The sequence below is a fragment of the Protobothrops mucrosquamatus genome, unplaced genomic scaffold (assembly GCF_001527695.2).
Source record: "Protobothrops mucrosquamatus isolate PMUCROS unplaced genomic scaffold, P.Mucros_1.0 scaffold1628, whole genome shotgun sequence".
Taxonomy (NCBI): domain Eukaryota; kingdom Metazoa; phylum Chordata; class Lepidosauria; order Squamata; family Viperidae; genus Protobothrops; species Protobothrops mucrosquamatus.
The window spans coordinates 75,123-131,145 of NW_015387787.1; the positions used below are offsets into that span (position 1 = coordinate 75,123).

General features: G+C 41.4%; 2 protein-coding genes across 2 annotated transcripts; one reads left to right on the top strand and one right to left on the bottom strand.

Moving 5' to 3' along the window:
• The first annotated feature begins 7,659 nt into the window (after positions 1-7,659).
• DDIT3 (DNA damage inducible transcript 3) lies at positions 7,660-17,912 on the top strand. The gene is made up of 4 exons (XM_015822618.1): positions 7,660-7,680; positions 9,818-9,866; positions 14,023-14,187; positions 17,057-17,912. Exons 3-4 carry the CDS (start codon positions 14,047-14,049, stop codon positions 17,483-17,485), a joined length of 570 nt encoding a protein of 189 aa, XP_015678104.1. The 5' UTR covers positions 7,660-7,680; positions 9,818-9,866; positions 14,023-14,046; the 3' UTR covers positions 17,486-17,912.
• A 116-nt stretch (positions 17,913-18,028) lies between these two features.
• MARS (methionyl-tRNA synthetase) lies at positions 18,029-46,229 on the bottom strand. The gene is made up of 21 exons (XM_015822616.2): positions 46,039-46,229; positions 44,898-44,988; positions 43,150-43,249; positions 40,770-40,904; positions 39,401-39,476; positions 38,649-38,821; positions 37,899-38,011; positions 36,961-37,077; positions 36,254-36,457; positions 34,539-34,740; positions 32,565-32,639; positions 29,177-29,347; positions 28,462-28,557; positions 27,445-27,562; positions 26,417-26,630; positions 25,201-25,332; positions 24,580-24,684; positions 23,919-24,102; positions 22,440-22,511; positions 19,853-19,918; positions 18,029-18,179 (listed from the first exon to the last, which is right to left on the bottom strand). The coding sequence occupies exons 1-21, from the start codon at positions 46,208-46,210 to the stop codon at positions 18,051-18,053; spliced, it is 2,745 nt and encodes a 914-aa protein (XP_015678102.1). The 5' UTR covers positions 46,211-46,229; the 3' UTR covers positions 18,029-18,050.
• Between the last annotated feature and the right edge of the window lie 9,794 nt (positions 46,230-56,023).

Consider the following 56,023-nt stretch of genomic DNA (forward strand, 5'->3'; position numbering starts at 1 on the left):
GAATTAATTACTAATGGGGGAAAAACAGATTAATTTCATGTATTGTGTTAAACCAATATTTCTTTAATCATGGTTACATTGACCACAATTAAGCCAAAACCAAATGGGTCACATGTATATAGTTAATATACTCTTAATATGCTATGAACCAGGTCACAGCTTGAACTGCTCTATTCTTAGTGCCTTTAACAGTAGCCTGGCAGGCAGAAAACAGAAGAGAAAAGAAGATAATCTGTATTAATTCTACAGATCAGGTGAATGTAAAAAGTGTAAGACAGGATCAGCCATTAAAAAGTTGGCAGTTCCTCTTACCACACATAAATTGATTAAAATATACCTAAAGAACTCAGAAATCCAGAGGAAAAATACTAGGAATGGTTAATAGACCTGCTGACACATTGATTGGCCCCTCCCATTTACTCACTGACAGAACTAAAGGTAGACTGGGCTAAAGCAGTATAAAAGTAGATTTCTTATTTCAGAGCAGGTGAATGTAGACTATTTTTTGTGCTTAGGTCTTTTTCTTTTTGAGGAAACATCTGAAAGCAATGTTGAAGCAATAGAAAAAAAATGCTCTTTTTTTGAAACCATATGTGGGGTTCATCTTACACCTATATCATACATCTATATTTTTTACATTTAAAAAATTACTATAAACCACAGGGAGAAATCGGAAGGATGCTAATCTTATCATCCTTAAAGACAGTACTATTCCTGAGACGGGGCCCTGTCATACTAGTTGCTGCCCTGAGTGAAACTTAATACGTACATCTAAGCGGCTGTCAATGCAACAATGAGGTAAGGACAGTTCCGCATCCAAGTTAAAGTGCCCAGGCCTTGTATTGTCACTGACTAAAGTCTAGGACAGGTAGTTCTGGTTCTGTATCAAAGAAATCAACAATATATAGGTTTTAAACATATATTTTATACTAAGTATATATTTTAAAATGTTACGTCTTGGGCATATATTTTTTGGATATATTCAAAGCATTTGATTCTTTGGAGGGAATTTTATAAAGCAGTATAGAAAACTATGCTGACCCACTGCAGAGGATAAAAGATCAGAAATTATTGCCACAGTGTAATGGAAGTTGGCAACATGCTCAGGATCTTATAATGCAGGATAGCTATCCTCCATCAGGATATAGGTAGTCCTCAAGCTTATAACAGTTCATTTAATGACCATTCAAAATTACAACAGCACTGAAGAAAGTGACAGTCCATTTTTCACACTTACAACCATTGCAGTATCCCCATGGTCACCTGATCAAAATTCAGACACTTGGCAACTGACACATATTTATGACAGTTGCAATGTCCTGGGGTCATGTGATTATCTTTTGTGACCTTCTAACAAGCAAAGTCAATAGGGAAGCCAGATTCACTTAACAACCGTATTACTCACTTAACAATGGCAGTGATTTACTTAACAAGTGTGGCAAGAAAAGTCATAAAATGGGGCAAAACTCATTTAACATCTGTCTCACTTAGCAATAAAATTCTGGGCTCAATTGTACTCATAAGTCGAGGACTACCTGTAATCAAACGTACGCAGCAAAAAGATTAGACTACTCTCTGATTGTATAACTGCACTCTGATTAACTTTAAACAAGGCTAGCACTGTTTATGTTCTGCAAGGTGTGTTTACCTAATCTAGCTATTTTCAACAAACACATACTGTGTATTTTGAACAATTGGTAATATTGTAGAATCCAACCTACTTTTTTGGGGAGGGGGGAGGGGAATATTGTACCTGGAGCCCTCCAGTTGTTCTCAATTTCAGCTCCCCTAGCCACATAATAATTGCATGTAATTCTGGGAACTGTAGTCCAAAATATCTGGAGGGGAGGGCAGCATGTTCTTAAATGCACCAAAATAAATAAAATAAAATAAAAATCATAAGACAAATAAGCCTGGCGGAAAATGTAATATTGTACCATTAATTATTACTGCCTGGATTCCTGCAAGTTAATCCCTTGCACTAGAATCTCTTGCCATCCAAAATAATGAGAACAAATTGGGATTTTGCATAGGAAGGGAGTGTAGCTTTTAAACCTTTTAACAATTACCAAGGAGCTATCCTACCTGATAAGCAAATTCCTACTGAAGAAGATCAAAGGTGCTATCTAGTTTCTATTTTTCCCCCTAAAGATAATAGTTGATGCTTGGATGGGAACAGCCACAGCGGTTCTGTAATCTGAAGAAAAGGATTCTAAGAGAGTTATGTTCTATTCTGGTCTTTCTCAACCTGGTGTCCTCTGGATATGTTGGACCACTATTATCACCATCCTTTACAGAACACTTCTAGAGGGAAGACTTTATGCATATTTTGCCTCTGACTTTCCTAAATGATCATGAGAAAATCTGTTAATCTCCTTTTATGCGGACTCGATATTGAATGAGAGTAGGGAAATGGTCCTAACCAATTTTCTGGTGACTTTTAACCTTTCAACCACATTTCTACTCTGCAGAACCTGCACTGGAGGAGATGAACCCTCCTTTTACTTTTCCTGCACAGTCTGAAAAGTTATCAACACAAGAATGGGAAATACAGAAATCAGACTCCAGGAGAATCCTCTGATGAGAAATTTGTGGGGAAACATATCTGTGACAAGCAATCCTTCTGTCCACCCTTTTTGCCACCTGCAGTTTGAGAGACTGAAAACAGAAGCTGGAAGCATTACCGAGTAATGTTCTGGTACTGCCTCTTCTTCCTTGGGTCATAGACCCCCTTCATCCCTGGAGGAGGGCTGAACTTTTCCCACCATAGCAGTAACTGAAGGTCTAGGAGTGGGGTCTGGATTCCCCCCCCCCCCAAGAAGGGAAGACATAAGGCAACCAAGCACCCCGGCAACCTTTCTCCTTAGCTTTGTGCAATCGGGTTTAAATGGGAAATCCCCCCCACCTCTTCCCAAAAGCATTATTTATTCCCTTTTGGTACAGGAAGAATAGTTTAAGAGGTGGCGGCCAAATCGCCCTTTCCCAGCAGCTCCTCTTTAATGGAAAGGCTCGGCAACTCCGGCAGAAGTTTGAACTGTCAAGAGAAGCTGCAGCGGGAGATCGACTCGACTCCGGGCACTCACAACTCCCTAGCCTCTGCCAAATGCACCCCGAAGTCCGACTTCAGAGAGTGCCCAGGGCCCCTTTGGCACTTACCTTGGTTCATGGTGCCCCCTCCCCAGAAGCAGCTGCAAGCTCCAACTTGTAATCGCGTCTCTCCCGGGGGCTACGGGTGGCCCCCCCACCTGCGGTGGGTGCCGGGTGGGTGGGGGGGTCAGGGTGCAGGGGATCGCTGGTGCTCTCCACCCCCACCCCCCAGTGCCTACCTCACTCCCTCCCTCCCCCCTGGACTCAGTGCCAGGAAGAGGAGGGGGTAGAGCAAAGGAGCTTCCTCCCTGGCATGCGCACTGGGGGCCGGGTGAGGGTGGAGGTTGGGGAGTGGGGGAACAGCCCTGGGAATTCCGTTCCCGACCTCCTCCGCTCTGCGCTTAGGGCGCAGGAGCTGCGCTTTGAGCGCAGGGCTCGCTGTAAAATCTGGCCTGGGCCCTTTTTGGGTTGTTTCAAAGTCCCGGTGCGGAAATTGGAACGGCACTCACGGCAGTAATCCTGCCGCCTGTTGTTTGCGGCCTGCCTCGCTTTGACCCACTAGCTCTTAAGATGCTCGAAAAACGACCTGCTGTCCCCAACCCATGTCTCGAACGCGCTTGCAGAGGTTTGGGCAGCCTTTGGAAAGGACCCCGATCCCGTACCGCAGTGACGCTTTAATGGGAATGAAAGATGAAGCCCTATATGATCATCCTTGTTTTGCCCCTGAATGGATAAAATTGGTGTGTACAGTCTATACAGCTACATTATATAAAGGCAGTGTATAAGATGGAAACTCTAGAGGGTAAAAAGTTATTCTCGGGAATCTCCTCCCCATTCCGAGGAGAAACGTAGAATCCAAAGTTCTATCACAATGGGCAGAAACTGCCAAGGAAGAATTAAAAATACCGTTCCCATTAATGTAAGTTGCCTAAAGTCACAGGTATGAGATGGGTGGCTATAGAATAAATATACAGATTAATTTAACCATGATTCACTCAACCTAATTGGCTGTATTTAGATAACTTACTGGATTTGATAAGAAATAGCTTTAAACAAAATCTCAGCCTATCCCTTTGTGTGGAGGAAGCTTTTGTGTTCTCACTTAAAGGGTGGGACAGCAGGAGAAAACTCCTGCTAGCTTTCCAGAGGCATCTTACTGACCATGCTGCAAACAACACCCTGAAAAGGCTTCTCACTTGATCCAGCAAAGAAGTTCTTTTTAAGCAACGTTAAAAAATTGTTTAGACAAATTAAAGTTCTATACAATCCAGCATCCTGTTTCAAACTAACAGAGAAGGAGGCTACAGTTTCTCTTGCAGCTTGTTTTAACCTCAGAAGTTGAGATAGATAGACAATTAGCTATTGAGGTAAATAATAATTGATAGAGATCCAATGCAAATAATCTAGCTTCTTTTCTTAAACGCTTTGAATTGATAATTCACTACCGTATGTCTTATGGCTGTGCATTCAAGAGATAATGCAAGTGAGGTATTTCCTCTTCTGGAACTATAGTTTTATCTGGGATTTCAATGGTGGATACTCTTCAGATGTTTTACTAATCTAGTAATTTAACAGAACAGTTTAGGAGTCTGGATTTGATTCCCAAAACATGCTTTAAAGGCAAGACCATAACAGCTCTCTGCAACTCTTCAAAACAACTGCTTCCCCCCCCCCCCAGGATTGCAATCCAGAAATCACTCCAGAGCACCTTTCTTGGAAACCCATCCAAAGTGCTGCATAGCCTATGATCTGTGTGGCATAGATAGAGGTGATAAAAGGCTGTTCATATTCAGCTAATTAAGCCTGAGCACAATTGGATGTTAAACATAAACTGAAGTGGAGATGAAAGTAATACATATCTTAATTATGAAAAATTGAACAAAACAATAGAAATATATGCAAAATATACATTAAGCAGACTTTGGGATCAAGTTTTTCTCATAAGAGAAAAATCTGTTAAGAATGAATAAATAGGCAATTATATTGGCATTGGCATACCACCAAGCATGGTAAATTATTATTTGTGGTTCTCAGGAATGGAACACAAGCTGACAAAAGGTAATTTCATATTAAATAATTCAAAGGGAAATTGTTTCTACAAGATTTGATGACTTGTGCTCCATAAATCACATGTAAGTCCAATTTACTGTCCTTCACAGGCATCCAACAACATTCTGGCCAAAATAAAAATATCGTCTTATACTGTACCATACATGTATTGAATGAATGTGTCTCATACAGAAACCAAAAGAAATTATGCACTGCTTTGGGAAGAAGACTCTGGATGAATTGCAACAGAAGCAGACACCTGAATTTGTCAATATTTGTGAACAGATCAAAAGTATGACATACAGTGTAGTTTTATGTAGGAGAATGCTGTTGGTGGTTAATTAGGTCCAGTCATAATCCCAAAGTTCTTCAGATCATATAAACGTTAGTTGGCAATTCATTAAAAACATGCTTTTTGTTAATAACTTTACTGATCTAATTTTCTAATTCTAATGTAAGTTATTAATGTTCACATTCTTCAATGCTGTAATTATGACAGAAAGAGCCATATTTTAATGTGGATTTGTATACTAGAGTTTTAGGCCCAAGTCTATTAAATTTTGCAGTTGTTTGATAGTGTACACAAGGATTCTTTGGAAGTTCTTGTAGGAGCTCTGAAGGTTCCCTGATAGCTTATCCACCCTCTACTAGACATCCCCTTAAGCAACACTGTGAGAGAAAACTGTATATTACAGTGTGTCATGGATTCCTAGGGGATATAAGCTGTGCCAGGCCTGACTAGCATTTCCTACAAACAGAACGTCACCGTAGAATGTTTTGCAATTCAGAGCTCCACTTTCAATGCTATTTGTCAGGCAAGATGATATATAGAAGTTTGCGATGGGAAACTGAGATTCTGGCTCACAAGCATAACAATCGAATGAAATATCAAGTTATTCAAATTACACTGCCAATACAATACATTAAAGGTAGCTTCTCAAATTCATTTTCAAATGAAATAATCATAATATTCCAGTTTAAAAGTTCAAGTCCTTTTTCTAAGTCCAATGCTTGTTTTATATTAATTACTTGCAATTGCATTCATTTTTATGAAACCTATTCAAGTGGCTTGAATTTGATGAAATCCGTTCAAAAATCTAGTATTTAACTACTTGATACACAGAACAGTTGGACTTTTTTGTATTGTTTCAAATTAGAAGTCATTTGGTAATCCTATCTGTGCAAAGTTGGAAATAGCCTGAATTTTTGTGCCAGGAGCAATTTTGACACTTACATAAGTACCTTCTTTTTTAGTCTAATATATAATTTCTATGCGTCCTTATTGTTTTATTAGTTTGTTTCTCCTAAACAAGTGTTATTAGAATTGTGCAAAGCTCTGCTACTTCTTTTCTTTGACTAAATCTCACTCAGGTGAAAAGGGACACAATCCGGATATATACTTGTGCGTATACACTGTTTTCTTCCCCACGGAATTGCTTTGTATTTCAGGTGCAATATTTAGATTTGACTAGTTAAAACAACTGGTTTAAAATGTTCTGATTAAATAAGAACTGCTTAGTACAGAGAGCAGATTATTTTCAAAACTGCAATCATTTACAGGAGTTGGGCTTTCTGGAATTCATATATGACATCATTAAAAATCAAGGGAGAAAATGCTTTTTTCTTCAGAACTCTCTTTTTATTCAAAAGCAAATGTACACAGGCGTAAATTACTCCTTTCAAATCCGTGCTATTAATCCAGTATCTTGAACCGATCGGCAGCTCTTATTTATTTCATTCCAAAAGCCCCCCCCCCCCGCTTTTCAGGTGATGATAATAACAATAGCATAGAGCAACAATAGGCCAAATACTATGTGCAAGGACAGCTCAGGGAAGGCCTTGTCACTGTTTCCCCAGGGAGAACTGGCCCTTTAAGCAAACGGTGGGCGTGGCGTGACGTCATAAAAGCTTATCAGAGGGGGGGGCTCCCAACGTAATTCGGCCTAGTTACTATTGGGAGATTTAGGCACAGGCTCGTTGGAGGAGGAGGGAAAAGAGAAAAGGAAACAAGGCAAGCCCTATAAAAGGGTTCTAGGAGGGCCAAGGTCAGGACTTCAGCCTCGGCTCCCGCTGCCGTGACCGCCAACGGTTGCCAGGACATTGCATCATCTCCAGCGCATGACTCACCCACTTAAAGACTCGTGACCCTGAAGGGAGGGGGGGAAATTTCGGGAGGAGTCATTTCCGGGTGCGACGCGGCAGTATCCACCACAGCGGAGCTGCGTCACTCCCACTGGAGAAGGCGGGGCTTAGCGAAAGGACGACGACGGCCCATTGGGCGGCGAAGGGCGGAGGCTATCTTTGTTCCGCCAATGGAAAGGCGCGACGTCGCCAATTGGCCAGATATGGCGCAAGGGTTTCGTCATGCCGAGGGGCGGGGCGCTCTTTTAAAGATTTCTGTGACCATCCCGAGCAGGAGGTGGGAGGAGGCATTTGGAAGCCGGCGGGTGTCGAGAGCGGAAGACGATGAGCCGTGAGAGGAGAATGAGCCGTAGCCAGCAAGTTGGAGAGAGGATCGCGGGCGAGAAGGGGCCGCGTAGGAAGGTGCGGAGCTGGGAGGGGAGAAGCGCCTGACAAACTCGGTTGCCTGCGCACTTTTCGGGCGGCCAGTGGAGGGTTTCGATAGCTGGACAGAAAAAACGGATCGGTCTGTTCACGGACTCTGCATCTTTGGCGGATCTGGCGCTCTAAGCTGGACTCCGCTTGCAAGATGCGCGGCGCTTTCGTTGCCTCTTGACCTGAAGCACTGGCCAATATTGGCCGGTCCCTTTTTTTTCTCTCCACGTGTGCCCCCGACCAGTACCTGGAAAGGCTCGTTTTCTTCCCCCTTTTCCTGCCAGGTAGTCGGGATGGTTCATAGATCCTGGCTTGTGTTGAGTCTGCTTTCTACCCAGAGAGAGATCAGAACTCGAGGGGTGGATTTGCTTATCTAACAAACACTCAGTTAACATTTTAAACAGAACCGGCTGCAGGATTTGTGTGTACTGCATAAAGGGGGGGGGGCATTTGAGTCTATTTTTTTTTTTTATTAAAAACACCATTTCATAGAAAAGGGATGAGTGCCGGGGCATGGTGTAAAACTAGTATACGGTATAGTGCGTTGTGGATTCCCCCAAGCAACTCCCATTTCCTTCCTAGAAAATTTGAGAGGTGCCCAGATTTCCGGAGTGAACTTAAGGATGCTAGGTGGGTTTTGTAGTGCAGCCAAACCTGACTTTTCCTGGCTTGCTTAGTTTCCAGTGCAGAGAAGAGAAAGCTGTGGGGTTTATTTTCTAAAATAATTTGAAACTGGGTGCTTGGCCAGCTCAGGCTACATCCTTTCTCACAGCTATGTGCTTGCTGTGGGCCTGGCAAGTAACCCTGAGGACAAAGCTTTTGTTATAGCAAGCTCCCCTCCCACACAACCATTGGAAATGAAATCTTGCCTTGCTGAGAACTTTGAAGAATTTATCAGAATTTATTAAACTATTGGAGAAGTCTAAAAGGGATGCATTCTTGCCAGTAGCTGAGGACAGTGCTGCAACATTTCCCTGCCAAGTTTGGAAAGTCACCCCACCCCCAGGGTACTCTGGTTACTTGGAATGCCTGCTTCTCTAATTCCTTTGGGAACCATTCTCTTGCACACACATAAACATGCATCTTTCCACTAAGCTGCATAACAGTTCTTGGATCCCTAATTCTCTTAGTTTCTTGCATCACTCGGGGCTGATGAAAACCAGTGGTGTTGTCCCCTGTGCCTGCTAATGTTCCTGTGAGGTTCAGTGTAGTGTTGCTGCTTTGCTGTTTGATTTGGGGCATTGCAGAAATCTCTGTAGGAGATGCATGGCTAGAATGGAAAGCAGCCGTCCTTGGTTCCTGCCATGGGTGTTAAGAGTACAATCACACACACCAAGTGCCCCTGTCCATGAAGCTCATTGGAAAGCAGAGACTTAAGAGTTTGATGCATGTAGAGAGTAGCTGGTTGTAGGATGGAAGGAATGTTTTTTTCATAATCAAATGAGATTGATGTTTGTATTTTGTTAAAAGGAAACCACTAGATTTGGCAAGTGTAGATTCTGATTCTTACAAGTGTAAGCATTGTCTGATTTGGTCTGCTTGCAAGTGTCCTCTGATTTGCAGTTTAGCTTGTAACCCCCATGCTAATTTGGTCTCCTCTGCTTTACAAGGTGGGGATAGAGGGAATATAACTGTTTCTGATGCTGAGTTCAGTGAAGGAAGGGCGAGCTGCATCCAGATATTTTTTTCATCTGGATTTACCCTTTCTATAAAAAAAATAAGTGTTAGAAATAATGCATTTAAAAGAATTTAAAAAATGGTTTTGAGTATAAAATGCATAAACGTGCTACTTCCAAAAAACCTAAAGCCCTTAATGATTGCCTTGGCTGCAATCTAAATCATGACACAAAGATGATCAGGAAAAAAGGACTAACGTGAAACATATAGGTAATTGTCAATGAGCTCGAAGAAGAGGATAATGCTTTGATAAGCAGCAGCAGCACTTCCCCATTTTAAAGGACAGAAGTGAAAAAAAAATAAAGGGAATTTGTGGTGCCCCCATTCCACGCTGCTGTTCAGTGTCAAAGGGCAAGATTGTGGGGGGCTTTCCTTAGATGGGTGTAACACATTTATGATACACAGCGTCCTCTTTTAGTAATAATCACAGATTTTTCTCTTCTTTCAGTTTCGAACAAAAAATCGCACATTAATACATCACCACACTTGAAAAAAAGGTAAGAATCCAAGAAAAACAGGTTGCATGGAGGGAATCTTGGGAGAATTGTACTAAACTTCAAATAGATTCATTTTAAGAACTCTGCATTTTTGAGAGTAAATTGTTGAATTCAGTGGATTTGCTCCAGAATAGACACATTGTAAGATTGGATTATAGAGTCTCCTATCTTTCCGCCTTCAAGGTAGGCCAGGTCAAGAAACGGGTCGTGGCAGGGATTCTGGGGATGCTTTTTGTAGGACAGAATAACAAAATCTGGAAAGCCTATCTTAATTTCTTTCTGCTTTAACTAAACAAAATCAAGGCTGGATCATTTCTCATCCTTTTCTCACTGGGATTCAGTCATTTTTTCCGAAGGTCCCCCTTTCACAGTTTGCTCATTCCTTCCTCATTTCCTTATGTATATAATTATCACTAAGAAATTTGTGGAAGAGTAAGAACAATACAAATTTTGAAAGAAAAATAAAACTATGGAAAGTAATGTGGATGAAAAAGTGCAATAAAAGAAATAGAGAAAAGAAAAGAAAAAAGTTATAAAGAAGCTACTTCCAATCTTCTTAACACCAGTTCCAAGTACCTTTATATTTTGCCTTTTCTCCATAAGAATACAACATAATATCCTTCTTTCCATAATCTACCCTTTCTAATCATCAGTCACAAGTTCATTTCTTTTTCTTTTTTCAGCAGAAAGCCCAGAAGGGCTTTCTGGTCATTGACAAATGTAGTTGTTGATTTTTAATCAAACAACAACCTCTGCTAATCCTGTCATCTCTACCAGCCATTTCTTCATTGTTGGATATTTCAGAATCTTTCCACTTTTTGTATCTATAATTATCTTGGTCTTCCATAATGCTTTTCTAATTGTCTATCCATTAGCCCCAATAAGAAAAGTTCTGGTTTTAATTGAACGTTAATCTTTAAAATTTGTGGTATTGCTGTGTACCTGAGCCCAAACCCAAAATTTTCTGGCTGTTTTGTAAGTCCACCAAACATGATAAAATGACCCTTCATGCGTTCCACATTTCCAGCTTAATTTTTCCTCATTCCCAAGGTCATGTCTCATTCCTTCACCTTGGGACAGGCACAGGGAATGGGTTCCCATGTTGTAATACATCAAGGGGGCACTGCTTTTTTCAGGTTTGAGATGTGAAGTTTTGACATTTCCCTACCCCCATTATCATGTGACCACATTTTGGGTGCTTGGCAAGCAGCCCACGTCATGGCTGTAATTTATGACAATTTTTCCCGAAACGGGGGTTTACGTTTCAGAAAAAAATTCCCCATAGAGAACCGTGGGTTTGCTTAATGACTGCAATATTTAAATTACAACCTCTGCAAAAAGGTCACAAAATGCTGACCTGCTTTACAACCGTCATGACTTACAAGCAAAATTGCAAACTCAATTACGGATGTAAGTTGAGGATTACCTGTGACTGTTTCAGGAGTGTCCAGCATTCTTCTTACTTTAATAACCTAAAGAATATTATATTTAGCAGAAAAGTTGCATTTAAAAAATAATATATTATTCAATTTCATTCATTCACTCTTTTAAAACTAGTCTTTTTTCTAGGCAGTTACAGTTATACTGTAAAAATAGTTATGTTCATTTAGAAGAAACTGTAAACCAAGCTCTTCATAACAATAATAATGTTATGTTCTTAGAGGCACAAATGTCAACATAAACTACTTGCTGTTCTTTCTTTGACCTCCCCCCCCCCAAACTGATGTATTTTTATTGCACAATATATTCTATCTGTATAATTTACAAATATTTATATCATAAATAAATGCCGTGTTCATATGGTTGTTATCAGTTATCTGTTGAAATAATGCCTAGAATGGTGGCTTATTCAAGTAAAGTATTTGGATCAGTGGGGAGGGATACATATTTATGTGAATTGAAGCTTGTACTTAGAAAAGCATTTTAAAACAAATAATTGGTTTTCATTGCTTGTTTAAAACAAACTGGTTTTTAACGGTTTTGCTGTTGTTTCCTTGTGGAAGACAATGCAATCATGGTGCTTTTCACCAAGAATATTTTAAATGTCTTTAAGATGCTTCCATTGTGTATACGAAAGTTATTCCAGAATTGGTAATTTATACAGCTGATAGCTGTAAAATAGAGCCAGTTTGGTGCAGGGATTAAGGTGATGGACTTGAAACCTGGAGCCTTCAAGTCCTAATCCTTCCATAGGCATAACAGTCAGTTGGGTGTTTTTGGGCCAGTCACACACTCAGCCCAACACAGGATGGCCGGGAATCAGGGCAATCTGCTCATGTTCAAGTTTTAAATAGACACAGACCTGGTTGGCTGTGGAAAGCTTACGTAAAAGGCTAGGCTTTTTTCAAAGATGCCTGAAATTTGCTTTAGTGGTCCAATATGTTTCAGAATATACATTACAGGAAAAGTTAATTGGACAGAGAGGCTCTCTGTGCCAACTCACTGCGCTATGCAAGCCTTCACTGCTCAGTCACTTGTTTTGGCAAACCTGCTTGTGGCTCTGTTAATTGCTGATTCAGAGCCTCCAAAAATGGACGGTGCTTTCTACTCTGAGCATGTCCCAGCTGGTCTCCAGGCCAAGGAGGAAAGAAAACTTCCATGTCTGAGATGTAGGAAAGCTTGGCTAGCCCTCCCAGCCTGTCTTGTGATGATGACTCACCTCTTATTTCTCACAGTCCAGGAGGTTTGCTTTTGCTAACCTCCGCCCATTGTTAAGACATCTGGAAAACCCCCGACTTATCTCCCTGTGCAGTATGACTTGAATACAGTATTGAATTCAGAGCTCGAATAAAGAATCAGCTCACAGCAGGTATATGGAGAAAACACCATTTTCCCTGCCTGTTTCCCCCCCCTCCCCAGTAGATCATTTAAGTAAAATAAAATTGGTAAGGTGCCTCTGAAATGGAATGCTTCATGGTTACACGGATACACGCTGCAGTTTTGCTCATGTGTACCTACATGCTGTAAATACAATGGACCAATTTCAGTCATACATCAAAAATATGGCATATATTGACAGCCACAATTCTTATTCTGAAGCAGTCCTGCGAAGTTCAGAACAGGCTTGTCGGGAGGGTACGATCCAGTGTAAGTTGGCTGATGCCAACTTAGTGATTGGTCTCATTGAAAAGCTGTTCTGCCTTTTGCTAATAGGGTGTTCAGCCTTTCCCAACCTAGTTGCCCTCTCATGTGCTGCAATCAGGTTGGTCCTCCGTAAGAGTGCTGCCCAATTTCAATTTGAGGTTGCTTTCTCCCCCCCCCTCACAGCCCACGTGCATTTTTACTGTTCTCTTTAATTTTTGCTCTTAAAAGAATTTGCTCTGCCTCGGGTACATTGAGCAGATATTGTAGGGGCTTCTTTTGGGAACATGAGAGAGAAGGCTTCCTAACATGAGAGATGAGAAGGTTTTCTACTTGCCCATTGTTGTAATTCAGTGATGGCGAACCTTTTAGAGACTGAGTGCCCAAACCGCAACGTAAAACCCACTTATTTATCGCAAAGTGCCAGGGGCCCATCAGTATTGTGGTGTCCTCGGGGGGGGGGGAAGGGAGGCACCTCTGAGTGCCGCCTCTGGTACGCAAAAACCAGGGGCATAAAAATGGGCCACCATGCTGCAAGGTGCAAAAACGGCCGTCGCCGTAACGCAGGGTGCAGATACAAGGTGCTGCACCACGCAAGAATGGGGCAGGGCTAGTGAGTATCATGCAGGCACTAGCCACGCCTCATTTGCAGCATGTGCATGCTCGCGGCCCCGTGCGTGCACAGGCGCATGTAAAATACTTCCCCCTCCCTTTTCTTCCAGTCCGTCAATCGACAATGGTTGGTGACCTCTGCTCTACCACCTCTACTTGAGCTTGCTAGTCGGCCGCTTCGCCTCCTTTGTGCTGGGTGGGGCTCCTGCTCCGAGCGGTGGTGGTGGCCTGATGGACCTGCTGCTGGCGGCGGCGGTGCGCGTCCCAACAGAGAGGGCTCTGAGTGCCGCCTCTGGCACGCGTGCCATAGGTTCGCCACCATTGTTGTAGGTGATCTGAATTAAAATGAAGCCTTGGAGAAACTTTTTCTTTCTCCCAGAGCAAGTCTAACTTGCTGAGCTGTGTGGCAATCTACAGAGATGTTATCCGGTTTTCTGACAGCATCCATAACTTTGTCTTTCAGAAGCAGTGTGGCTGTTTCTGAACCATGATGGCAGAATCCCTGCCCTTTTCACTGGGCACACCAGTGCCCACCTGGGAATTGGAAGCCTGGTACGAGGACTTGCAGGAAGTGCTGTCCTCGGATGTATCCAACAGGACAGACCCCTCTGGGGGCGGACAGGAACAGGTGAGTCAAATGGCTTTTCTCTGATGCTTTCAGAACTGCTGAGTCCTGCATCAAGTGGGCGGTTGGATTCTATTGTTCTTTTATGGGCTGGCTCTAGATCACACTATTTCCTGCATTAGAGGGATGTGGCCACTACCTACAACAACAGATCTTGCAATCCTTTAAAAATGGGTACATTCCTTGTAGCATAAAACCACGTGCCCCAGTCAGGTGCCTTCCAGATGTTCCTATAATTGCTCACACTGGCCAGGTTTGGGGAGTTATAGTTGCACGCACACAAATAAGAGGAGGATGCCCTTGCATTTTACTTCATTTATGATTCCTCCCCTCCATCAAGGGATGATCTGAAGAGTTGTGTTCTAGAACGCTACAGTTGTTATATTCATCTTTCAGTGCTTTCATTTTTTTTTCCAAGTTAAAGTCTCAGTAATGTAAGGAATTATTAGATATATTTCAATTAAAAAAATGCCTGAGTAATTGTAGCTTCCTCAGGTCTTTCCAGGGGTGGTTTTATAATCTAAGTATGTGTGCTCAGAAGCCATTTGTACCTTTCAGTAAATGTATAATTTGAGTAGTGGGCATATCGGAGTGTTCTTTCTGGCTGTTTTCCACTATAGCAGCGTCTCTCAACCTTGGCTTTTTAAGATGAGGACTTCGACTTCCAGAATTCCTTAGCTAGCCACGCCAAAGTTGAGCAACACTGCATTATAGACCAACTGCACTGAACTCAGTTTTAAGTAGGTACAAGTAAGGTGGTTCTATTAAATGTTTCATTTGAGCTGCTTTTGACTATTGTCTTTTCTGCCATGGCTCCTGCCCTGTAGAACGTCAACCACCCTCCCCTCCCCCCCATCCTGCTGGCCTTCCAGAAGACCCTAAAACATGGTTTTTGCTAATGAGTCTCAGGATCCCATGATAGAATGAAGCCTGTTAGATGATGTTAACTGATGTGCTCTTTGTATGCTTTGCAGCCATTCTGTCTTTTAGGTTTTTTTTAGTTGTGATTTTAATAAGTTTTTATGTATTTTGTTGTTATGTATGCTGACAAGAGTTACTATGTGAGATGGGCGACTTATATAATCCACCTGGCCTTCCCAAAAGCCCCGAAGACTTGGCTTTTTCCCCAGGCGTTGGGATAGGATGAAGTGACTGCATGCCGGAAGCTTGATTTGGTGCCAGGTGTTTGTTTTTAATGTTTATGGTTTTAATGTTGCTTAATTCTTGATTGGGAGCCACCCTCAGTTTGGTCTAAAATGGGCAGCTATATAACTCTTTAAAATAAATAGTGATAAGTAAAAAAAAACTAGGCAAAAGATTATATTTTAAAATCCACCGTGCTAAATTGATAGCACTCATTGTTTGGTCATATATATTCAGAAGCAAGCCCTTCAATACAGCACTCCCAGTCTTCCCAAAAAATTGCTCAAAGGTGAGATGGGCCGAATATACATGTAATAAATGTCTTGACTTGTTAGTGTGCTTGTTGAGGTGTGACATTATCTTAAGAAAACACATGCATGGGCTTAGAAATTATTCTTTCCTTAGAAATGTATTATTCCACCAAGCCCGTCAAATAATGCAGTGAAACTTTAATTAGATAGGGCTGATATGGGGACATTTCTTTTATAATACCAAATGTTGATGTCTTTAATCTATTTGCAGTCCTCTTTCTAGCTTCAAGAGCATCAGAAATGCGAATGGAGGCGAGGGCTTAATACCAACATGGCTGCAAATATAAACTGCCAACCTTCATTATCTTCTGTCAGCTACCAACCTGGTTAAATCTCATTACTGGTGGTTTTGGCAGCATCCAGCTACACTACTAAGTGTGAAATTTTGGAATAGGATCCCCATTTTTTCCAATCACAAGAGCCCTTGCCTCAGGAATATACCAGCCGTCCTTGTTTAATGATCACAGTTGGGATCAGCAACTCGGTCATTAAGCAAAGTGAAACTGTGACTGTGCTGATTTTACTTCAGCTTTTCTTTGCTTTACATGCAAAGGTTGTAAATGTGAGGACTGGTCACAGAGTTACCTTTTTATCATTGTTGTAACTGAATGGTTGCTGTATGAGACAGTCGCTAAACAAGGGCTGCCGGTACTCTTTGCATTATATTGCTAGGAAGTAATAGGCACGGCTTGGCTACTCTGCATTTGGGAGGTGTAGATGCAAGTTCAGTAACAAAGAGACTTGTTCTTTCAGCAGTCTGATTACCTCCAATTTGTCTTGGTGGAGTTATTTGAACCAAAGTTGGATATTGTTCCATTTTTATCTAAGTTAAAAGTTTATACAACACAGGGCCCTTATATGCTACATATAACTTTTTCTGTTCCACTACGTGAGGATTTTACCCAACACTGAGTCAGTTAAACATGCTGCGTGGGCAAGGCAACACAGCAAATGGGAGACTGCATAGGAAGGAGGCGTTGTGAGTTATAAAATTTTCATAGGTTCTCAGGTTGTGAACTATAGTTTCCATGACAGCGTAGGAAGCTGTTTTCTGGATGCAAAGCAGACATTGAAGGGCTGTATTTGTTCTCTCAGGCATCAGAGCACTTCTTGGAGATCAGGTCCAAAATGCTGCACAGCTAAAATCTTCAGGTTAAATTGTACATTACAATGATTTATGTAACCCCCCACCCCTTACCCAAAGGACTGAGTGGATTTATTTCTCCCACTTTATATTCAAACTTGTAGAAACAAACAGGCAGCAAAGGCAGCCAGCACAAAGCCTTCCCATCGGTTTGACAGCTAAAAACTTTGTGTTTTTTTTAAACTTCCGTCTGCAGCCTGCCACAGAGGCTATTGGAGATGGAGGCCAGCAATATGCATCTTGTAACCCGTCTCTTGCTCCGCTTCTTTTTCAGAGGGAATTTGATGGCTTTGATGGTGGTGCTCTGTTGTGGAACTTGGAGACTTCCAATTCCTTGGAGCTTGATGGGGATATAGTGGCAGGAAACTACGAGTTGGAGCCTGATCTTACAGCAGAACTTTTGGAGCAACTGGGCAAGGAGCCCCCAGGGCCAGCTGAATCCGATTCTAGCCATGGTTCTCCTACACAGACAGGCACTGATGACGACGAAGGGATGTCTACTGGCCGGAAGAGGCGGCAGAGTGGCCAGCCTCACGGTGGCAAGAGACGGCGCGGCAGAGAGCGGGAGCAGCAGAATGAGCGCAGAGTGGCTGAGCTCACAGCACATAATGAGCACCTCCAGCAAGAAATACAGCGCTTGAGCGCTGAGGTGGAAGCTACACGAGCAGCGCTCATCCAGCGGATGGTGAGCCTAAAGACATGATGGGTTCCGGGAACACTTTCTGCACTGAAATTATTTCTCCTTCCTATGGACCAAAGTGTGCAGGGCTTCATCCTTTCCGGATTGAGTGACTGTGCTGCACGCCGAAAGGAGGGGCACTTGTTGACACCTTAAAACACATCGGTGCCCTGCGACATTTTGAACTTGAAAAACTTGTTCCTACTCTGGACTTCCCTTACAGAACTGCACTATGTGTGACCCAGTTATTTTAGGCAAAGAGGAGATCCCTGACTTTCCTAGAGACTGACTATGGCAGTTGTGCAACTGACTTGTTCTTAATAGTTATCTCTTCTTGTCCTTGCGTGGAGATGCAGGGAGGGATGTCTGCGTGTATCGTTCCGTATAACAGTGCTTTTGTACTTGTATAAAGAACAATAAAGTATTTATTTTGTCCGGTGTAATCCAACAATTTGAAGGTTCTGGAACTGTTTGTGGTAGTGACAAAAAGACTGAAACAAGGAGAAAATTAAATGGGATCACAGTTGCTAGCAATTGTCCCAAACAAAATGAACCTGAGATGTCTTGATTGCGATCACAGCTCAACAGTTCACTTTTTCTTTTTCCCTTTTCCTTCTACCACACTGTGTTGCTTCTGCAGTTCCACCAACTCTGAGACCACAGCATCAACTTGCTCTTTTCCAGCACCCTGGGCCTTTGTGTGTTTTACCTTGTTACCCTAGATACAAAACTGCAATGAGTATATGGCAACCTTGTTCAACAGGAAACACCAAGCTAAAAACAATATAAGCTAAGGTTTTCGTGGAAATTTAGACATTTCGTGTTCCTTTACTAACTTCCTAAAATGTATTATAATTTCAAAGAAAAGTGGAACAGAAATAATTACTGGTAGAAATGCAGACTTGAGTATGGAAAGTGCTACACCCTTCATATATTGTATAATGAACGGTTAAGGGAAATGGGTATATCTGGCCTAACGAAGAGAAGGATTAGGGTGACATAATAGCTGTTTTCCAGTACAGGTAGTCCTCAATTTACGACCACAATTGAGCCCAAAATTTATGTTGCTAAATGAAACGTTCATTAAGCGAGTTTTGCCCCATTTGTTAAGTGAATCACTGCAGTTGTTAATAACACAGTTAAGTTAATCTGGTTTTCCCATTGACTTTGATTAGAAGGTCGCAAAAGGGGATCACATGACTCTGGGATACTGCAACTATCATAAATATGTGTCAGTTGTCAAGTATCCAAATGGCCATGGGGATGCTGCAACAGTCAGAAGTGACAAATGGTCATAGGTCATTTTTTCCAGTGCTGTTGTAACTTCGAACAGTCGCTAAACAAACTGTTGTAAGTCAAGGACTACCTATACCGGGTAGGCAACCTTGGCTCTTTTATGACTCGTGGACTTCAACTCCCAGAATTCCTGAGTCATAAAAGAGCTAAGGTTGCTTACTCCTGACCTATACAGTCACAGAAATGAAAGGGTTGACTTATTCTCCAAAGCACCTCAGGGTAGGACAAGAAGCAATGGGTGGGAAGCTCATTAAAGAGAGAGCCAACCTGGAACTAAGGCGAAATTTCCTGACACACAACAATTAAATCAATGGAACAAATTGCCTCCCCTGGAGGTTTTCAGGAAAAGGTTGGACACCCGTTTGTCTGGGATGGGCTCCTATCTTGAGCAGGGAGTTGTACTAGAAGACCTCCAAGGTCCCTTCCATTCCTATAAATCTATGATTCATTCTTAACTGGCAGCAATAAAATATGGGTGGGTAATCAACAGATCTTAATAACCTGCAGATCTAAAATATTGTATGGTTTAATATATACTAATACATTATTAACAACTACAGGGCATTTCATCCCCAATTTCTAGTCTAGATATATTTCTATTAACTTATAAAAAGACTTAATTCATCAATAAGATGAAAAAAGCTATAAAAACGCAAGGGAAAATATTGTGAATATGTCTTGGAGAATTTTGATTGCTAGAGTCACTGGGCATCTGAGAACAAAACGTGGGGGTTCTCACAAAATGGCTATCATGGTAGGGATAGCTAGTTTAACCAGAGCATTGCTAATGTGTAAACTACAATTTACACATCAGGCCGGCTGGAGTTATGCTACATGCTCAGCCCAAAGACAATTTAGTATGTTGTGCAAATTCACCATACTGGAGCTAGAAAAAAGGTTATTAGTACAATCCATTCAGTCTCATAAACCTACAGCATTATTTTATTGTGTTTTCTTAGAAATAAGTGATACCTAAGTGTGCTCATACGCAGGCAAAACACACCAATAAGCTATACAGGGAAGCCTAGCCCTAGACCTTAATGATACTACACTTGTTACTGACCTCATCCCCAACACTTCAGAATCCAATCTTACCCGTTTGTCTCCGTCCTGATGTTCCTTCCCTCCCAATGTTTTCTGGATATTTGCAGCTGCTTTTTGCTGGAAGCCAAAGAAGATAACAATTATTAAATGAGCCACACCTCTCAACTTTTTAACATACCTTACTCACACCATGCTTCTATGATAATCCAATCCAAATTGGATTATGCTTATTGACAAGAAGGGAAAATAATACTACAGATACTAAAAAATATTACAATGCAGCTGATTTCAGGAAATGGAGAAATAAGACATGCACTCCTTGTTAAGCACCATCCATAAAAGGAATATTATGGTATTGTAATATTAAGGTAAAAGGACTGGTGTGTGATTGTAGCAATCTTTAAGATTTTTTGGGGGGGGAGGGTTGAACTTGTAATACAAGCCACAAAGGGATGGTTATCATGGTTAATAAGCCATAGATATATGCTTCTTGGAGGAAGGATTCAAGTTAAATTATGGCTAGAGCACTTCAAGAGTTCATACAAGGAATTGATTCTCTGGTGGAACTCTAAAGGATGCTTGTGGAGAGTCAATAATAATTTATTAAATGTATATGTTGCTCAATTCCCAGTGATTCTGGGAAATTTATAAATGGTATAAAACAAGAAAAACATCAAACAACACAAAGAAAGGTAAAGATAGCAGGGTGAAAAACTAGTAGGAGCAAAAGAAAACAACCTGGGTTAAAAGGAAACCGCAGTCATCCTCTCCAAAGGCCTGGGTGAAGGACCTTCAAAACACCAGAAGGGCAGGGGCCATTTGTATTTTCCGGAGGTTAGGGGCTGTTACAGAGAAGATTCATTTCCAGGATTCCAACAGATGGTATTGCTTAATTGAAGGAACCTGGAGCATGCCAGCCCGACCAGATCAGATTGGCCAGGCAGATACTATGGGACACAGGTGAACCCCCAAGTAGCTAGACCCCTATGCCACAAAATGCTATCAGCTTAACAACTTTTACCTTTGGCTTCGGTGGGAAGTCTTCAGACTGGAAAGCAGGAGAAGGGAACCAGAGAAAGACCAGAAAGAGGCAGGAATAGTTAGGTGCTACAGCAGAGGAAGGTCTTTGCAAGCAACCTAGAGCAGGGGTAGGCAACCTTGGCTCTTTTTATGACTTGTGGACTTCAACAACCAGAATTCCTTAGCTAGCAATGTATATAAACCAGATTTCCCGAGGAGGAGGAGAAGGAGGAGGAGTACACAACAGCTACAGGAGAGATTTACTAATACTTGGGGCACAGAGCCCATCCCAATCCAGTTAACAGTATCAATGTAAAATACAGTCAACGAGTTGGGCTGCTCCAGTTTGACAGGAAAATTAAACCACAGATGCAGAAAAGTAAAAAGGGCCAAAGTAGGAGAGCCGGCAGGCAAAGTAAAAGTTGTTCTGAAAATAAAATACACTTTTAAAGAATATCTAAGTGCACATTTCTCCAAATGTTTTCTGAGGATGAAAGGATCAGAGGATTGGCCACCAACCTAGGAGCTGATCAATCAGCTTATACTATAGAAAGGAAGCTCCCCACAGTGTTTTGCAGGTAAAGAGCAAAGAAAAGAGTAATGAAATTATCATGGCTGATCTAAAATTCATAGTCTAAACATGAATGTAAGATCTGGGAAATGGAAATAAATTAACGTCAGCTAACACCCGTATTTTAAAATGTTTGTGTTTTGTGCATTTTTTAAAAAAAACCATGATCTTTTAATTTTTAAGAAGGTATATTCATATTATTTACTTTACAATACAGTGAAACCTAACTATCTAGACCTCAATGGGAGGGATCAAATTCTGCCTCATTATAATGTTGTCATCACACAATGACACCAATTATGTAAATGATGCAACCTGTGACATATGATTTGATTTTACCAGATATGGGAGAATAACAGCCATCTCCTCCCCCAACCAGTTCATACAGGCTTTGCTGTATGTCTGGTGCCCCCATCATAAGATTGTGGAAGGCACACCGTAAATGGATAGGCCTGCTTTTCCCCTCGTCAGAGATGCCAGAATGTAGAACGTAGCAAGATCCTCTGTGCGAATGGGCACCTCTCTGTCTCTGATGCTCAATTTCCTCATATTGGTGGCATATGAGCAATCCTTCTCAATTCTTTGTTCCCAATCACTAGTTGGCAATGACAGTACAACTCAGCAAACATGAAGTGAAAGGAAAAGCTGAGACCACTGGGGTATATCTGCATTTTACAAAGAGGATGTGCTTTTCTCCTTGGTTTTCCAGTAACTATCATGAATGAGTTAGGAGGAATTGTAGAGAAGGCAGACTTAACAACCTAGCAATCGAAAAAGAGGCTTTTACTTTGTGGGGAAGGGGGTTATGCATTTGGTTCTCGACCACAGCAGCTTTAAGTGCACCCTGCTTGTCAGGGTTTTTTTTCTCATCTTGTAGAGAAGAGGATCATCTGGCTACTGATCTCCTGGCTCATATAAAGTTGTGAGGTACAGTGTCAGCACCCCAACTATTTTGAGGAGCCTCAGAAGTGGTGTAGAGATGTCTCCTCTCACTGTCAACGGTTTCCAAAGAAGTCTGGATGAATCAGTTCTTCCGCCATTTCTTACCTGTCCTCCACTAAAACGCTTTCGCAAGTTTTCAATTTGTTCAGCCTCCAACTTTTGGAACAAGGGAGTCACCTGGAATGAAATGTAGAAGAACATGAAAAATCCGGGGGGCTCTCTGAGGTCGAATTACATACACACAGGTCTACATGCATTCTATAGGCTTATCATCTGAGTGCTGTATCCGGTTATCCTCATTCATGTAGTTGCATGTAAATGTTTGGAATTCCGTGGACAGTATCTGATGAAGGTACGAAACAGCTAGAGTAGACGGGTAGCATAGCATAACTTAAGTTCCCAACAGTGTCACTTCTGTCTGTGTAGCCATTAAGCTATTGTTTAATATTAAACTATTAAGATTAATATCAAACAATTTATATAAATTATATCTCATCAACCCCCTGCCCCAAATAATTTATTATTTAATCTAGTTTGGCCTAGTGCAGAGGTCTCCAACCTTTCTGGGTTCGCAGCTCAGAGGGAAGGAGAGCAGCTTTCAAATTCGTGTGTGCACATGCGCGCACGCAAACAGCACCATGTGCCTGCAAATGGTGCCATATGCGCCGGCACGGCACTAGCGGCCCTGTTCACGCATGTGCAAATGGACCGCGCACACCCACCCGCTAGCGGGCACTAGCACGAGTGGGGGGGAGTGCGTGCGCATGTGTGCACGTGCCAGCCAGCCATTTCCGCAGCCCATTGGCCAAGAGGCCGCAGCCCTTATTGGGCTGCGGCCCATACATTGGGGACCCCTGGCCTAGTGGTTAAGGCACCAGGAGACTGTGAGTTCAAATTCCGCCTTAGGCATGAAAGCTAATTGGGTGACCTTGGGCCAGTCACTCTCTCTCAGCCCAATTCACCTCACAGGACTGTTGTTGTGGGGAAAATAGGAGGAGGAAGGTGTGTTAGATATGTTCGTTGCTTTGAGCTATTTGTAGAAATAATAAAGGCAGGATACAAATAAATATGAAAACAATTTAATAAATACTGCTTTAACTAATAGTATTGTGAATAACAACAACAATATCAACCCCTTGGATAGTCCCATTGACTCTTGGGCTCAATACTGACCACTTTGGAGAACCCTGATAGCCACATTTATCAATGGAAGAAACTTCGACACCAGGAAATTAACTTACACAAATGGTTTTGAAGTTTCCCTTGTGGCTTGGCTGCCTAGAATATACAGAAGCTATTTTCCTTATTGGTTTCCAGCATGATCCAAAACAACAGTTTTTAGGAACAATAAAAGGAAAGAAGCTCAAGCTTGTAATAGGAAAAGTATAATTATATCACTTTTAGAACTGAGTAAACCTATGCTTCTTCTGGCAAATAAGTTATATATTTTTTAGTACGGAACAATATTTCTTACATGAATCTTGACTGCATCTAAGCTGGTATTATTTATTCTTTTTTCCCCCTGGCACTTGGGAGAACTGCTTCTGTTACCTATCACATGGCTTCCATCCCCACTGCACGTACCGTGCCAATCTGATGTCCAGCTGGCAGGGTGCAGACGAAGTCATTGGTCACAACATTAAAGCTGGATGCAATGCACAGCTGGTCCTGGATTGCAGCGCTCACAGTGGGCATGTAAGGTTGCAACACAACTGACAGCAAGCTTGCAATGTTGACAGCCAGCCCTATCACAGTGCTTGCCCGTTTTCTAGGAAGAAAAGAAAAAGACATCTCTAAGAAGAAGAAAAAAGCAGCAAAGCCAAGAAAATGGGGCAATAACCAATAGGCAACATTGATAGTTTAGTCTAGTGGTCCTTAGCCATGAAACTTGGCTGGGTGACTTTGGGCCACTCTCTCTCAGCCCAACTCACCTCACAAAGTTATTGTTGTTGGGGAATTAGGAGAAGGAAGGTGTGTGGAATATGTTCGCCTGCTTGAGTTATTTGTAAAAATAATCAGGCAGGATACAAATTTTTTAAAAAAGAATCAATATTTAAATAAATGTCTGAAAATAAAACCCAGCTCACAAGAATAAAAGCAGAGAAGCATCAAGGCATTTTTGTCTCTAAACAACTAATCTAACCCAAATAAGCTGTATCACAACGTTGGGAGGAGAATTCCCTTAGTTAGTTCTGCTTGAAGCGGACCATCCCAAAATAGCCTTTGCCCACCATCAGACACTCACTTATCTGCATCACTGCCTTTGATGCATTTCCAGGGCTCATTGACCTGAAGGTACTGGTTGCCATGGCGAGCAATATTCAAGATGCTGCGTAAGGCATCACGAATCCTGAGAGAGAGAAAAGCCAAGAGACAAAGTTGTTGAAGTAGCAGAGGTAAGGAAGAAAATGGCAGTTTACTTCTCGTTGCTGAGAAATACTTGGCAAAACTGAGCAGCCCTCCCACGCAAACATGCAGGAAACCTTCCAGTAAATCTGTTGAGCTTTTTCCTTTCAAATTCTCAAGCAGCCACTTACAACAGTCTTGGACATTTCTAGGTAGACAAACTAATAAAGAACATGCAAATTAATCATAATCTCATCTGAAGTTTTCAAGATTATGAAACCAGCATCCACAAAGGTTTAGATATTCAGGTGTTGCTACTTCACACATTCAGAGCCAGTCTGGGACAATCTCTAGCTCAGATGACTCCCCACAAGCATAAAGGATGGAAAAGAGCCTTCCATTTTTTCAAAACTTCTACCACTGCAGTTGTTCATGCATATTCTTCAGGAAAGGTTTTGTCTAAGCTACCGATTACATAGCTCCTAGAGTTACTGGCAGATGCTAGATTTCCAGGACGTACTTGACCTTCTCCAACAACTGGTTGTATTGCCGCAGTTCCAACGTGATGTGAGCCAACAAGCGCTTGTCATCCTGGGTTAAGTCCATCGCAGGGACGCAACCCCCGAAGAATTTGCACACAAAAGTTCCTGCTCTGAAAAAGGAAGCAAAGACAAGGGAGAGAGCTAAGAGGATACATTAAAGTTTGATACATTAGAGGTTTACAGAAAGCTAGATTAATTCTCATCTTTTCTTTCCAACTATCACAATCTACCTATCTGGGCAACTCCTGGACAGTCAAATAATGAAAGATGTTTACACAAGGATGACAATGCATTGGTTACTTGACACTTGGCCTAACTCACATTCTGTAGGTCACAGCTACGGGCCTGTTCTGGTACATCTGAATCTCTCATTCCAGAAGACCCCAGAAAACTATATACTATAAACAGAGATTTAAGTAGTATGGAATTCCAATCCCCCACAATTTTCTTTTTTTTCCCAGTGCCTCCACCTAGTAAATTCTTGCACTAGCCAAAGGAAGTTTTCTTTTTCCTCTTTGGGATTGACCATTTGATTTCTCCTTTTCATCCTCAACACAGTTTAAGTTTAGACAAAGAGCGATGTCTAAATGTAACTCCTATGAGCAACACAATGATTGCTGTTTTGCAAAATTGTCTCACAAAATTTTTCAAAGAATGCCCCCAATTTTATAATGTCCCTACATCTACTGAGATTTCAACAATCTCGTACATGAACACCAAACTATCGCACAGTACAACTTTGCCCACAAATGGTTGCTGATATTTCTTCTGGTTAGGGGATAGTTTTGTGTTATTCATTTTAACTGACCGACATAAAATTCTGTCTATCTATGTGAGATGTTGATGTTCTTGAGAATTAGAGAACCACATGGGCCATTGCACACAAGGTATGAAATGAGCACCAGAAAGTTACTGACCTGAAGACACAGTGAACAGGTGGAAAAAATAATCCTCATACACACACACACACACAAGGGCCTTTCCAATTTCAACCCTTCTTCCTATGGTGCCGCTTCACTCTCTACTCCTCGTCCTAACTCTAGGCCAGCCTTTGCAGTAGGCTAGTAAATAGTTTGTCTGAATCTGAATCTTTTTTTAATACTGTTTTTAGCTCATTCTGTACCCAAAGCTGAGCTGCCACACTGTTTTACTGAATTTACACCATGGGCCTATTTTTCTCTCGCCCAGATTTACCTATTGATAAAATTGCCGAGGGTATTCAGCAGCTCGGAGTTGTTTTTGATCATCAGATCATTCCAAGAGAAGGCACTATCTTGGCTCTCTGGCCGCAAGTAGAGCAGATAAAAGCGCCAGATATCTGCAGGAATGCCTGTGTCTTTGGCCATATCCCCAAAAACTCCCACACCACGGCTTTTGGAGAATTTGCCATCCTCATAGTTCAAATATTCTACAGGAAAAAAAAAGAGGGTGACGTTAGGACAGACATGTCAAACACAAGGCCCGGGGGCCGGATGCGGCCCATGAAATGGTTTCATGTGGCCCGCGAAGCCATCCTGGAAACAGTGAGGGAACGGCCCCCGCTGCCTTGGCCCTGGCCCAGGCCAGCCGGGAGCCAATGTACACTTTTGTGGTGGCCATCTATGCTGAAATACATTCAGTCTTAGCTCCATAAGCCCCACCCCCCGCATGGCCTGAGAGGAACAGTGAGGCTCCTCCAGGGGACCATGCCTTGGCACTTGCCCTGGTCCCACTCCCTTCTGCCAGAGACCCTCAGATCTATCCCAATCCTGCCCAGGCCCCCACAGGCACCCTTGACGCAAACGATGTAGAGCTGGCCACACCCACCCAGTAGGCCACACCCACTCCATCAATGCCCACCCAGTAGGCCGCACCCACCCTGGTCACACCCACCCGGCCCCGAGGGCAATCACAATGCTGATGCGGCCCTCAATGAAATTGAGTTTGACACCCCTGCGTTAAGACAGGGGTAGGCAACGTTGGCTCTTTTATGACTCGTGGACTTCAACTCCCAGAATTCCTGAGCCAGCTGGCTGGCTCAGGAATTCTGGGAGTTGAAGTCCACGAGTCATAAAAGAGCCAACGTTGCCCACTCCTGCATTAGGAACTGCTTTTTTAAGGATTCCTCCGTTGAAGAAAGGGAATGGAAACGGTCAGTTTTTGGTTCTAAGGCACCCAGCAAGACTAGAAGTGAGGAATGAAAAAAATGAGGTTTGTGGTTAATTCTCTCCCCCAGAAATTACCTGTTGCAATTAGATGGTTGACCAGAGTGTAATTATCACCGGTGCCCAGCAATGAGCAAGGAAACACAACGCTGTGGAAGGGAACGTTATCCTTGGCCATGAAGTTATAAAGCTGAACCTGAGAAGGGAAAGAAGAAAGAGTGAAAACATGGCATAAGGCACAGTTGTACCTCGACTTTCTGACAACTCTCTCCCATCCTGTGTGGCCTCAAATAACTGACTGTGACAGCACGTTATCACGATTAATTTTTTAAAAAATACGTCTTGCAATAATCAGAGGTACAGATTTCCTAAAGACATAATAATCTCATGCAATTTGCTAGGAGTGAGTTGAGGAACTTAAGAAGAAGTTTGGTTCTAAGTCAGCGGTTCTCAACCTATGGGTCGCGACCCCATTTGGGGTTGATCGACCATTTCATGGGGGTCGCCAAGCAAGGCTGTCCGCCATTTTTTTTGTCCGCCATTTTTTCCCCCTTTTCCGGCGGGTGCCTTACCTCCCTTGGGCTGGGCCAGCTGGTGGTCGGCCTGCTCCGTCTCTGCCGCTTGCCAGCTACGCCTCGGCCGGTGCAGGGGGCGGAACCACGCATGCGCGGCGCTCCCGGGCAGGGAAAGTCCTCGACTTACGACTGGTTGGGTAGTCCTCGACTTACGACCGGTTTAGTCCTCGACTTACGACCGGTTGGGGATCGCGGCATTAAAAAGGTTGAGAACCACTGTTCTAAGTAGTGAGCATGCTTAATGCTCAGAAGAGTTTATGTAATGGAATGATGGAAGAGTTCCCTGATTTCCCTGCCACAAATCTATTTATATTTTACATATTACAGAGATATATAAGTGAATACAGAAAATTTCGTAATGACGTATTCCTTCATATTATAAATAAAAAAGATAAAGTATTGTATAAATATTGTAAAGGTGCACTACTATGTATTTATAGTATTATACATATAAAGATATATTATCTTTGATATAAAGAAAGGAATCAACTTTCAGAAGCAAGTGCCTGGATTAGCCCACCTGTTCTGGGTTCTTCCACCATTTCTCCCACTGGTCGGTGTAATTAGCTGTGATGGACAGATAGCCAATTGGAGCATCAAACCAAACATAGAATACCTATTAAAAGTAGGGAAGGGGTTACATATAGAGATAGAGCCACAGAGAACAGAAAAAGAAATATCTGCGTGAGCAGCTGAGATTTGAGCTTCATACTGTGCCACATCTCTTGGCCATTAATTATCATATTTTTCTAAATGAAGATGACGACCCTGATTAAAACAAGAACGCATCTAGATTGTAGGGACAGAGGTGGCTCTTCACCCACTGACTTCACAAGTGTTTTTTTAGGTTCTGCATTCTCGGTCAGGCAGAAGCTAGTTCTCTTATTCAATAGCTTATGTCTCTAGTCTGAAAGAAAAATAAGGCAATGCACCACCTCCAACTTAAAGGTAATGACTGGGGATGCCTTATCTTCCTTTTGAGTAGGTACAATTAGTTCACATTATGGTATTATTGCTCACACAGAGATTGTTGCTCTTATTTCAAAATAGATGTTCTGTACAGACCTTCAGTTCTTTAGACTATAATTTACATACTGTAACTACTGGCTTGCTATATAGGGCTTGTGTGAACTTTAATCCCAAGCTATTCACATATTATGTCTAAGTGATATTCACACACAGTGTGACATTCAATCACACCCAAAAAATGTCTCTCTCTGCCCCATATTCCTCACCTTCTCACGGAAGCCATCAAGTGGAACTGATGTGCCCCACTTCAGGTCACGAGTGATACAACGTGGCTTGAGGCCATCCCGGATCCAGGAGCGGGTGATGTATCTTGAGTTGGGGGTCCAATCCCCACTGGACTGGGACACAGCCAACCATTTCTCCAGACTCTCTTCTAACTAGTTGTTGAAAGGTTAGAAAAAAAACAAACAGGATTTCTGGCTATGATGCAGCACTTGCCACGATGATAACAGTGTTAGGTAAATGACATCACATCTCTGCTTGCATCACTTTTAGCATTTTTCTCTTTTGTACTTCTAACGCTTATATACTACTCAGAGTGACAAGTAAAATCAAAATAAAAAATAGTATTTAAAGATAAACACACCCTTATACACAAAAAGCATTGCATAGCCAGTTGTGGCAAATACAGTATATGACAGTGATGGTGAATCCTTTAGAGATCAAGTGCCCAAAAACCGCCCTGCCCCCATCGCTCCGCCCCCGCCCCACCTGCCGGGCCACCCACCACCTCCATGGCCCGCCGCAGATTGCTCAGGCGGCCCTGCAGTGCCATGGTGGCCACGCCCTCCACCGCGCCCCACATCATCTGCGCATGAGGGGGTGCAAGGGTGGAGTCTTGTCCCTGCTGCCCAGCTGCCATGTGCTTGGATGCACTGCTCCACACCCAGGGGCGATTCTCCTCCGGGGGGGCTGCTGATGAGGAGGGGGCCGCTGGGGGAGGCAGGGCTGGGGCGATGGCGCGCATGCCCACAGAGAGGGCCCTGAGTGCCGCCTCTGGCACGTGTGCCATAGGTTCACCACCACTGGTATATGAGTATCTAATACTCAGAAAGTATATCAAAAAAAAGTATCAGAAAGTATACTTGCAGAGAGGGTAGGACAGAAATTTTTTACCCTTTTCTCTTCTTTTACCCCTTAAAACCTTCCAAATGAATTTTTATAGTTGTTAAAGTCGAGAACCTCTCTAAGGCTTGAGACATCAATTTTGTCCCCTAATGCAAAACAAACTAGAAATTTGTATTACACAAAAAACAAAATTGGATCCAAAAACCAAATATAGTACTGCTACATCTTTCAAAGGGTCATACAGGTAATCAGTAACTATTTCAGCTACTTCTCTTCAGTTTCTTATATGGAATACTGACTTAGAAGCCACTATTAATTCTTCCAACATATTTTTTTGTGTATCACGGTCATATGTACATTGTATATATATATATATGACAAATGTTTGAATGAATCCAACTGAAGAGTTCAGCCTTACTGTTCCAGCAACGTGACAACTGGCCACATCCCTCATGCTCACCAGAGCATCTCTTGCAAAAAAGCACATTTAAGAGTTCAATGTGTTGGAAATTTTTGGTCTTAGTAACGATTTACCTTCTGAGGAACATGACTATGGTCAACTGCTTGTCTCAGTTTGGCCCCTACTTATGAAACAATACATGCTTGGGCCTCCTTCATTCTTTCTAGCCTCATTCTAATCTCCACTTATATATTAAACTTGCGCTTCTAGGTGTATTTGGATTTTACCAAATATCATGCAAAGTGATATTTGACCCAGCTAAAATAATTTGTTTCATTCAGTGTCTTCCTTTTTATTATTTATTCATCCTTTCTATCACTTGCCCTTCTGGAATACACCTGGGATTTTGTGTTTCTTTATCCTAACATTAGTAATACAAGTAGTCCTTGGTTAATGATCATTTGTTGAGCAACTGGTTTAAAGTTTTGACAGTGCCGAACAAGGACTGGTCCTCAAAGTTACAGCTGTAGCAGGATCCTCTGTCACGTACCTTGATTTGAGTGCTTGGCAACCTGCTCCCCATTACAATGGTTGTGGTGTCCCATGGTCCTGTAATTGTCATTTGCAACCTTCTCTGCCAGCTTCTGACATGTAATATCAACGAGGAAACCAGCAGGAAGTTGCAATCACATGACATTGTGCTTAATGAACACATGACGTTTGATTAATGACCATAACTGGAATTGTAGAATGTAGAGATAGAGGTCATGTAGAGGCCGTGTGCAGCACACTGCCGTGGCTCAAATACCTCCATGATCTCACCTCCATGATCTCACCTAGTTCACACCAATAGGATGTTGCAGAACACTGCCCCTGGCTGGTGCCCCTTGGCTGATATATTCTTAAGGACTGGCAAGGAGAATCCACCAATAAAAATGCTGTTGCTACTTTATCTTTTGCTGCTTGGAAAAACTGTATAAAAGCAATAAACACTGCGAAGGCAGTCAGACATCTTTGCACCCTGCAATGACTGGTCTCTGATTCCATCAGTAGAACTGCCATCATAGGTCAGTGCACTTATGTAACATTGTACTGTATGCGTATCACTTAGCGAGAGTTTCTCATCCCAATTACCATTGTTAACTGAGGACTAACTTAATCCAGGTAGGAAGTGAAATTTTCTGGTGCCTTCTTTGGATCAAAATAGTTTGCTCATCTGAGGAGAGAAATTAATTTTCCTGTGCCTGTGCCAGGTTTAATTATATCGATTATTTTTTCCCCTATCAGAACATTACAACATGACTATATGTAATAGAAGGGCAAGGGGTTCTATCTTAGATATGCTTTATTGACATTGGTTGTATGACGTATGTTGTTCAGAGCAGTATTTTCCAGATAAGTTACTATTTAGCTATTGAGGCTTTATAAGCGTTAAGATTCAAAGTTTGCCCAATATTCCCTAGTTCTGATGGTAGAAATCATCCCAGTGCATACCACGTGTCTTTTGTTTGTAACCAGGCAACTTGAAAATCATTTCAGGTATGACATGAAACGTTAGTGTACGTTCTCCTAGATAGTTAATAATAATTTTAATGAAGTGACTGTATTGCTATACCAACTATCAATATTCAGCAAATGTGTAGAGCACTCCCATTTCCTGAAGTTGCAGTTTCTGATGAAGACCTTCACTGATGGGCAAATAGTAAGGGAAAATTATTTGAACTGGTTCCTATACCATCAACTTTATTTCTGCTTCACAAAATGGACCAATTGCACTCTAAGAAGATTCTTCAAAGATAGCTCCGAGTGAAGCCCACTTCAATAATCAAATCAAGCTGTTAATTAAATCCTATGTCTTCACGATCATGTCAGGCCTCGTCAAAGACTGGCTTAACCAACAAACTACTTTAAACTGGGCAAAGGAGCTGTGCCTTCAGGTGCAAAGCTGAATCAAGTAATATCCCCCATCTGCTCAATTCTAGAGTTCATTTACTTCTGTTGAAGAAGAGTGCCTCTGTCTGATCTGGATTCAGTCCTGGTTTATTGACAGTTTATCACTGCCACAGATGCTGATTCAAAGAATCATAGAACGCTGCCTTCTAAAGACAGAAGAACAAGGGGCTCACCTTGGGTAGATCCAGGAAGAGGTGCTGAGAAGATTTCACCACTGGGGTTCCTTGGCAGATTTTGCACATTGGTTTCTGTCAGAAGAAAAAGAAGAACACATCATGAAATAATTTATTCATCAAATTACCTAAACAGAATTACCACATTTCATAGCAGTATACCTCTAAATCCAAAGAAGTCTTTAGATCCTTTCAAGAAAAAGCCAACTATCCAGAATAAAGACTATGCTACACACAGATAGCTCACATCAAACAAAGCAGCATTTTGTAGTTAGGCCCATGGATAGAATGGATACTGTTAAGAAATTAGCAGCAATGCAGGCAGAAATAAAAGAAATGATAAAAATCCTGGAATTGGGAGAAGCCCAACATAGACATCATTCTCTTGTCTTGTCATATACTTTTTCTCACAACTTTTTAAGTATAGTCTTTAAATACATTTCTTGTACATGGATAATCTTGAAATCAAATGGCCAATGGAAACAAAACAGGACATTAAAAATGACAGGGGAATAATTGGATGGGCTTCAGTAGTAAGAAAATTTAGCTATTAATAATAAATAAGGACAATGTTAAACAAAAGATTCATAATACCTGTTGAGCTGTAGGCCCTTAACAGGTTTTGACAAGTGTACAGTACATAGCAAAAAATTGGTCAGTTTTAACTCATCCCCCATCCCCAAGAGACTTAACCTCTTAAGTATCTCTGAAGAGAAGGATCCAGTAATGTTGAGGATATGTTAAAATAATAGTGGAAAAGAAGGGAGGGAAATTTAAGTGAGTAATAATAATACAGAAGATAAATATGGAGTATGTTTGTTCTTTTGCAAAACTATAGATGGCCATGAAGAAAGATAGCAATATAAGTAACATAGCAAACAACAGAAAAAATGAAACAAGGGAAAATAAGATGATTCTTCTTAAAGCTACAATAGCAAAAATAAAATGCAAAAAATTAACAAAGTAAAAGACTCAACATTTCCACAATAGCGCTAATATCTCAGATCCTGCAGGTAGTTTGGACCACTCTCTGAATAAAAGTAATCCTATTTACTGTATTGCAAGGTCTGAAGATTTAAGATAAATGTGCTTTTATCTCACTTTGATTACAGCATGCTGGATTCCCCAGCCACAAGAGAAATTTACTGTAAATAATTGTGAAAGTGGATATACCTGATATTTAATGATATAGATTCACTAGACAAATTAAGGCAAAACGTGACTTATACAATGAGGACAATAAGGTTGATTTCTGATTTGTCATAAGAAAAACATGTGGTCAAAGTATCGTATAAGCCCTGGGGCACACATTCTATTAAGGCAGGCTTTTTAAACCATAGTTTACTTAATAAATCACAACTATATTATATTATAAACAGAATTATATTACAAACTATAATAAACAGAAGAATACCAACACTGGCATCCCCTAAACATTGCTGAAGATATTACCTAGCCTGGTAATGAAACATCCCTAAACCAACCTACAAGCTTAGAGAACGAATCTTCACCCTCATCCTGCATCTGAGCTACAGATATTTGCCACTATTGTAAATCACAACTCGCTAGGCTCAATAACTTACAGTCAATAAACCATGGGTTACAAATCACAGCATCTAGGTAAACCGAAATCAAACATTGCAAGATGGTTTGGTTCAGGGGTAGGCAACCCTGTCTCTTTTATGACTTGTGGACTTCAATACCCAGAATTCTTGAACCAGCCATGCTGACTCAAGAATTCTGGGAGCTGAAGTCCACAAGTCATAAAAGAGCCAGGGTTGCCTACCCCTGGTTTAGTTCATAATCATGAGAGAAGGGAAGATGAACTAGCATAATGGTTGTACTCCTCTCAGGAAAGGGAGAGGAGATTTTATCCAGTTTAACAGAATTTCAGTAGAGCTTCGATGTCATCAACTCTTATTGGAAAAGCGTCTACTCTGAAGATCAGGTTCAGGCTTCTGTTTCCAAAAATACCTTAAGTTCAGTGGCATTTATGAGCTTGCCACATTTGTCACACTGATCTCCACGGGCTTCTTCATAGTTGCAGAAAGGGCAGATGCCTTCCACAAAGCGGTCTGCTAGGAATCTCGCACATTTCTCACACTTCAACTGGTCCACTGTCTCGGTCAGAAGATACTTGCGCTCCAGCAACTGTTGGAAGATGCTTTGCGCTATTCTGAAGGGTTAAAGAAGGGGAGGTGTAAGGAACAGCTTCTGATCTTCCCACATACAAATATTTTAAAAAATATAAAGACTAGCTCAGAAGCATAAATGCCTGTGACAGCAAAGCACTGTCTGTCCTTCATTTGTCAATGTTTCCAAACAATGTTGACATTTGCATTTGCACTGGTATAGTAGATGGGGCAGGCAGACTGGCAGATAGGCAAAACAAAATCACTCATTCTGATCTTACCAAGGTCCTATTCCATGCAGATGTATCATCCAGCAGGGGTGTATGTTGGTCTGCAGTGTGTAATTCCATGCCCCTGAGTGGATGAGTGCCTCTCATTGTACAGCACAATAATATCTGGATTTAGTACCAAGCCATGGTTCATTTTAATTAAGTTGTTTATTAGTGGAATTCTAATAGATAGGGTCAAAGCAAGGCACTAAGTTAAAATGGCAACATGATCTATTCCAATAATACAAGCAAGGATGGGTAACTGAATCCCCTCCACATGTTCTGGAATGCAATTCACAGCAACTGCAGCCAGCAGCCAGGTTATTTAAAATATCCAAAGGGTAATAAATTGGCTGTTTGGTTGTTTAGAGTGTACAACGATGAAGGAATCAGATCAAAGGAATCAAAAAACCCATCAGGTTTATATTCAAGAAACAGGGGTTCATTGTTTTTTGGTTTAGTGTAACCATGGCTTATTCAACAAATAATTGTTTAAATATCCCAGCTTACCATTATGAGTTAATGCTATCTAATTGTTTCAATTAACTCTTTTAAATATTTTTGTCCTTTGATCAATTCAGTGGTAAAAATGAAAATCTTGACAAATTTTTGGCATCCATTTATTACAAAATAGGATGTCTTGCAACTGATGATGTAAGAAGCTAATAAAGCAGGAACATAGCTTCATTTGAAAATTATATTCATAGAACACAGAGCACATGATGATCTGTATCACTTTCAGTCCTGCCATATCCTCACTGGTGACACACGAAAGTATTCATCCATTATCTCCCAGTGAGCCCCTAATCTGGCTTGACAAGGAAGTTACGTGCCCTCAACAACTGTCTGCTAATCTGCCCAAGGATCATTACCGATTCAAGAGAAAGTATCACAATAGATAACAAACAGAAGATGATGTAACTTATCAGAACTAGGCAGTCATTTACTAACTCCATGATTGGTAATAGTTGCTCTTCTCCGATAATGAAGCCCTTTTGGCTAAGAGATGAGCTAAAAATGCTTCAAATGAATAGCAGTTCTTTACTCTGAACATTCAAAGTGCTCCTCTTTGCACACGTTCAGAAACCAGCTGCAGAAACTACCTTCAATCACCTGTCAAGTCTTTTGGAAAGCTCCAAAACAGGAGACAAACTTTATTGTGGGTACAATACAAAAGTTAGGTAACACAAAGGTTGTAAGTCAGAGAGGGAAGGAGAAAACCCCCCCCCCATTGTTTCATTTCTGCGTTTCTTTCCCCATTGGCAATTCTTCTAACTGCAGCACTTACGTAGTCTGTTGGGCTGTGGTGGTGCGACCAAAATAGTCAAAAGAGATGTTGAACCACTGGTAGATTTGTGCATGGATAGAATAGTATTTATCGCAGATCTGTTGTGGTGTCAGTCCTTCCTCCATGGCCTTTGTCTCTGTGGCAGTACCATATTCATCAGTACCGCATATATAGAGGGTGTTCCAATTGCGTAGGCGACAGTACCTAAAAAATTTAAAAAGCAGGAGATTTATTGCTATCAATAAGAAGTAAGATTTCCTATGATCTTGTTTTATTTTTATTTATCACATTTTTAAATCACCCATCTCCCTCACAGAGGGACTCTGGGTAGTATACCATAAAATACTAAAAGATATAAACGTTAAAAATAAATTAAAACTAAATAAACTAAGGCTTCATATGATCTTGTTTTATGTTGTCTGGACCATCGTTCGTTTTATGATTGTAAGCTACCCAGAGTTACCCTGAAGTAAGATGGGGGGGGGGGGCAATACATTTCATAAATAAAAATCATTCCAATAGAGCATATTATTTGTATCAAAAAACAACCCCTCATATCCAACATTTCCAGGAAAAGACACAATCTTAGGAAGCAAGTATGGCAAAGGCAGAATTCAGTGACTCACAGTGAGAACCATTTATAAGTTCACATGGACCAGGAGTCTATCCTGGGTGTGGGTGCCTGGAAAGAGATGCTTTTAACTTACCTGGCAAAGGTATCAGCGCTGAGAACGCAGCCAATGATATTTCCAAGATGAGGCACATTGTTTACATAGGGCAGCGCACTCGTGATTAGCACATTCTTCATGCCTTCCACGGGCAATCTGAGGAGGACAGACACAGGAACTCAAAGATAAATTCAGATTTCTGACTTGCTCAAACAACTTTGGTGGGAATGGGGCGGGGGAGAGGCAGGTGGGGAAAGCTATGCAATACACTGAAGAATCTGCAATTTAGGAAGGTTAATTCTCTGTAGACAAAATTGGCAGAGTTAGTAAACATCAAGAGGTGAATAACCTGTAGCTCGCCAGATGTTGCTGAAATTCCAGTTCCAGTCAGCACTGCCAAAGATCAAATTATAATACACAGTATCCAGAAAGCTACAAGTTTCCACATCACTGAGACAGATAATAATGGATGCTATAGAGCAGGGGTCCTCAACCTGGGCAACTTTAAGACTTGTGGGCTTCAACTCCCAGAATTCCTCAGCCAGCAAAGCTGGCTGAGGAATTCTGGGAGTTGAAGCCCACAAGTCTTAAAGTTGTCCAGGTTGAGGACTTCTGCTCTAGAGAACTATATGGCTGTGTTTTGATAATATTAAGGTTCATATTGACAATTCCCAGTATATAATTAGACATAGCATGTATAATATGTGTATTTGCTGTTAGGAAACAAAAGAAAAAGAGAGCTGTTTATTCAATGTATTTGCTGCCCATCTCTCCTGGAGGCGACTCTAGCAGCTTAGAGTAATTAAAAACCAATAAAAAACCATTGAAGAAATAAAGAAGCAACGTCAATTTAAAATGGCCAAAAATGAGAGGAAGAGAGCAAGGTGCACACATGGGGGTGGGGAGTCTGTTTTAAGACCTTCTTTGGTATCCCTTATTACCACCACAAGGACATTTCAGCCCAGCAAGATTCTTACACAGGGTGCTGTGGTTTCCAGGGGCTAGGAAGGCTGGCTGGTCCTCTGCTCCAGATTTCAGCAATGGCTTCAATCTCCACGTCAGACAAATGCTGCTGGACCGATTCCTCTTCCTAGAGAGAAGGACAGACCTCCTGCAACGATGTCTGATATTCAGCAACCCAAATCCATGGGTTGTTTTAATGGACCAAAGTCTAAAACAACCACCATAAGCACAAACGTTTCCCTTGGTCTACTTTCCCCGCCTTAAATAATGCAGTTAATATTTAACAAAACAAATTCTGAACAGGTGGTATATCATCTCTTGCCTATAGAGGACTACTTTCCCCCCAAACCATAGTATTTCTCATTTCAAATTCTACTGAACAACAGCTGAAGCCACTATTTCAATAGTACGGAACACCCCTGAGTCTTTCAAGTATACGTATGCTAAAGTCCATCCAAGATAATGCTGGGCATTTGTAGCTTCACTTTCTTCTTGATTCGATAAGTGCAAGGAATTCTGTAATAAAATGACCTTCAACTTATTAGGCCAGAGACTTAACATCAGGGGTCTTCAAACCTGGCCCTTTTATGACTTGTGGACTTCAAACTCCCAGAATTCCTCAGCCAGGCACGCTGGCTGAGGAATTCTGGGAGTTGAAGTCCATAAGTCATAAAAGGGCCAAGTTTGAAGACCCCTGCTTAACATGCTCTTGTACTGAGTGAGAATAAAACACCTGCTTTGCATAGGAAATGTAGCATTAATACCTTGGCTTCATTGGTAGCTGATTGCTCAAAAGCCAAACTGGGAGCAGGATGTTTCTGTAGGTAGGCTTTAAGTTCCAGCAATCCCTTGGGTGTCCATACAGATTCCACTGCCTTTCTGCAGTGTTCCTTCAAGTTCATGTTCTGGAACCAACTCCTCAGAGCTTTCAGCTCATCTTGAAAATTAAATTAGAACATGGTTATTTCCAGAGAATCCAAACAGCACTCAAAAATTAGCCAAGGGGCCTTTTTTAAACCCCAGGACACTTAGGAGCTCCTCAGAAAGGTCAGCAGTGGTGGACAAAGATCTTGCCTCCATAATTATTAGTCTTCCATCACAATTGCAGACTCAACAGCAAAGGTGAACAGCCCTTGGGCCGCATTTCATGCAATCAGCCATGCCACAGAATCCTGTGTATGATGGCCTGGTGCAGAAAACATTATCCAAAGACAGTTCTTTTTTGAGGAGCATGGGACTTTGTTTTAGCCGTTATCTAGATACTTCCATGTTTAGGGAAAGGAGAAAGTGAGAAAAGGAATTTTTCTCCAACAAATACGAATTGATGAAGGAAAACCAAAAATGGCTTGTGTAAATTAGCAGCCAAATGGGTAAGCAGATATTGCTACCTCCTGTCGAAGCAGGAAGGCCATCTTTAGTGCCTTTCCCAAGCTTGAGAGATTATAGGAATTGAAGTCCAACAATTTGGAGGTTGTCAGGTTGGAGAAAGCTGAATTAAGCTGTGGGCATCACTTACTTGGTAAGAAGGAGTCATCTCTTAACAGAGGAAACAGAGATCCCCATAAGACAATATCAGCAGCTGACTCAACATCCTGGATTAAAAAAATCAGAAGAAATTGATTCAGTCTGGATATGCAGCAGGAACAGCTTGAATGTTTCACATGCATTGGAAAAACATTCCCTAAATGTTCAAGATAGTAATAATAATAATAATAATAATAATAATAATAATAATAATAATAATAATAATAATAATAAACTTCTTTAATAGTACACATGTAAATTCTTATCTCCATCGTTAACACTGACAAGAGAAGCTAACATAGCAATGACCACTTCAGTTTAATTGGTTTTACATAATGCATGGTAATTTTTATTTACATATTCCAGAATTTGATTCTACTGTATATGATATACAACAATAAAATTAGTTCTGAAGTAAACTCTGTAACGAAAAAAACCCTAATAGATACTCCGGTGCTTTTTCCCCAATGAAAAAAGATCTGGAACAGAGATGAGCAATCTGCAACCTGTAACGGGTGTCTAGCCTTTATTTTGGAAATCTTTGGCGTCTTCCCATAATTATGATCACATCACACTTGTGTCAAAAGGATCGAGGTGCAATTGGGTTGAAAGGATTAGTTGGTGACATCACTGTTGCCTAGGGTTGAGGGCTCCTTTCATGTCCCCGGCAGGAGCTGGAGCAAAAGACGGGCTCACCCCTCCCCATAGCAGCATTCTGCAGGCTTGCTAACTTCCAACCCTGAATCTTAACCATGTGAGCCACTGTGTTCCTATTAGGATAACAAAATGGGATGGTAAAAACTATAAAACAAACCTCCACAGCTATTTACTTATTACTACTTTTTACAGGTAATAAAAATTTCCCACAGGAATTAATTCATCTTTAAAAGAAACATTTGTCTCCTACAAGAACCAAAAAAGAAAAAAAAACATAGGCTAAAAATCTGTGCTTCTCTGAAAAGATTACTGTTGATGAGAATCACTCCATCTATCATGCTTTAGGCATAAAAACAGTTAAGCACCCAGACAGGATTTCAGCTTTTATTACTAGTTTTCTTAAGGCCTAGCTTTTAATCCTTAAAATTTACTAAAGTAACTCCCCCTATGCACAATGCTTGTGGAAATCTCAAAAGCTGCAAGAAAGGTGAGAGAGGAATTATGGTTCTCCATGTTCTCTTCTGATCCTGAGTAGCATTTTTATGCATATATAATCCATATAAAACCTAACTGTACTGTGCTTTAAATTCAATTTTACAAAAAGCTAAAGTTTTATAACAACCAGGTATCCTTTCGATTCTCCCACATCTCAGCTTGTACATTAGCCAGTACTGCAAAGTCTGCTTACAGAGGTTCTTACTTACCCCAGTGAGGTAAGAGGTACCCTTTTTGGTAAAAATCTGGTCAAGGTAGTCCAGTGGCTTCCGGATGATGCCCAAAATATCCTCTCCTTTCTTTTCTTGTACCACATGAAGATACAAGGCTGCAGACAAAGCAGGCTGAGAGGAAAAGGAGGGATTTTAATCGATCTTCATCCTCCTTCACTGCTCCAATCATCTTACTAAATTCATACTGTTGTATTTATTTATCAAATTTATATTCCCACCTTTCCTCTAGGACAGTGGTTCTCAACCTTTTTAATGCTGCGACCCCAACCGGTCGTAAGTCGAGGACTAAACCGGTCGTAAGTCGAGGACTAAACTGGTCATAAGTCAAGGACTAAACCAGTCGTAAGTCGAGGACTACCCAACCGGTCGTAAGTCGAGGACTTTCCCTGCCCGGGAGCGCCGCACATGCGTGGTTCCGCCCCCTGCGCCGGCCGAGGCGTAGCTGGCAAGCGGCAGAGACGGAGCAGGCCGACCACCAGCTGGCCCAGCCCAAGGGAGGTAAGGCACCTGCTGGAAAAGGGGGAAAAAATGGTGGACAAAAAAAATGGCGGACAAAAAATGGCGGACAGCCTTGCTTGGCGACCCCCGTGAAATGGTCGATCGACCCCAAATGGGGTCCCGACCCACAGGTTGAGAACCACTGCTCTAGGAACTCAGTGACTTCCTCCTCCAATTTTCTCTGCAGCAAGGCTGTACAGTAGGTTGGGCTGAGAGAGTGAGTGATCAGTCCAAAGGCACCCAGTGACCTTTCATGAGAATAGACTTGAACCTGGGTCTTTCCAACCTCGTCTAGCACTTTATCTAATACCCTAACCACTATACTGGATCTTTCTTAAGAAAAAAAAATGAAACACAGCAATAGCATTGGGCTATTAGACGTCTACACCTAACTCAATAGCCCAACGTGATCACAAAATAATATGGAAATATAAAGAAGAAACAGGAAGCACACGCAAACTTTGGATTCTTAACATCTGGTTTCACCTGCTTCCAGTGGTGCCTCCAAGGCACCAATCCATTTTTCTCTCTAAAGAGACTACCCATTTTAAAAACTCTCAAAACTCCCAAAACTCTCTTGGTGTTCTCTCTCTCTTTCACTTATATAGTAATAGAATGGTAATCAGGGAAGGGCCTAAACAATGTAAAATATAGCTTTTTCCTTATCTCACTGCCTGAGATCATGTATTATACTAAGACCTAACCTAGGCACAAATAAATATGCCACAAACATCAGCATGTACCTCTAATTTCCCACCCACTGACTTCTCCAAAGTCTCTGGCACTTAATTTGCAATAAAATCTTTGGATCTCGCAAGACCCTACTGGAATGGTAGAGGATATCCTGGGTAAATAGGGTGGAGAACTAGCCTGTCCTTCGATATATAAGATGTTTGCAAGTCTTTTATGGCAGCCATTTTGTGAGTGTGCTCATCACATGCTTTTAAATTTTTAGTTGTTTTCCAGGACTAACATATTTCCCTAGTTTGCCATAAACCATGGCTTACAACTGGCTTAGATTCACAGTAAGTAAGTTAAGGCCAAACCACACAGACCACATGATCACTTGACACAATGCATGAATCATGTCACTGGATTTGTTCACTCAACACAGGATGTCACAGCACAATTGGTTTAGTTTTGGTTCAGTGTGTTGTGTGAACCAGTATGAGAGACAGTGAGAACTAGGCAGAGGAGGTGTCCAGTAAGTGAAAGAACTGGACTGTCGCCCAGCTATGAGAAGGAAAGCTTTCAAAGATCCCACTTTAACTGACTCACTATAAGTCTGCTTGGTAATTTATTTTTATAGTGTTCAAAATCTTGCTTTCACTCTAACTAGCATTAAAGGTGTCTTTGCTCAAATCAGCATGATTCTGCTTCATGAGTTCGCTTAGCTATGTGGGCTAGGCAGACAAATACAAACTATGTAACCTACAGTCAGTAAATCTCACTGAATTTGATGAATCAATGAACTGAAACATTGTTGGATCAGGAAGCAATATTAGCGTCCAACATAATGGCAACCAGAGGCACATCTTGATTTCTGTCTTTTAAATAAAACGCTGCTTTTTACTCTATAGAGAAAAGAACTGCAGCAGGTTAAATACTGTAAAGGCTACAGAAACATAGCTTCGGCCACATACATACACAATAAGTGATCCATCCTACGCTGATAAAAGAAATGGTACAAAGAAGCATACTATACCTGTCACAGGTTCTCTTGTATCAGTTGGTTCCTCTCCCCACATCCCACTCATATAGCCGGGCATAATCTAAACCGCTGCCTGAACAAGACCCCTTCCCTTTAAGAAAAAATGGCTTACCCAGGCTACCCCAAATACACGGCTGTTTTACTCACCTCTAGCTCAGTTATATCCCATTCAAAAAACTGATTGGCAAAATCACTGTGCTCGTTGCTAAAACTGCTCATTTCTTTTCCAGATAAGCGGAAAAAGTATCTAGAAGATAAAGAAGAAGAAGGGGGTGAGTACTCTCAGGCAACGCACTTCCAAGGACTTAAAAATATTGTAAAACAGCCTTTGTTCTATCATGAGCTCTTGCTATCTCACAGGAGACTTCCATTAGCACTTCCCACTCTAGAGTTATTTTCTTCTGGCAAAAGATGCTTCCCTCTTATGATTTTCCATTTCTAGAATACAGGTGCTCTTGATAAAGGTGCATCTATTTCCTTGGTAGGTTTAAGAAAGACATTTCCCAAACAGGCGGTAGATTTTTTTTTTTTAATCTTCCAGTCTACCCTGCAATTATTTGCTGTGCTCATTTTCCAAACACTCATCAGGTTTAACGCCATTTGGCTTTAAAGCCCGATAAGGACATCCAGATGCAACAACCTGCTGGCCTTTTCTATACAGTCCTTGTTTAACGACTGCCTCCTTTGGCAACCTTTCCCGGTTATGGTATTGAAAAAGTAACTTTGTGACCTTGCATTCACAACTTCTGCAGGTCCGGTAAAGCAAAGGGAAGATGAAGTAAGATCATAAAGCACAGGAGTGGTTTCATTTAGCAACCACTTTGCTTAATGACCAAGCTGCCAGTACCAACGAGGGACTACCTGTACCTAGTTTTACAATTTCAGGTGCATCCATTATTAATATTGACAGTAGAAAGCCAGTAGAGTGTAATGTTTAGAAGCTATAGACCTGTATCCAAGACTCCTCATGAGGCTTTTATTTTCAAAAACGTAGTCTAGCTTCCCTCACTATAAATGCAAAAAGACCACTCACTAACCATCCAAGATACTGCTACCTGAGATGACAGGCAAGAGATCCTACTCTGTTTTCCCATACACACATACACGCGCCACACTCCAGCTATAGAAGTTGCCCCAAATGGTTCATTTTACCCAAGAACAGCAAGGTGGCTTAAGAAGAAAACTGTCCGGCATTGCTATCAACAACCTCCCACTGTACCTTCCTGCTTTCTAGTATTGGCTGGTGAGGCAATTGGCTAATAGTAGAGCCAGCCTACACAACATTTTAAAATATTCATTGACTGAGAAGCAATTTAAAAATGTATGTCACTGTTATCTCCCATACAATTAAAAGGACAGTGTGGGAAGAGCAGAAGATTTTCCTTCCAGCTCCAAAGAACTGAGAATAAGAGGCACCCTTACCTTCTTTCTCTATGTTGTACTATTTCAATTTCCCATCACTTTTTGGGTGATGGAAACAGAACTTATGGCAGTACTGAGAAAAAAGAAGCATGCTTATTCTTCATATTTTCTTATATTAAATATATTTTAATTTCTTAAATTTCCATTAATTTCTTAATTACCGTTATCTATTTGTGGCCAAAAAAAATCCTATTTGGAAATATTGTGGTAATGATGCCAAGTATCACTCAACATGCTTTAGGTTCATTGATATTATAGGAAAATCACCAATAGGCAGCTGAATATGTGAAAATAACTTTCTAAATTATAACCTTAAGGTGTTATGTAGAACAGTTTCTACAAGATCCTTTATTAGCATCCCTTTTTCTCCTAATTCGGTGCTTCTCTTACATGCCTATAATGCTTAGCTAGCATTACAATCTGATTAGGTTTTGCCAAAAGCTTACCCTGGAAACAGAATGATCAACACTTACTGAGAAATTACATTTGTGGAGAAGAGGAAGGATCCATTTTCCAGCTGTAAAGCTGGCAGCTGTGGACGGGTGAGGAATGGGACTACATGAGCTATCAAAGAAGAAGAAAAACAAATTAAGGGGAAATTTTATCTGCAAAATCTTACCCTATTTAATACAGCAGGTATTAAGATGACATAACAATAGGAGCAGTGTGTGGTTATATTGTGCATACATATTATGCTGTGCATACATACAGGGCCAGGGGTTGACAGAACATGATTACTTTTACTTGAAAAGACAATTTTTCCTTCTTCTTGAAGATTGAAAATGCTACCCCCAAAATTTGGCAAAGTTGTTTTCTAAGTCAAAAATACTAGCTTTAATAAGGAAGGCTTTCTCTATCAAATTTCTGCTTATGATGCAACTTTTTAAATATGGAGGCCTTACCAAAAAGAGATGACAGGGAAGAAAAATAGAAAGAAAAGTCTTGTCCCACCCCAAAGATATTTGATGAATAAAAAGAAATTGAACAGCCATTTGTCAGGAATGGCATGGGATCTCCTGCTTAAGCAGGGAGTTGGACTAGAAGTAATAATAATAATAAAGTTGGAAGGGATCTTGGTGGTCATCTAGTCCAACCCCCTGCTCAGGCAGGAAACCCTATACCATTTCAGACAAATGGCTGTCCAGTCTTAAAAACTTCCAGTGTTGAATGCTCCAAGGTCCCTTCCAATTCTGTTATTCTGAATAAGTTTATATACTGGTATTGGAATACACTTGCTAAGTCCAGCTATATTTAGCCCAGTCCATCCATCACTTGCTAATTTTCTGGAAGTATTCTCGTGAATGCAGGTGCAGATTCTCCCCTCTCATCCATGTATTCAGAAACCCAAAAGTGAACAGAGTCCATCACAAAACCACGGGAAGTAATAGGGGAGCAGGGAAATTAAAAGGACACAGCGCAGAGAGAACGGACTAAAGAAAAATCCTAAAGAGGGGGGGAAAAACAATTCTGTTATTCACTGACTCGAAATTTTATGTCAATAAATAGCCCGGTCTCCAGGACTGGAAATCTTTCAATTAAATAAAACTAGATTTTTTTCAGCCGTCCTGTTTCGGGGGGGGGGGAGGAGGGAACTACCGCCCACCTGGCACTCACCCTCTTGCGGAAGCCACCGCAACTCCACCGGCGCGCCAGTGGCTTTGGCAGCCGCCAAGACCTTCAGCCCACCAAGGCTGCCTTCGCTCAGGCACAGCTTCATGTTCCGTCCTCCCTCTGCCTCCCAGCCACGCTTCGTCCCCAGCTGATGCAACGAAGCCGGTCCTGACATGAACGCCGACTCCCCGACCACGCCCTCTCCCGGCCTACGTCGCGTTGGAAACGGGTCACTCTCCCCCCCACCCACTCTGCCTCACGCCCACTTTTGGGCCTGCGCGTTCGAGCACATCCTCCCTCCGTCGCGCACAGGCCGAGCTTTGGGACTACCAATCCCGACATGCATTGCCTACACAACCGGAAGTTTTAAAGGAGGAGGCCCGAGGCCAAGGGAAAAGCGGACGTTGCGTAATAATACTACACTCAGATTGTTCGCCGGAGTGTAAAGCGGAACGGTGTGTTGTCTCTCTCTAGTTGTGTCGCATTCGCTCCTGTTATCTCCTGTGGATAATAATAATAATAAAGCCCAATGGTGGAAATGCAGTTAATGTGAAATCCATAGTTCTAGTATAGGTTAAGTCTACGTCTGGACCAGATTTTTAATATTTAAGAAATTAAACAGCAAAGCTATTATCAATAGAAGTCTCCTCAGCAGTAATCAAGTATAAAGCCAAAAGCAACGTGCACGAGAAAAAAAACATACATATATTTTAAATCAATTTGCGTTCGGAAGATTTTCGAATGTAGCCCTAGGCAGCGTAATGAAAAATCTGAAAGCTTGCACACGCTCCTCATTGGAGTTGGATTAATAAAGTTAATACCCTAATAGGAATTAATAAGAATTAATAATTTGTAAAATCACTAGTAACCAGTTTGACTGGTTATGTGTGTGATGTCAACTCAGTGACCATATAGATCAGTGGTGGCGAACCTACGGCACCGGTGCCAGAGGCAGCACTCAGAGCCCTCTCTGGGCACACGCGCCGTCGCCCCAGTCCTAGGCCTTCAGCTGGGTTTTATAAAACCTTTTCGCTTTAGGCCACCATGTGCAAAAAAAAAAAAAAAGTTCAATCAGTCAATTTCAATTTGCAGAAAAAAAAAGTTCTTGCAAAGTTGGAATTGATTGAACTTTTTAGTCCCACCCAATCTGCCATTACTACCATAGCCACGCCCAGCCAATGGGCCACGCCCAGCCAATGGGCCATGCCCACCCGGCACTTGATGATGCATAAGTGGGTTTTGGGTTGCAGTTTGGGCACTCAGTCTCTAAAAGATATAGATCTACCCCTAACCTGGTTCTCCAGTGGTGCACCTGTTGCCACTCTTTAACAGTCTTTCCACTTGTGGTCATTTTCTTTCTACCTTTCCTAATATTATAGTCTTCTCGAGAGCTATTCTTAGCATAATGTGTCCAAAGTAGGTTAATTTCAGCCTGACAAACCCAAGTTGGTGGAAGCAAATTTTTGGTAAATTTAAGGCCTGGATATCTGCCTTGTAATATCTGTATAGCAATTGCTTCTTAATCTCTAAAGAGGCCACACGGGCATTATTGGACTGCAAGTTTATTGATTAGATTTTTGTCCCACTTTGCATTTAGGAACTCAAGGTTGCATACACTTCTTCAGTTCCCCTCCCATGCAACAACAAATCTCTGAGTTTCAGAGGAATTGATTCAAAGTTATCAGTAAACTTGTATGACTGAGGATGTATTTGACCCTAGCGATAGAACACTTTAATCATCATTTGTTAGAGAAATAAATATAGCCATAGTAATGGTGGTGTACGTTTGTAGATGGATGTATATTCCATCAGTAGGCCAGTATGTATGTGAATATAATAAACCCAATGCACACAGTGATATCAAAAAGAAATTACTGTAAACTAAATACAGAAATTAACAGAAATTCAAGTTTAAATCTACAATCTTATGTCTATTGTGGACTTACATCAATTTATAAATAAATAGATAACAGATTTAATGTATGTTGGAAGAACTTTTGTATTAAAGGCAGTCTAAAGATTTTTAAAATAAAACAAATACCTGGCAGTATTTTTTAGTACTTTTATATGAGGACTATGGTTCCTCTCTTTAAAAGATAATATGGTCAGTTTTTTTTATTTTTAAACTACCTTATGGAAACTCAAGAAATCATACAAGTGAAGGTTTGTTTTTCTTGCCATGCATATGTATAAATAATTTGAACTAGACTGTATTGTTTCTCTCATATATTGGCTATATGCACAATTCTGTATTTATTTTTGTCATATTTATGTAGTGTATATTGGAGGTGGTGACCCTTCGAGAGCTGTATGCAATGAAATTTCATTTTAATGTATGCCGATTAGTGTACATTCAAAGTGACAATAAAGTTATTATTCTATTCTATTCTAGTGCCTGAAGGGGGGAATTTTAGCAGTGGGGAGAAAAAATGAATAAAAAGAATAGCTTTTTTTAGGAGCTAAATATTCAGTAAACACCAAGAAGTGATAATGACTAACAAGCAAGCTAAGATTTATGTTTTGTGATCCATCTGATTAGAAGCATATTCAGTTAAAAATAAGTTTGAAGCAGAACACCCAAGGTGGTATGCATAAATTTGCATCCATGTCATGCAAGCTTGGGTTTTCTTAGACATAACCTTCTCTGATTATGGTAAACTTTACTGCTATGCCTAGGACTGAAATTGCTATCTTCTTGATCTAAATAAGATCACACTTGCTGCAAGGCTATTTGTTTTATATACACAAATGTTACAATAAAGACAGTTTCTCTGTCTGCAAAAGAGTATTGCGACTCAGAAATGGAGCCTCCTTCGTGCTTTGTGGTGCACATAAGCAAAGCAGCAGCCCACAGGAAACTATTTACCTCTCTGAAGGCGGATGTGTGTGGTACCTATGCTTTGTACCTCATACACTAAATGCTTTTAAAGAAGGGAAATATCGCATTCTTCTCTCTCCATTTCTGTGAAAGATGAAAAGAATGGCTACAGAATGGGTCCAAGACTGAAATAAAAAGCTGTTATTCCAGGATTGTCATCTCTCTCATTGTGTGATGGGCTCAGGTAAACATAACTGTTCTGAGATAATGGGAAGTTTACTGTAGTAGGGCTGCAATCTTATTTTTTCTTCTGTGGATTGTTAATTGAAATTTTACTCCATTCCTTCAGTCATACTGGCTAGGGAGTGGGGTTTCCCCGTTTTAGTTGGCAAGCAGTGGCGGGGAAAATGGGGCTTGTGAACAAGACAACAAAATGAATGCAGTACTGTGATATGGGAGGAAATGTAGAAGAAATAAATAAGGAAGTGGGAGTTTGTATTCTTTCTTGTTTCCAGCTGAAGTTTCTTTTATGTTCTCCCCAACAGGAGAACGTTTTATGATTAGTGTTTTCATATTTTCTCATGAGAACTGGTTGGCAAAAAACAGGGAAGGGTTGTAGTGGTGTCAGTTTACATTCTCAAAGTGATTTAGAAGAAGAGTTATCTCTTGTAGACTCATTGATGTAGAAGAGTCTTCCTCAGATTTAAGGCCACCTTAACTGTCAGTGGCTTAGTTTCCATTTTGAAAACTGGACTCCATCTTGAAAGGTTCAGGACTGGCTAGGACTGCAGCTCTGATTCTTCTTTCACATACATTTTTTCAAGCAGACCTTCTGTTTGTCACATAACCCCTGCAAACAGAAATGGGCCAAACCCTTCTCACGGTTTCTGCAGCTATCTATATTTCTGAAATTCTAATCTTAGCAAACGTAGTTGACGGAGACAAAAATGTAACAGTAAATGAAGTATGGTGTTTGATATCCAATTAAAAACAACTGTGGTGTGCAGTAGTTTAAAAAAGTATATAATGCTCAAATCACAGCTATTAAAAGCAATTACTTTTCTGTAAAAAAAAAAGCTTTCCATCATGGCTTATGTATAGTTTATCAAGGAGTTGAGTCCATATATATACCTACAGACATAAGGGTGATTAACAAGTGTACAAAATTGACCCAATAAAGGGAATCATAACATAACATATCTGGTTTCCTTTTTGTGTGATGTGTGAATGCACTATTTCTGAGGTGTGTATGCAAATAGATGATAAAGATAAGAGCTGTCAAGTAGTTGGATGGATAAAACTAGTCTTCAAATCAAGGAATAGGAATCTTGAAATGCAGTTGAATAACTTCTCCCAGCAGCCTTAGCTGGCAAAAAAACAATGCTGGGAGGGAGTTCCATAGATTCCAAATTTTGCTTTACAGCAACTTTAGTCCCTTCACCAAGATATTAATGTATTCCAGAATATTCCCAAGTATTATTTTATACAGTGGTAACTATCTATGCAGTATATGGTGTGTGTGTGTGTGTGTGTATAGCCATATATATGTGTGTGTGTGTGTGTGTGTGCATTTATGTGTTGTGCATGTGTGTGTATATATAACTATATATACACATATATTATTACTCTTTATACCATCTCTGTTACATTATAAGTAACTCAAGGCAGCAAACATACATTATATTCCTTCCTCCTCCTATTTCCCCAACAACAACCTTGAGGTGGGTTGAGCTGAGAGAGAGCAAGTGGCCAAAGGTTACCTAACTGGCTTTTGTACCTAAGAATGGAATGGGATGGGATGGGATGGGATGGGATAGAATAGAATAGAATAGAATAACAGAGTTGGAAGGGACTTTGGAGGTCTTCTAGTCCAACCCCCTGCTCAGACAGGAAATCCTATACCATTTCAGATAAATGGTTGTCCAATCTCTTCTTTAAAACTTCCATTGTTGGAGTGGGAGTTACTGTCTCCTGAGCTTCTCGATCCAGTATTGTTTATTGCAGGGAGAAGAGTTGGAAAAAGTGGAATCATCATTTGAAGTTCCCAACATCTCTCAGGGCAACTTTGGGGGCCTAGTGAGAAATCAAAGGGCATTTCAAACAGTTGTCAGACCTGACGTCTGCCAGCATGATGTTGTGTTGCATCTCGCTAATGAAAATCAGGACTGGAGAAGAACAGAGTAGAGACAATGCTGTGCACTGATTGAAAAAGTTATGTAGAAAAAATGTTGATGTGAAAGCACAAGAGTTCTGACTAGTACATGGGTCAGCAACCCATGGCTCCAGAGCCGCATGTGGCTCTTTGAGCCTTTTCCTGCAGCTCCCAACTTCCCCTGCCATTTGCAGAGAGAGAGAGAGAGAGAGAGAGAGAGAGAGAGAGAGAGAGAGAGAGAGAGAGAGAGAGAGAGAGGCACTTGCACTTCCTTCCTTCCTTTCTCTCTCTCTCTCTCTCTCTCTCTCTCTCTCTGTGTGTGTGTGTGTGTGTAAAAAAGAGTGGCGTCATGCTGTTCTCGGACAAGCTGACAAGCTTATTGGGCGGGGCTCCTACCTTTGCTGCATCTCAGCAGGAAGCAGGAAGCAGCAGCTCTCTCTCTCTCATGCTCTCTCTCTCTCTCTCTCTCTCTCTCTCTCTCTCTCTCTCTCTCACACACACACACACACACACACAGACACACTGAGTGGGGGAAGAGGACTGGCAGACCAAGGGCAGGAGAGAGCCAGCCCAATAAGAATGTGTGTCAGCTTGTCCGAGAACAGCGTGAAGCCAGCTTGCCAGGTGAGCAGAAGATCAGGGGGGGAGAGAGAGGGGGAGGGAGACAAAGAGAGGGAGAGAGAAAGAACTCATGCACAGCAGCCTCTATTTCTTTTTAATTAAACTCTTCAATTAAGCTCCCCCCTTGTGTGCGCACGCGCACGCATGCGCTCAAGTTTTGCAGCTCCCAGTGTTTTCTTTTCTCTGGGAAACGGGTCCAAGTGTTGAGTGTTTAAGGTTGCCGACCCCTGGACTAGTACCTTTGCTTTCAAACATGGAATCCGTATATATGTAATTTGTTAGATGCTGGCTTTCTTTCTCCTGCACTTTTAATGCAACAAGGAAGACACCAGTTTCTTCTGCTGTCTTTTGATGACATAAGGGCAAGGCTTTTTTTTTCATAGAACGCACAGAACGGCGTTCCGGCACCTTTTTTTGAACCGAAGAACTGGTTCCTTCTAAGCTGCCAGCACAAGTCCAGGTATGCCTGCAAAATGATTTTGCGGACTCCCAGCAGCCCGATCCAAGCTCCGGAGGTCCTTTCCAAGCCTCCGGAGCCCAGATCCATGGCCACGGAGCGATTTTGCAGCTCCCCAGTGGCCCGATTCAGGCTCTGGAGCTGGGATGCCACAAAATCACTCCATGGCCATGGATCCGGGCTCCGGAGGCTTGGAAAAGGCCTCCGGAGCCCGGATCGGGCCACTGGGGAGCCACAAAATCGCTCCCTAAAGTGGCTTCTCCCCCCCCACGCCGTAAAGGGCGTTCGACTGGAACCGGAGCTGTGTGTGAGTTCTGGCACTTTTTTTTTTTTTTACAAAAAAAAGCACTGAATAAGGGTAACTAACCACATTATCATCTCTGAATTCTGTCTTACATCCGCTTTCTGTAGCTGGCCAAAGTTACCAAGTCCTGAAAACAAAGCCAATGCCACCACAGTAGACAATGTTTTGAAGCTCCCTGGCTTTTTCAACCTGTCCCTCTAATGGTATAGCTAGAGTTGAACTTTGGGACAATAATCTAAAGGCCCAGAAAAAAGGACAGCAAAGAGATTAAAATTCAGCTTGACCGGCTCACCACACCAGCTTTTATTTCTTCTTTTGGTCAAAAACATTTTACAGAATGAGGTTTTTTTGGTTTTTTTTTATATTTTTACTTTAAATATTTGTTTTTCATTTCATTTCTACAGCAGTCTTGTTCCTGATAATTATATAAACTCTTTTAAATGTGGAGTCCCCATATATCATATGAGTTCTTGTGTCTGTAAATGTGAAAATACCTACCAGTTCTTGACCACAAAAGTTGACCATTCCTGTGTGGAATGGCCCCGATACAGAGGATAGAGTGATCTTTACAGAGCTGGTTATCTCTGGTTCTGAAGATGATCTGCTGCATTGAAGGTAATTTCTGGGACAGTACAAGCTTTGCCTTGGAGGGCAAAAAACACTCTGGGAGATGCTTTCAAGAACAAGAATAGGGAGTCCCAGGAGGCTGGGTGAAGACAGCTTTGCTTTCCCTCCCAGCTGATTCTGTTTGGCAAACAAATTCCACTGGGAACAATTTCTGCTTAATATGGCTCTGTGTTCATTCTCTGCAAGAAGCCGCAAGCGCATTGTTGCTTCCTGTTGCAACAGCTACTTGGGTGCTTTTTGTGACTTAGATTCTTCAGACATGGGAGAGGGAAGAATTAACCCATACGTAAGAAAAAATAAATAAACTGATTATTTTCCTAATCTGATAACTCTCCTGAAAAGTCACTCATGACTTGACTTGATCCATGTATACAGAACTATTGACATCCAGTGTCTGAAAAAAGAGTCCAATAGTTGGAAGCACTTTTGGGGCTGAAGATAGATGTAGATACTCCCTTCTTGGTTGTTTACAAAACTACTACCTCTTTCTGGCTCTGCTTTCTTCTGAGTATTGTTTTCCTTTCATAGTCTAGCATTTTCTGCACCATTAATTTTTTTCATTAAAAAGATGCCAAATGCCTGACAGTTTGCTCTTCACACTCATAAAACTTCACCCTAAACCTAACTCTGTAAGATGTGTTGAGCTGAGGCCCCAAATCACTCAGCTAGTTTTCATGCCTTAGACTAGAGGCCTAGAACTCCCAGTGTCCTGGTTTCCAGGCTGGCACCTTAATCACTAACTCAGATTGATTCTACCATAGATAGTTTTTATAGCAATAAATCAAGAAAGTCGGTCTGCTTTTAACCAATACTTAACTAAGATTTTCTATCCTTTTTCTTCCTGGGAAAATGAGATTCACCCTCAGCTATTTTTTGAGTTACCATCACAAGATATTACATTGGACCATAGAGGAAAATTTTACTCTGTCAGTATGCTTCTTATTTTTAGTAGTCCAAGCTTACATAAATCAGTATTGTCTAGTATTTTACCTACTAAATAATCCACAATTTACCAAATTTTGAATAATATCCTCAGACCTAACAAGTTACAATGTCTAAGGCATTTAAGTTTACTGGCACTGCACTTCAGTTACATTTTCACCACATCTAAATTTAGTGCTGCAATTGTTTTCATCATAGGTGAAAAGTTAGCATGCTGAGGCCCAGAGTTCCCAGCTCTTTCGGGTCAACCTGACTTGGCAAGATGTTTTCAAGTCGAAGGCGGTTCTTGGAAGGGTTCAATCGCCCCCAGAGCGAATCTTCTCTGGATTCTGCAGGCATTGTGGTGCTGCAGGCTCTCTATGACTATAAGTACAAATCTGAAGATGGGAGGCAGGTGATCATTGAGGAAGGGGAGATCTTCCACCTTGTGCACAAGGCCAATGAGGATTGGTGGCAGGTGAAGAGGTTTGGCCAGACCAAGCAGAAGAGGCCCATCTTTGTCCCAGCATCCTATGTGGCTGAAGTGACCTGTGATGAAAGGGCAAGCCTACAGCAAAATGTCTTCTTGCACCCTAGCTACCGTTCAGAAAAGGATGGAGGTCCTGGTGAGTTGTTTTTTGAAGTTCAAGGGACTAAACCAGGGTTGGGCAACTTGAACTCCAGGAGTGGGAACTCCCATAAATTTATTCTATCTCTGGAGTCCCCATCACCACCATAGCTGAACATTGGACACACATTCCCATAATTTTGGAGTAGAAACATTACATACAAAAAATGCAATGTATTTAGGGGATCAGACATCCTGGTTTCAGAGAAAAGTGCCATACTACTCCAAATCAGTTAGGTACAGCATAGAAAATGCCTTCAGTATTTGTCACTCATTGCAACTCAGATACCCCCAAGTGAACAACCATACTTGAACTGCAAGAAACCAAAACAGCACCAGATGGCAGCAAAGAGTTATAATTTTGTGGGCAGGTCTGTTGCCATCTAGTGGTTGTATAGATTTTTGAAGCCAAAATCTGGTAGTGTGTAGATTTTTTTCCTCCTTTTGGAAATGTGGTTACATCTAGTTAATTAAAAGCAAAGGAAAAAAAATCACATCCCTATCCCCAAATTTAGGAAAACAGAAAATTATAGTGTTGCCCATCCGTGTAACAATTTCATCTATTTTCCCAAGGCACTGAATACGCATCCCTCTCAAGAGAGAGGTGTTGTCCCCAGTCCTAAAAGAATACCCATCCCTCATATGAATATTTATGAATCTGAATACAGTGTCACTATACCCCTGACAGTAGTGCTGTGTGACTGGTCCAGGACACTGTTTGGTGGAAAAGTAGACCAATAAAGATGGCGGCACTTAATCGGTAGTGACAGTGACAAAGAGAATTCCTGGACAATAAATTGAAAGATTGTTGGCTAAAAAAACCTGACAGTTGAGAGTTAGAAAAAAAGGACCAACCATCTTTAAAAATTCATAGTGCCACTGATTCCCAAAGATTCCCTCTGATATGGAGGCTGAAAAATCAGAAGCAGCAAACCTATGTCCATGGGTTGGATTCAGGAGCTTAGAAACAGAAAGGGATTGCTTCAAATCTAGATATAAGCAGAGACGACTTTCAGGTTAGATTTCATGTTCTGTTTCTGCTGGAAGTCTCAAAAGGTGGCAGCACTTGGCCAGCCTTTTCTGGACTTGAAAGCTAAGCCTGGTAGTTCACATTTTGATTTTCACCACGACTATCGGATGGACTGGAAAGTAAAAGACCTACGTGTTATAGGAAAAGGCTATGGCAAACTATATTTTGCAATACTGCCAAGAAAAAAACTTGGATGTAGTCCCCAACAGTCAGGAATTATTCCAGAGGGAAGTGATTGGGAAAATACTGGAATGTGCAGAAATGAATAGACTAACAATGACGATTAAAGATAAGACAGAGTCAGACTACTATGAAATCTGGGGAACTTTTTATGATTGGCTGAAAAGAAAATACGGTTAAAAGATAGTTAACATCAATTTAGATGGAAGAAGAAGGAGCAGATAAGGAGGGAGACCCAGGCGACACAGTA

What these genes read in the sequence shown, in the direction of transcription:
- DDIT3 (XM_015822618.1), top strand. Translation starts at nt 14,047, where the DNA reads ATGATGGCAGAATCCCTGCCCTTTTCACTGGGCACACCAGTGCCCACC. An exon ending in CTGGGGGCGGACAGGAACAG is followed by an intron (nt 14,188 to 17,056) that starts GTGAGTCAAATG and finishes CTTCTTTTTCAG; the next exon opens with AGGGAATTTGATGGCTTTGA.
- MARS (XM_015822616.2), bottom strand. Translation starts at nt 46,210, where the DNA reads ATGTCAGGACCGGCTTCGTTGCATCAGCTGGGGACGAAGCGTGGCTGG. An exon ending in GTACCTCTTACCTCACTGGG is followed by an intron (nt 39,477 to 40,769) that starts GTAAGTAAGAAC and finishes TTTTTAATCCAG; the next exon opens with GATGTTGAGTCAGCTGCTGA. An exon ending in CTCGGCAATTTTATCAATAG is followed by an intron (nt 25,333 to 26,416) that starts GTAAATCTGGGC and finishes TTCCTTTTTCAG; the next exon opens with AGCAGGAACTTTTGTGTGCA.